General features: G+C 42.1%; 1 protein-coding gene across 2 annotated transcripts; it reads right to left on the reverse strand.

Annotated features, from left to right (window-relative positions):
* Positions 1–4,076: 4,076 nt before the first annotated feature.
* Positions 4,077–59,372, reverse strand: LOC144503475 (poly(rC)-binding protein 3). Of its 2 annotated transcripts, none has more exons than XM_078227818.1 (12): positions 59,256–59,333; positions 47,140–47,163; positions 47,012–47,044; positions 46,807–46,923; positions 43,067–43,198; positions 36,410–36,538; positions 35,988–36,062; positions 32,832–32,873; positions 32,297–32,372; positions 31,276–31,331; positions 19,764–19,933; positions 4,077–4,425 (listed from the first exon to the last, which is right to left on the reverse strand). In XM_078227818.1, the coding sequence occupies exons 1-12, from the start codon at positions 59,331–59,333 to the stop codon at positions 4,077–4,079; spliced, it is 1,281 nt and encodes a 426-aa protein (XP_078083944.1). The 2 variants fall into 2 exon arrangements, with proteins under 2 accessions (XP_078083944.1, XP_078083952.1); XM_078227826.1 differs by lacking the exon at positions 4,077–4,425 and adding an exon at positions 5,616–5,700 and having other exon boundaries at positions 35,919–36,062; positions 59,256–59,372.
* Between the last annotated feature and the right edge of the window lie 12,717 nt (positions 59,373–72,089).

A 72,089-nucleotide genomic window follows, 5' to 3' on the forward strand; every position in this document is an offset into this window, starting at 1 on the left:
GTAGACTGCTCGTCATCTTCCTGCCCCCTTGACATTTTAAGGAGTCTAACAACCTTAACATTTTACCAGGGGTGGGGAAGGTGGGGGACAGCACTTTGTCCAGAGGCAAATTAAGCCATTTAAGTGCTGATATTTTATCAGCATCAGGTGGGTTCTGGCAACTATGTGGTCTACAGAGGGTCCCTTGGAAAAATTGGTCACCCGTGCAAGAATGGCACTATCTGCCCTCACCAACCCATCCTGCCTCTCAATGATGCCTTTCTGACTTGCCCTGGTGTCCACAAACTCCATTTATATATTTGGGAGGATGACATAGTGTTATCTTCTTCCAGATACAGTCCCATCAGTGACCAATACTCCCAGAGGCTCTGCTGAGACTGCTAAGCTCTGATTGGTCATAGGCTCCTGCAGATGGGCAATCATCCTTTAAAGGGACGGCAGCTCTGCTGGCAGCCAATTAGTCGCCTGACAGAAGTAAAATACAGCTGGAGATGTCGATTGTTCACTTGGAGAGAGGAATTTCCCGACTTTTCGGCCTGTGGTTGGGATCCCCACCCTGATGACAAAATTCAGCCCGTGTGAAAGTTGATAGTCAATTTGACCACTGGGAGTCTTACAACCCAAGTCAATCTTGTATTCACTGAACTTTCACGTGTTAGCATTATACTAGGAATGAATTGAGAGTAATCAGGAGCAGCCACCTAGGCTGAATTTCTTTTCAAAATAAAAGCAAATTATTGCGGATGCTGGAATCTGAAACCAAAAGAGAAAAAGCTGGAAAATCTCAGCAGGTCTGGCAACATCTGTAAGGAGAGAAAAGAGCTGATGTTTCGAGTCTAGATGACCCTTTGTCAAAGATAAAAGGCATAGAAAGTGGGAGATATTTATACTGCAGGGGGAGGGAATGAAAGATGAGTCATAGCCACAGAAACCAGGGGAAAAGACTGCTAATAGCTGTCCACAGAGTGAATAAAGAGTGTGAATGGCATTCCATCTCCCACTTTCTATGCCTTTTAGCTTTGACAAAGGGTCATCTGGACTCAGAATGTCAGCTCTTTTCTCTCCTTACAGGTGCTGTCAGACCTGCTGAGATTTTCCAGCATTTTCTCTTCTGAATTTCTTTTCCATACCTCAGGGGTACTGAGGACCAGTATAAATCTCCTACTGCTTAACTCATTATAACATTTAGATCTGGGACTTTCTAAACTTTAAAATGGTTTTGCAAACTAAGCCATCAGGCAAGCTGTCAAAATCATACTTTCAATAAAAAGATTCCACAACTTTAGGCGAAATTTAGCTCGTGGGCCGGGGAAACCCCCATTAGTTGGAGAACGAGTGGGATCCCTGTGTCACTTCCCTCTGGGAGGCCCAACACTGGCCAGGTAGGTGCCTGATTGCAAGTAAATAGTGCTGGATCCCAAGTGCTACCACCCAGTCAGATCTCCATTGCTGGCAGTACCACCAGAAATGGTGGCACCAGGGACCATTGCTGGGTCCCTTGAGGCAAGTGCAGCAGGATGGGAGTAGCAGGAGATGGTCGCTGGTGATGTGGAGGGAGGGACATACAGAAGCAATTGCTGGGGGGGCTCTGAGTCATTCTCCCTCTTCCTGTTGCTGGTTCTCTCCATAAGTATATGAGGGTTTGAGTGCCTGTCATCGAGGGCCCCCTCCCCTGACCCACACCCCCTTCACCCCGCCACCATTCCACTCCATCGGTACGACACAGGCAAACCTGATGGGGTTTGACAAATGACATAGGAAACTTGTGTGAAACCTGTTAAATCCCCATGCTGCCACTAAATTCCAATGGGCTCACGGATAGTTAACTTTAAGTGGCTCATAAATAAGCCTAATTAACATCAGGTCATCAGTGAGTTGAATTCTCATTTTGGGCCCTTCCCTGTCCCACTACATTTAGAACAGTTTTCCTGCTTCGGATGCAGGTAGTCCTGCCCAATTCTCTCGATACCCTCACTCCCCTGCCCTACCACCATCATCATACCTAGTGCAGTGGACTCCATTAAAATCTATCCTCTGTTTACTTGTTCCACAAAACATTCAACAATTCCATGTCTCGTCCTATAGGTTGGATGGATTAGCGGCATAAGCATTAAATATTACAAAGAAGCTACTTTTTGGTGAGGATATCTCCCTCTTGTTTTCTGCTCTTTTGTGTTGTTCTGCAGTCGAAAGAACAGATAGGTGACCTGTTCTCACATACACTCAACTTGTCTGCCTGGAGGCAAGCAAGCCCAGTGATGACTTTCCCTCTGAGTTTCCCTCTCAATAGCAAATCTAAACTTTGTTCATCAGACTGAGACAATTTTAAAAATCGTAACCATTTATAAAATACCTAAAGGCTTCTGCTGCTTTGCTGTCATTTTGGAAGAGGATTTTTCCCAATGTTCTTCCCTTTCTCTGAAGGCACAGACTCTTGCGAGAATATACAAGTTACACTGCTACTTCACACAAGTGCCAGTATATACTGGCAGGCCTCGCCTATTGTCTATGCTGAAGTTATTTAACAATCATAAGCTGTAATATCCCAGGCACATCCTTTTCCCTTTCTGGCCCACGGGTACTATGATCAATCGTGGACTCTTTCCAGCTGTCACACCTGAGATTAACTAACTCCATCAGTGGGTCACACAAGCTGTGTGTTTTGGCCTAGATCAACCTAACTATCATCCTTAAAGGCATTACTGGGGACTACACAAAAAATAGTCAAAAAGCTTTTGCAAATTATATTTCCATGGCATTGGGTTTTGTGGGGCTCATATTTCCCAAGCCCACCCAGACTAAAAAATGGGCGGAAAGCCCGCCCACTGAAAAGCTAGCTGTTTTAGGTTGGAAGCAGTATTAACTTTTTTTTAAGTTCAAGACTCCCACCCTCAGCTGGGGAGCAAGTCTTGGCTCAGATAATTGCTGGTCAATCTGATCGAGAGGTCGGGCGTGATTAAATGGAGGGTTACAATTCTTGTGGGGGCTGCCTCCAATGGACACAGTGGAGTCCCCTAAAGAGATTCCCCTGCTCCTTGCCTAAGAGAAGCCCATGATGTGATCGCTGCTGGGGTACCTGTTTTTGCCTGGACCTTCCTCTGCCCAATTATTCATCCAGTCATAGTAATGGATGGACAATTAGACAATTGTGCATGCAATTTTCACTTCCCCAATTCACCTCTGTTCTCTGTCCATACAGTGGGCATTTAACTCCTGCTGCCTGTCCCCACATTCTTTCCCTCCTGGCCGGGAGCAGGCTGGGAGGTGGGGAGGTGCCACAGAATTGAACAGGAGGGCAGGAAGCAGAGTATCCATTGTCTTTCCAAACCTCTACCAATTAAATCAGGAGTGGGGACTGTTGGGGATGATCTTCCCATCCAATGGTCAAATGAGGTATTTAAGTGCCAGTGAAGGGCTTCATCCTGCCACCACTGCTGGCATCCTCTCTGACGGCTGACAGGGAGAGGCCTCCTGATTAAGCAGAGCAGGCGCTTATTCTTTGAAGGCTCCAATAGCAGGCAGGTAGCTCACATGTAATACCACTGAGGCTCCCGGAAATGGCTGCGGCAGGGGTGCCATCAGTTTTCCAGTTTCTAGCACAGCCATTAAACTAAACCCTATATTTCACGCCCTGGCAGCAAAGATAAAAGTTTACTTCACAAGGTTTACAGTTCTGTTTCATTGCTTCTTAGATTTAGACATTTTTCTAATTTTTCTCTCATCTGGTGAAAAATTGTGATAATTTGCTGATTCATATATCTCTTTGTAAAAGGTTCTCTCTCATTTGTTCTCTATTGTCAATGGATATCAGTTGTAGAATTAGTGCACTGATCCTCTTCAACTACAATTCTTAATCATTTTGTTTCAGACTGTGGGAAAACAGTTCTTTATTTAATCTAGTAAGTCAGTGAGCTGTTGGAACTAGTTGCATCATATTGTTAATAGTCATGGAAGGTGGAAGACAATTTTAGGTCTCAACTGTTACATTAGAAATTATAAAAGTTTAAAATGTTTCCTTAGTATCTATATCAACCATATGATTTGGTAGAAACTGGAAAACCTGCCTTCATATCCCTTCAATACGGAGCAAACTTCTGCCGGTCAGATTTCTTAACCCCACTCGTCGAAGGAATTTTGGGAGTATAAGTAGATAAACTCCCTGGGCCCCCTGTAGCGGCCGTGGCATTAAGTGCCAGAAGCGGGACAGTTTTCATGCCAAGCAGACTGGAGACAGGAACGGCATAGTGGGGCGTTGGTAAAGGGGAAGGGGGATTCACATTAACCATGGAGGCAGCTGCTGCTGCCGCCAAAACAGCCACAGAGGTGGGGGTTGAGGTAGGGGTAGCAGACTGAGAGAGGTTCACGTTCAGGTCAACAGGGTTCGTGACGGAAGCAGTCTGGGTGCTGACTTTAGCCATCTCTAAGCTGCAAATGAAGAGAGGAACAGGAACAAACAGTTGGGTAGGTCCAGCCAGGGTGAGGAAGGAAGGAAGAACAGGAGCAAACACAGAGGGTGGGATTAGATTGGTCAACATATGGAAGAGGCAAGTGGAAGGAAAGAAAGGAGAGATGAGGATCAAGGGGGGAACATGTTATGTGTTAAAGAAGAGAAATAACAAAAGGGTATTTTATGATTTGATGATGAAACATTACTGAGACTCTAAAGTCTTTTCAAATTAAAGGTTTGATATTATGAGTGAAATTAATCTGAGGAAATGTACATAATGACTAATGATGGAAAAGCAAACTTAAAGACCAAGAATTTAAAATAATTGAGGTTTAATCTCCAGCATGAAGAAACACATCCGAATTGGAAAGGCTTTCAAAAATTTTCAGCTAATAAACTGTAATACCGTAAGTACTCTTGTCTAAGTTGTTTTATTTGACTTTAAAGATTGCTTTGTTAAATTATAATGAAAATGAAACCACATTATTTCTTAAAAGTTGTGGTTTTTCGATTTCCTGTTTCAATATAGTACAAATGTAACTGTTGCAGTATTGTTGAAAAATAGATCGAATCGCAATGTGAGAATTAAAATCAATTGGAAGTGTGCTTTGTAAGCCAAACTTTTACAAGGGTACTAATCCTAAATGCAAAGATACACTAACAAATTACTGAAGTATAAAAAATAAATTAAAACAACATTTTCTTACATTTCATGTTGATATAATAAATATATAATAGTGTACACTATTAGATGTAAGCAAATGTGCAAAAGATCAGTTGACTAAATAATTTTAAATATATGAAAAATTATAAAATTATTATACTATAATAACATGCTTACTGACAGCTAGACACTTGACTATTTCTATCACATTAAATTTTACAGCAAGCAATGAAAACTTCCTTTTCACTTTACAGTACATGTTATTGCTGGAACTATGACTTCAAGGATAGTGTTCCAAAAACCTTATTAGAATAGGCACTGTACCAAATTAATGTTCTTACACAAATTTGTACTAGCTATTTAATATTACATTTTTATTTAAGTTTTCTAAAATGCAATTTGGGGATATTAACAATATACAGTCAGACCCCGTTATTACAAACCCATGGGGACTGGCCAAGTAGTTCTTCTCATTGGGGCTTCATTCTATCGAGGGTTGAGCCTTTACCACAGACACAGCTGCTGCACTGGGTTTTCCAACTGTCGCACATGGACTGGAACCATGCCTGATGATGTCATTGCGCACTTCCTGTGAGTGTCAAAACAATGACAGCTGACCAGCTCATAATAATGGGGTAAAAACCATTGCAAATGTGGGAGCTGAGCTGTGAACCATTGAGAAACAGTTGTCTGTTTTAACAGGGATTCAACTCTATACTTCAGCAGAAGGTTTGTAATAACCAAGTTGGCTATAAAGAGGTTTGACTGTATGGCCTCTCAATTATAGATTAATCTTAAAGTATTAAACATTTAACTAATATGACCTTTTTAACCAGCATTTTCTCAAAGATCAGGACTGTATCCTGCTGAATAGTTTCATTTATTTATGAAAGAAGGACAATGAAAATAATTTATTGAAGACTGTCCCGTGTACCTGCTGTATGAATCTGTGCACAGACTGCTGCTATCAGGAGTCTAAAAGTGGTTATTGTGGGAAATATGTTGCAGAAAAAACGCACAAGACAGATTATACATTATATGAGGTTTATAGAAGGATAGAATTGAAAAGCAGAGATATTGGAGCAGATGTTCATCTCTGGTTGGAAGTGGGAATGGGGTCAGGAAACCTGGACCTGAATTTTGTGCTTGGCATGGGAGCGCAATCAGTGGGCTTGGAAGTGGATGTGATATCTGCTTCCGCCCATGATTGGCTCCAGACAATGATTTCATACCGGCTGGCCAATTCGCGGCCAGCTAGTATGAAATGCACACTGAGACTGGCTCAGCATTGTCGGAGGGGGTGGGAGCAGGATGGGTGCCATGTCCATTGGGGTTCCAGGGGTGGGAGGCAGATTTAAAAATGGACAGGGAGCTTGAGGTTTCCAAGAGATGGTCAGGAGCGTGATGGAGCTATACATGAGTCAGTCAGTGCTTGGATGGATTATTTGTATCTGAGCAGTAATTATGGCCTCAGGCCTGCAGCCCATTGCAGATAGGAAGGTAATGTCCCCCAACCCCTCTTTTTCTGATAAATGCCTACATGTTCTTCTGGAAGTTGTGAGTGCCCAGTGGGATATATTGATCCTGCAGGATGGTAAGAGGAAGCCACCTCACCGAACAAAGGCGGCATGGATGGAGGTGGCTGCCCAGGTGAGCGGGAATGATTTTGTGCATTGCATTTGGCTCCAGTGTAGGAAAGGTTCAATGACCTTCTGCCCTCTGCCAGATTGAGTACTGAGTCCACTTGTAACTGTGCATAGATGTCTTAGTGGGTGGCAGGACATGTTGATGCTCACGGGGGATGCAATGCAGAGTATTAAATGGCGCAAAGCCCCGTGCCTTGAAAGACTCAAAAATATGTGCTGGTTGGCTTGGATGTATGCAAGGGTGAGGTGTGCCAATGTGATGGGCACCTGAACCTGTGTCCTGTGTGTGTGTGTGTGTGTGTGGTGGGGGGGCGGGGGGTGGTTGTGGAGGCTGGTTTAGTCTGGCATGTGGAAGGGGAACTGATGAAAGCACTTTTGATTTTACAGGAGATGAAGTCATGAAGTTCAGGAGCGAGGATGAATGGGTGGTGATGTGCCCAATCTCCTGATTTTGATGCAGGTAGAGGAGGAAGCTCTGGAATTAGTCTGTGAACATGGAGCCAGGTCCGTATGTTGTGAAGAGGCAGAGATCTCAGAGGAAGGTAGGAGTCCAGTAGACAGAGAAGAGACTGTGGGAAGGTATAAGAGATGTAGATGCAGTGGCATTTGAAAGGAGATGTTCAAACCAATATCCGCATTGCGCATCATTCACAATGTCTCTCTGAGGCAGTTGCCCATTGTGAAAAACTACCAGAATGCATTCAGAGACTCGGTGATGTTTGCTAATGACATTTTCTCTTTCTCCCTCAGATGCGGCATCCTCACGACACCAGGTAGAAAGAGTGCTGCTTGTAGGATCCTGCCTGCTGGATAATGGGGCCTTCTCTGAACCCTTCTTTGTTTAAAGGTTATTTATTAGTGTCACAAGTAGGCTTAAATTAACACTGCTATGAAGTTACTGTGAAAATCCTTGAGTCACCGCACTCCAGCACCTATTTGGGTACACTGAGGGAGAATTTAGCATGGCCAATGCACCTAACCAGCACATCTTTCAGGCTTGGCACTTTCTGCTGGCCCTGCCCCCGCTTCTGGCTGTGCCTCCCAATCCAGGGGTCACACTCTGGGATGCTGCCTGCTGCACCTAGCCTCCTCTCCTTTCTGGCCCTCTTCTCTTCTTCTGAGGCAGTCCCTCCAGCAGAGTACACAGTACTCATTTTTGTGCTGATGTTTCCATATGGCTCTGCACTGAAGGGGATTTTTGGTTGAAGACCTCTGAAAATCCTAATAAATGTGAAAGCTCTCCAGAACAACACTAAATTGCCAGAAACTATCAATACAGCAGTTGCATGCCACTCACAGTAAAACTCCTACCTATTCACCCTGGCGTCTGCCGTGGGCCCTTTAATCCACCCTGGATGGAAAATCCATTAAAAACACAAATGCCGCCTCAGTCTGTGTGCCAAGTGCAAGGACCATATAACGTCCTGGACAACTGCCATTTTAATGATCCTCATTGACTCATGAAATGTTGGAGGGTGCACTTTTGACTTGTGTGTGCCCACCGACTGAAATATCATCAGATGGCGCAATGACATTGGAATGCCTTCCTGACTTCATCAGGCACCATTTTACAAATGTTCAGGACTACATCATGCACGTTCCACAATTGTAAAACTCAGGCCCTGAAATTCTTTAGATTTTGCCTCAAGAAAATAATTTCCTCTCCCTTCCCAACCCTGTTATCATGTGACCTTTTTGTGGGTTGGAGTCAGATCCACTGACATTGTGGTGTCATTATAAAATGATGCAGGAAATTAATTTTTAGAAATCATAGAATAGAAATCATACAGTGCAGAAGGAGGCCATTCGGCCCATCGAGTCTGCACCGACCACAATCCCACCCAGGCCCTACCCCCACATATTTACCCGCTAATCCCTCTAACCTACACATCCCAGGACTCTAAGGGGCAATTTTTAACCTGGCCAATCAACCTAACCCGCACATCTTTGGACTGTGGGAGGAAACTGGAGCACCCGGAGGAAACCCACGCAGACACGAGGAGAATGTGCAAACTCCACACAGACAGTGACCCGAGCCGGGAATCGAACCCGGGACCCTGGAGCTGTGAAGCAGCAGTGCTAACCACTGTGCTACCGTGCCGCCCAAAAGCAAGGTATTTTCATCTGCAGTAGTGTGTTTTGTGAACCTTAAAAAAGCACATCTCGTCCATTGAGTCATAGCCATTTTTGCCAGGCTGGGAAGAGTGCAGGAATTCATTCTTAAGGGGAAGCGATGGCCTAATTGTATTATTGCTAGACCATTAATCCAGAAACTCAGCTAATGTTCTGAGGACCCGGATTCAAATCCTACCACAGCAAATGGTGGAATTTGAATTCAATAAAGAATATCTGGAATTAAGAATCTACTGATGACTGTGAAACTATTGCTGATTGTCAGAAAAACCCATCTGGTTCACTAATGTCCTTTAGGGAAGGAAATCTGCTGTGCTAACTTGGTCTGGCCTACATGTGACTCCAGAGCCACAGCAACGTGGTTGACTCTCAAATGCCCTTTGAAATGGCCTAGCAAGTCACTTAGTTTCAAGGGCAACTAGGGATGGGGAATAAATGCTGGCCAGCCAGCAACACCCATGTCCCACAAATGAATAAAAAGAAAACTGGTTTAGAGCAACTTTGCTGCAGCATTTCCTTCAGCTCTTAAAACTAATGCTTGCCTGCCGACCCAGGGATTGTGGGAGTCCACAGAAGTATATTTACAGTCCACAGCTAGCACTGCTGCAGACCTGCCAGCAACAGATATCCAATGCAGCTTCAGAGTCTTCATCTGTCAAGTACCCTCTTTAGAATTCTTCATGTTCTCATGGGTGCAGCTTCAGACTATCTCCAATACAGAGAGACACAGGTACAGCAGCAGCCTGAAATGCTTTATGCATCATGTGCAGGGACCCAAGGATGGGAGGAATCAAGATGCTGAGTACTTGCAAGAAGGTGGTGTTGAAGAGCGGGGCACTCCCAACCCAAAAGGGTCTATGCAACAGGTCACGTACTTGAACACGACTGAGAAACATTACTGGACATGGCTGTGCCTATCCCGAAAGCTAGGCTTTGTATCCTCTAAAAAGACCTGCAGCTAAGGAACCCAAGAGGCATTTTTGACCTTCAACACAACTCCCAGGCTCATTGAGGCTCCTCAACTGACACATGGGGCAGGTCGGAGGTGCATATACCAAGTCACTGATGCTCTCCTCATCAGGCTAAACCAGTTTAACTCATTCTAGACATATGCTACATCAAAGACACAGAGGATGACAGGTTTTGCCCTAATTGCCGGCCTGTCCCAGGTGCAGGGTGTGGTTTACTGCACGCATAAAGCAATACGGACTCTCACACAGAATGAAGCCCAGACATAACCGAAAGGGATATTTAATTGTCCCACTTCTATGTGACCGCCACAAGAGAGTCCTGCATGTGTGCGCCTGTTCCCATGACTCATTCACTTGAGAGAATCTGGGCTGCCACAAATGTTCCGACCAATCCCCCAAGAGTATGGATGGATGTGGGGTTAAGGGATATTCAATGAGAAGGTGGCTGTTCATACCCCTATGCCAACCACAAACAGAAGCTTAGAGAGAAGGTACAAGAATCACCTTCACACAAGGTACTTGACCAGGCCATTGGGCTACTGAAGATGAGGTATAGATGTCTTGGCTGCTCAGAAGTGACTTTGCAGAAAGCACTGTAAAAGGTTTCCAGGATTATTGTAGCACACTGCATGCTCCATAACTTGATGAAAGAGAAGCAGTTTGGTACTGGACCCAAAGGAAGTCAAAGAAGGGAAACTTTCCTCGGATAAAGACCAGGAGGAAGAGAAAGAATTTCAGGAGTAAGAGTAGTGTAAAGAAGGCCCACAGGTGGAACCCTGGAGATGAGGCAGTCAGTGTCACCATTGAGGGGATGAGTACATGGAAGACATCATCATGGCCAGAGACCTGCTGATACAAAGGCACTTCAGATGAGGGAATTTTCCACGAGTGGAAAGGCTGACCTCTAAGGCAGAGGAATGCATTGGAGACACCAATGGAAGGCCATCAGAAACATCATATATGCAACCATATATGCGGATTTATAAAGGTCAGCTAGACGTTATGCTGAGATGGCAGGTGAGAAAATAAAGACATTTGACTGCATTTAAAGTTCAAAATGTTTTGTAAATGTATTGTAAATAGTTCTACATTTTCACACAATTTTGTTTCACTATATACATGTTTCATATTTTACTCTACACAATTGTACTCATCTAAACACCACAGGGACCCAATTCATGTTCTAAGTGACGCAGTTTCCTCCACTCTGATTCTTCTATGTATTGCTTTATTTGTTGCCTCAGGAGGCCGGCTGTTAGCCATGATTGATATATCAGCCATGATTGAATGGTGGAACAAACTCAATGGGCCAAGTAGCCTAATTCTGCTCCTATGTCTTATGTTCACTTCTTTGGCATATGCTTGTGAGGATTGTGGCAGTCGGCCTCATTGTACCAGGACCCAATGGGGCCCTCTCTACTACTGCAACACCTGAATCTCTGCAGAGGCAGTTGTCCTCACTAGGACAGGTGGCAGATGATGTTCTGATTGCTCAGCCCTTGGTGTGCTGTCCTAATAGTTGGACAGGTTGTGTGCAGCTGCCATCCCCTCTAGCCACCAATCTGCCACCCATGACATGGTCCTATTCAGGGACCTTAGCCTCTTTCCCGTTGCTGCTATGGATCTAAGATTGTGCAGATCTTGCATCTTCAGCATACACTGCATACAGCATAGCACTCACCAGGACATTGGCTATTCTTTCATGGCTGCTTATTACACACTCCCCAAGCTGAGCCATGGCCAAGATTATGACAACCACAGACTCCCCCCCCCCCCCCATCCAGGGCTAATGAACTCACAATGTCTCAGGGAACTCAGCCAGATGGCCACTTTCAGAAATCACTGGAGACAGGGAGGGTACCAGAGGACTGGAAAGTAGCTAATGTAACACCACTGTTTAAGAAAGGAGGGAGGCAGCAGACGATAAATTATAGGCCGATTAGCCTGACTTCGGTCATTGGCAAGATTTGAGAGTCCATTATTAAAGATGAGATCGCAGAGTACTTGGAACGCATGATAAAAGTAGGACAGAGTTAGCACGGCTTTGTCAAGGGGAGGTCATGTCTGACAAATCTGCTGGAGTTCTTTGAGGAGGTAACAAGGAAGTTAGATAAAGGAGAACCAGTGGATGTGATTTATTTAGATTTCCAGAAGGCCTTTGACAAGGTGCCTCATTGGAGACTGTTAAATAAGTTAAGTGCCCATGGTGTTAAGGGCAAGATCCTGGCATGGATAGAGGATTGGCTGACTGGCAAAAGGCAGAGTGGGGAGAAATGGGTCTTTTTCAGGATGGCAGCGGTGACTAGTGGTGTACCTCAGGAGTCAGTGCTGGGATCACAACTTTTCACAATATACATTCACGATTTGGAGAAAGGAACTGAAGGCACTGTTACTAAGTTTGCAGATGATACAAAGATATGTAGAGGGACAGGTAGTATTGAGGAAGCAGGAGGGCTGCAGAAGGACTTGGACAGGTTAGGAGAATGGGCAAAGTAGCGACAGATGGAATACAATGTGGAAAAGTGTGAGGTTATGCACTTTGGGAGGAATGGGGGCATAGACTATTTTCTAAATGTGAAAATGCTTAGGAAATCAGAAGCACAAAGATACTTGGGAGTCATTGTTCAAGATTCTCTTAAGGTTAACGCGCAGGTTCAGTCAGCAGTTAGGAAGGCAAATGCAATGTTAGCATTCATGTCGAGAGGGCTAGAATACAAGAGCAGGGATAAACTTTGGAGGCTGTATAAGGCTCAGGTCAGACCCCATTTGGAGTATTGTGAGCAGTTTTGGGCCCCATATCTAAGGAAGGATGTGCTGGCCTTGGAAAGGGTTCAGAGGAGGCTCACAAGAATGATCCCTGGAGTGAAGAGCTTGTCGTATGAGGAACGGTTGAGGACTCTGGGTCTGTACTCGTTGGAGTTTAGAAGGATGAGGGGGGATCTTATTGAAACTTACAGGATACTGCGAGACCTGGATACAGTGGATGTGGAGAGGATGTTTCCACTAGTAGGAAAAACTAGAACCAGAGGGCACAACCTCAGGCTAAAGGAACGATCCTTTAAAACAGAGATGAGGAGGGATTTCTTCAGCCAGAGTGATGAATCTGTGGAACTCTTTGCTGCAGAAGGCTGTGGAGGCCGGGTCATTGAGTGTTTTTAAGACAGAGATAGATAGGTTCTTGATTAAAAAGGGGATCAGGGGTTATGGGGAAAAGATAGGATAATGGGGATGAGAAAAATATCAGCCATGATTGAATGGCGGAGCAGACTCGATGGGCCAAGTGGCCTAATTCTGCTCCTATGTCTTATGGTCTTAACTGCTGCAGGTCCATATAACCAGTTCCAAAGGGGAACTCCCGAGGTCCTGCCTCACTGCCCTGTGGCACATAAGTCAGCACGTGTGATTGTCAGTTTTCCTAGTCATGAACTTGAAAGGACTTAATGAGGGGAATGTGGTGCTGTGTGTGTGTAACATAGGACAAAGGAGTTTTCCTGATACAGATTTGGTGGCCTAAGCATTGCATTTCAAGTGACAGAGCGGCAAGCCATGTACCAGATCGCAATTGCAGTAAGGACCTGAGCAGTTCCTGCCCAAGGAGTTGTTAGGATATAGAACTCCCTAACACATGTAGTTGATGTGAATAACATCGATGCATTTAATGGAAACTTAGATAAACACAAAGAAGAAAGGAATAGGTGGATATGTTGATAGGATTAGAAGAAGTTGAGTGGGATGTGGCTTATATGCATCACAAACAGTGGCATGGACCTCTTGGGTTAACAGGTCTGTTTCTTGCTGTTCCTTCCATGTAATCCTATGTAATACACTATAGGTGAAAGATGAGAAGGCACCCCAGTGAAATAATCAGAAAATAATTTAAAAGGAAATTATTTTAAAATATTTCAACAGAGGGTGGTTAAAACGTCATACTCTCTTGTCATAAACCATTGTTGAAGCAGATTCCAGGTATACTTTCATAATGTAATTCAATTATTGTGTTAAAAAGAGGCATATTGATAGGCAGAGAAAGTAAGTGGAAGAATGGCAGTTATTTACATAAAAATCATCCATGTAAATGCTGGGGCTGCAAGAACAGGTCAGACATTGGGACATCTGTAGTGAGTAACTCACCTCCTGACTCCCCAAAGCCTGCCTACTATTTACACGGCACAAGTAAGGAGTGTTTGCCTCCAACAATACTTAAAACAGACACCATCCAGGCCAAAACAACCCACTTGATTGGCACCCTACCCACAACCTTCATTCCTTCCAACACTGACTCACAGTGGCAGCATATACCAGAAACTGACAACCTCCACCATCCAGAAGGACAAGGGCAACGGATGCATGGGAACACCGCCAACTGCAAGTTCCCCTCCAAGCCACACACAATCCTGTCTTGGAATTATGTTGCCGGGCCTTCAGTATGGCTGGGTCAAAATCCTGGAATATGCTTCCTAACAGCAGTGTCTGTACCTACATCACATGAACTGAAGGATTCAAGAAGGCGGCTCAGCATCACCTTCTCAAGAGCAATTAGGGATGGGCAATAAAGGCTGGCCTAGCCAGTGATGCCCACAGTCCATGAAAGAATAAAAAAACCTAAATGCCTCATGTGGTCAAAAACACTCAGCAACAGAGTCTGAATTGGTTGAATGGCTGTCTTGTGCTATCATTTTCTATGATTCTATGCTTGGCGGCACTTTACTGACAGTTAGCAAGGGAATATACTTATAAGTATTAGGCTTGAACAACTAAAGATGAGCTGTTTATACATTAAAAACTCTCACAAAGCAGAAAAATAAAATAATCTTTCTTCAGCCAATATTGTGTGTTTGTAAGTTCTCTCCTTTTCAATTTTTAATCTCTTGATGGTTCTGCCATCTTTTTCTGTATTTAGTTCCCTTTTGAAAACAATGGTCAGCTTCCAGTGCCTCACCCAAAACGTCACTGTTTACTTAGTGGCTTTAATAGGGCATAAGACGTAGGAGCAGAATTATGCCATTCGGCCCATCGAGTCTGCTCCATTCAATCATGGCTGATATGTTTCTCAACCCCATTCTCCTGCCTTTCCCCCCCATAACCTTTGATCTCCTTACCAATCAAGAATGTATCTATCTCTGTCTTAAATATACTTAATGACCTGGTCTTCACAGCCTTCTGTGGCAATGAATTCCATGGATTCACCACCCTCTGGCTGAAGAAATTCCTCCTCATCTCGGATCTAAAGGGTCATCTCTTTATTCTGAGGCTGTGCCCTCAGATCCTAGTCTCTCCTACTAATGGAAACATCTTCCCCACATCCACTCTATCCAAGCCTTTCAGTATTCTATGTTGGTTGACAGGTTGATTACCCGCAGGGGATATCACAAACAAGCTCAATCTTGTCTTTTCCCAGTGTGTGCTTCTATATTGGGATTGTTAAATCATGATCAGGAGTAGACACTCTTGCCGATTTTCCTCCCCATTATCTCAGCGTGCTGAGCTCCACTTCCCTCATCTATTTCAGTGCAGTATTTGACCACACGACTGAGGTGTGAAATATGCAAGTTGTATTCCTTAATGTCAAAAGCTTTTGTGATAATCTCTGTCTAAAGTCAAGTTACAAAAAAAAGTAAACATCTGGATGTATCATTTTCTTGGAATTATGTTTGAACAGCACTGTAATCACAAGAAAATTAATTCCTTATTATACACTTGGAAAGAGGTGCAGAGTTTCCTTATTCTGATTTTCCCCTTTCAAGTAGGAATTCGTATAAGAAATCCAATTAACCAATAGTTTACTTCAAAAATGCTGCTGAAACAGCATTGATACTGAGAAAATAAATAGGGGCAATTCTTTTTACACAATTTGTGCAATGGGTGCATTGCTTGCTGTTATATTTTACAGTAAGAAGAAGTCTCACAACACCAAGACTTCTTACTGTGCCTACCCCAGTCCAACGCCGGCATCTCATAGAAACCCTACAGTGCAGAAGGAGGCCATTCGGCCCATCGAGTCTGCACCGACCACAATCCCACCCAGGCCCTACCCCCACATATTTACCTGCTAATCCCTCTAACTACGCATCTCAGGGACAATTTTTAACCTGGCCAATCAACCTAACCCGCACATCTTTGGACTGTGGGAGGAAACCGGAGCACCCGGAGGAAACCCACGCAGACACGAGGAGAATGTGCAAACTCCACACAGACAATGACCCGAGCCGGGAATCGAACCCGGGACCCTGGAGCTGTGAAGCAGCAGTGCTAACCACTGTGCTACCGTGCCGCCCACATCATGTTATATTTTAAAACTCTCCTTTCCATAACCTGTAAATTGCAGCTATTTCAATGACGTAACTTACTGCTTCTTTAGTATTTCTGACAGGCACGTGCAATTTTCTTTGTCCCATTTTGTTGTCTTTAGTGGGATTTGACTACATTTCACTTTTAATTAAATGAGAATATGCTGAAGGCAGTTAAGCTTCATTGATGCCCTGAAGAAGCAATGACACGTTCAAAGAAGCCATCATGGTAGCATAAAATATTATTTCACAATTATGTTGTTTAATTCCAGTGGAATAACAACAAATTGTATTAATGGTTCTGAGACCATACCTCAGGTATAAATAGATGATATGAAGTAGAACTTCTGAATCAGAAGAGGGCTAACTTCAAAGGCATGAAGAGGGAGCTAACCAGGGTCAAATTTGAGGAGAAATTAAGAACTGTATCTTGACATGTTTAAGTATTGTTCAATTGTTAAAAGTTAAACTAATTAATTTGTTATAATTAAACTGTGTTGCTAAGTAAAGGTTATTTTGATAAAAGCTCCCTAGTTTGTCAGTGGAATCACACCCAGAGTGAAACATTCTACCCTCACGTTTATGCCAAACTAGAAAAATTGTTGGGGTCTAGTCTGACTTCATAATAAACTTGGGGTTTCTGATCTGATACCCTAACACTAGCCTCTGACTTGCTCTTGTAACCACAATATTGATATAGTTAGACCAGGTCAATTTCTGGTCAATGGTAACCCCCAGGATGTTGACAGTGGGGGATTTAATGATGATAATGCCATTGAATGTCAAGGGGTTGATGCTTAGATTCTCTCTTGTAGGAGATGGTTATTGCCTGGCACTTGTGTGCTGCAAATGTTACTTGCCACTTGTCAGCCAAGCCTGGATATTATTCAGGCCTTGCTGCATTTGGACATGAGCTTCTTCACTATCTGAGGAGTCATGAATGGCGCTGAACATTGTGTAATCATCACCGAACATCCCCACTTCTGACCTTACAATGAAAGGAAGATCATTGAAGAAGCAACTGAAGATAGTTGGACTTAAGACCTGTGGAACTCCTGCAGTGATGTCCTGCAGCTGAAATGACTGGCCTCCAACCACCACAATCATCTTCCTTTGTGCTTTGTTTGACTCCAACCAGCACAGAGATTTCACCCTGAATCCTATTGACTCCAATTTTGATTGGACTCCTTGATGCCATACTCAGTCAAATATAGCTTTGATTTCAAGTTTCTTGGGCAATCACTCTCACCTCACCACTGGAGTTCAGCTCTTTTGGCCATGTTTGAACCAAGGCTGTAATGAGGTGAATGGCCCTTGCAGAACACAAAATGAGTGTCACTGAGCATGTTACTGCTGAGCAAGTACTGCTTGATAGGACTGTTGATGACCCCATCCATCACTTTACTGTTGATCAAGAGCAGACTGATGGAACTGATGATTGGCCGGGTGGGATTTGTCCTGTTTTTGTGTACAGGACATACCTGGGCTTCTTGTTATATTGCTGGGTAGAATCCAGTGCTGTACCTCTACTGGAACCGCTTAGTTAGGGATGCAGCAAGTTCCGGAGCACAGGTCTTCAGCACTATTCACTAAATATTCTCAGGACCCATAGGCTTGGCAGTGTCCAGTGCTTTCAGCCTTTTCACTTGGAGTGAATCAAATTGGCTACAGACTGGCATCTGTGTTGGAGGAGGCCAAAATGGATCATTTACTCGGCCCTTCAGGCTGAAGATTGTTGCAAGTGCTTCAGCCTTGTCTTTTGCACTGATGTGCAAAAGCTAAGCTCTCCAATCACTGAGGATAGGGATATTTGTGGAGCCTCCTCCTCCAGTGAGTTGTTTAATTGTCCACCACCATTCACAACTGGATGTGGCATCTTAGGTTTGGTCCACTGGTGGAGTATAACAGCTGGAGTGAAATGTTACATAGAAACCAAATCGTTGGTCTCAAACAATTTCTCACCTTTCATTAGATTTTGATATTATTTTCAACAATGATTGGATGTTTAATTTTCAGCAGGATATAATTTCTGTGAAGGCAATGGCAACAGTGATCTCTCGTGACGCGGTCAAATTTATGTCTGCTTCCAAAAATTGTCTGAACGACGTAGTGACTGTTATGGAGCACTGACTACAATGCATGGTCATTGCACTAAACTTTAAGAAGAATGGCATTGGATCCAATGGAAAGCTGCAGTGTCAGATATCAAGAGGAGGCATTGCATGTGGGCAAAACTTGCTAGCGCTACATGAGACCAGGAGAAGTAAACTTCCGTTTTGACAACATGATGATAGCTTGTTGTTAGGTCTTTTGTGTTGGCCATTACTTATTTTTACTCTTTTGGAAATATAAAAATAATTGTGTCTTTATAAACCTTATTTTGTTCAGCAATGGCTTATTTAGCCCATAGCTCTAAACATTTTATTTTCTTGCATCTCTACCCTCAGTGGCCACCTTTTCACTTATATCCGACTATTTTTGTTATAGAAACCTATAAGAGCATAAGGATTTTGTAACACTACACCCTCCCTTCCCCCAGCTTCCCCACAACATTTCATACTCAATGGGCTTGCATTATTTTTTTCCAATAATACAGAACCAAGGTTGCTTCACTGATAGGAGCTCATCAGAAGACTGTTGGCATCAATACATCCACTGGCTACAGAACTATTTTTCCAAGTGCTATCGGTCAATGTGATAAGCAAATATATATTTTAGTGATATGGTCAAACTAATGGAAAATGCTACTTCAAATATGCTAATCGGCCTCACGCTCAAAAAGGGTGTGATCCAGTTTGCGCCAGTAGAAAGGAACTGGGATGATTGCAAACCACTTGGCGCCAGGTACAAAACCTGTTTTTAGGCCCACACACAATTTTCCAGGATCAGCGTGATCTGCGGCAGGCGCAGCGAGACCGGAAAGTCGCCCCAATATTTGAATTTTATTTTACTTGTTATTTTTAAAAGCTTAAGCAGAATATGGAGCACTTTTAAACTTAATTGCTGAAACATATTTATGATCCTTTTTCAAACATTGCTGCTATGTTTTAAAGGAGATACTCGCTTCACTACTTGAATGCATGAACCACAACAGATCAGGAGGTAATTATGGACTCTCATTATGATGAAAATCTAATGCAGGGACTGTTATGAAATACTCCTGGTCAGATTGTTCTTCAAATGGGAGTCATACTCCAGCTCAACAGATCAGAACAAAATAGTAAAGAGCAATGAGATCACCAGTATAATGCTTGTAGTGGTTTTCTCATGACACCAAATTGCAGTGGTTTTATAATGTGTTGATTCATAATTAAAAGTACATTTTTAAAAAATAAATGAACATTAGAAGGTTTTGGTCGTATAAAGAGAATGCATAATAATGCATACTGGAAACAAGAGTTGAATCTGTTTTTAGGAAGATCTATTCATTTATGGGTTATGACTTTTTTTCTTGTTTATGGAATGAATAATCGTAATTCCCCACTGTGTATTCTCTATATACATGATTGTAGTATTTGTTTTTTTGACTGCAACAACAACGCACCATTTCTTATGTCAGTGTGCAATATACTCTCTTCTCTAGTGATATCAAAGAACAACAAATAATGAACCTACCTTGCATTTATGAGGTACTGTGCCAGGCTAATATTGGCAGGTGATCCTGTGATGGTAACCTGTCGCTCTGTGGAACCTTCTGTTGCATTAGCAATCTTGATCTGTGCTCCTGACATTTGCCTGATTTCATTTATTTTGCTTCCTTGTCTGCCAATAATACACCCTATTAACTGAAATAGGAGAATAAAAAGATATTTAATCAATTGTTAAAGCGGACATGCAGAAACAGACAATTGATAAATTAAAGTACCTATTCCTGTGAAGTAAATAGAAATTGAAAAGCACTGTACTGAATTCAAAATGTAAAACATTGAAGTAGTGAATTATACCTTTCCTCTGCTTCAAATCAGCAGGGGTGATAGAACATAGAACATAGAACAGTACAGCACAGAACAGGCCCTTCGGCCCACGATGTTGTGCCGAGCTTTATCTGAAACCAAGATCAAGCTATCCCACTCCCTATCATCCTGGTGTGCTCCATGTGCCTATCCAATAACCGCTTAAATGTTCCTGAAGTGTCTGACTCCACTATCACTGCAGGCAGTCCATTCCACACCCCAACCACTCTCTGCGTAAAGAACCTACCTCTGATATCCTTCCTGTATCTCCCACCACGAACCCTATAGTTATGCCTCCTTGTAATAGCTCCATCCACCCGAGGAAATAGTCTTTGAACGTTCACTCTATCTATCCCCTTCATCATTTTATGGTGATCTTACCAGAATTTGCTAAAGTGTCAGTTCTGGTGAGAAAACTGGTGTGAAATTCTCCAGCTCCACTGGCTTGTTTTCTCACCAGATCTTGATATTTGAACATCTGAAAAAGAGAATGGGTGGAGTTTGCGCCACCACTCTGGCAGGGCGACGACTCTTAGAGTCAGGAATCAGCTCCACAGAAATCGGGGCACCATTTTTAAAGGATGCCCCATCACAAATAAGAATAAATCCTCCTCCCACCACAGAGATATCTGGGGAACCCCCCCCCCCACATCATCCCTGACATCCCCTTCTCCTCAATGTCTGCTCTCCCCCACCACAAGTAGTAGAGTTCCTGCTCATGAGGCTACCCCCACCTGGCAGTGCCAACCTGGTAATGCCAACTAGGCAGTGCTAACCTGTGGCAAGGGCCAGTACCAGGAGTATTGCCCGGGCATTGCCTGGCCATGTCCCTCTTCCCCGGGGGCTATACTGATCTTTGAGGCTCAAGAGGGATCCCCTCGACAGATTTACATTTGGCCAAACCTGTTGTAAAGCTCGTCGACATGACGTGATGTCGGCCAGACATATATAAATATTGAGTTTGGGGGAGGGGGGGGGGGGGGTGATAATTTGGCGAGGGGGTGGATATTAAAATTTATTATAATCAGGTACACGTCCATTATGGGTGTGAACCTGGTTACATTGCCGGCGAGGGGTGGGGAAATCAGAAACTGGGACCTTGCCAGCAAGATTTGCGATGTTCGGTTTTCGCTGGATTTTGCACCTGCCGCCCCCACCAGCAATCCCACACATGGACAGTGAGGCTTAAGATCCCATCCAGCATGTTTGAGCAAATGCCTGGGCTACCTAAGGAGTTCCAAGATCATGGACGTTTAATGCCTCAAGAGCAGTTGCAAGCCACTCCACCTTCTAACAGTAGTTCAGAGCATGTGCTGCTGAAGTGCTATCCTCAGCCTGGGAAGTCTGTTCTGATTATGTAAATTACCTCATCCATTCAAGGAACTGAGGGGCCTGTGCACTTGTGAAATAGGCTCCGCATTTACTAGTTCTTCATGTTGAACCACTACATTTTACTGTGATATTTTACACTATTTCTTGTATGACTGATTAGAATTTCTAACTGTAACATTTTAAGTTTAATATATTTTGAATAAGATGACAAAACTTTCTTCAATTTGCTTTGTGAAACACCTTGAGGTGTTTTTGAGGACTATGACATATATCAATAATTAAACTCGTTTATTTTTTCATCATTTGGCCAAAGTTCCAAGAGCAGCACCTGAGCAAGGTAAAAATCACGAACCATTGGATGTTGTTCCTTTGTTTAAGTAAGGAAGCAGGGATAATCCAGTGAGCCTGACATCAGTGGTGGGGAAGCTTTTGGAGAAGATACTGAGGGACAGGATATATGCACGCTTAGAAGAAAATGGACTATTGACAGACAGCATGGTTTTGTTCAGGGAACGTCATGTCTCACCAACTTGATTGAGTTTTTTGAAGAGGTGACAAAGAAAATTGATGGGGGGAGGACTGTGGATGTAGTTGAAATGGACTTTAGTAAGATGTTTGACAAGGTCCCACATGGCGAACTGATATAAAAACTAAAATCACATGGGATTCGGGGTGGGCTGGCTAGATGGATACAGAACTGGCTTGGTTATAGAAGACAGAGTAGCGGTGGAAGGGTGTTTTTCAGAATGAAGATCTGTAGCTAGTGGTGTTCCGCAATGCTGGGACCTCTGTTGTTTGTAGCATATATAAAATGATCTGGAGGAAAATTTAAGTGGTCTGATTTATAAGTTTGCGGATGACATGAAGATTGGTGGAGTTGCTGATAGTGCCGAGGGTTGTCAGAGGATACAACAGGATATAGATAGATTGGAGACTTGGGCACAGAAATGGCAGATGGGGTTTAATCCAGACAAATGCAAAATTATGCATTTTGCCAGATCAAATTTAGATGTGAATTATACTGTAAATGGCAGAACCATTAGGAACATTAACATACAGAAGGATCTGGACGTAAATTGAAATTGAAAAAACAGTTCCCTAAAAGTGGCAACACAGGTGGTCAAGGTGATTAAGAAGGCTATTGGCATGCTTGCCATATGGGCAACATGATGGCACAGTGGTTAGCACTGCTGCCTCACAGCACCAGAGATCCGGGTTCAATTCCGGCCTCAAGTCACTGTCTGTGTGGAGTTTGCACATTCTCTCCATGACTGCGTGGGTTTCCTCCGGGTGTTCCAAAGATGAGTGGCCAGGCTAAATTTCCCCTTAATATCAGGGACCTGTTCCTATCCTGTACTTGTCTTTATTCTCTGTCCTCTATCACTGGATACATAAACAGTATGATCAAGCAACTCCAGAGCAGCCAAGTATCCTCTTCCACTGAAATCAATGGAGCCATTATGGGACACCTTTGTGTCATCATTATGGTAAAATAGACAAATTGGAGCCTTAAATGGAAGTCTCAATTAGCTGAAACAAAAAAACCTCAAAAGATGATGATATCTTCTAAAAGGCAGACTTTTCGTTGAAACATAAGAGGCAATACTTTACACAGAAAGGCTCCCAACCCTAGTTTCTCTTTTAGTTTATCACTCGCTGCTCTTTTGTACTTTTCTTATCCTCCCTGCACACAGCCCCCCCACCCCCTCATACACTACTCACTGCTTCAATTCCAAATGAACAGTCAACATGTCCTTATTAAATATTGCTGTTTTGAAGTAGTGACCTGCTTTGGCTCTGACACATTTGCATGTCTTCCTGTTGGGAAACATACACTATTTGCTCACTGCTGTCAATATGAGTGAAAAACAGAAATTTTCCATTGGCAGAACTATAGGCACAAACTATATTGTAAGAGCCAACGCTTGTACCACTGGATTAGTTAATTAAACTTATTGCGTATCTGTAATTAAAAGTAAAATTTCTATTTAATTAAATAACAATTTAGCAGTTAGGTATGATAGACATAATTAGTATGATAGATACTATTTGAATCATGAAAACTTGGCAGACTTAAGTGGACAACTTTATTGTTAAACTAAATTTTCACCCTTCACATTCGATATGTAATTCAATGATGTAAGCCGAGTGCATTGAGTTCCTAAAATTTTACTCTTCTACGACTTTTTGCATACTTTAAACCTATTTTGGAACGTGGATAAAAAGTTTAATGAATCTATGAGTCATTCTTACAAGTCAGGACTCTGATGCGAATGATGTGACAGTCATTAATACCCTACAGCAACAGGACAGAATTCTTTACTTTATAAATGAGATATGATTAGCTGCTGGCAAGCTCTAACAGTCGTTTAAAAGGTCACTACTGAGTGTGTATATAGGGCCTAATCCCTATTGTACTGGCATCATTAGTGAATGCTGTAATCCACTGAGTTGTAATTTTTTAACAAATATATCAGTACAAGTTTTTGTCTTCACAGTCTGTGTGGGGGCTAATTAGTCAGAGCGGATCAGCAGCCCTTTATAAAACCCATCAATATTTATTCCACGGATTTCAATGGAATAAAAGTTATTCACATTCCATAAAGGGCGAGTGATCCATTTTTCCAAATTACCATTTAGGTGACGAAGATGAAAATCTACTCCTTCAATTTATTTTAAAGCGTTTTGTCAATGTATAGTATGAAAAATCCTGTTTTTTTTCCTGCCTTCGCGAGCTCAGTGCCCTGTTCAGACCAGGGATCCACATAATTTAAAAATAGTTCAGAAATTCCAGCCCTTTGGAGCAGTGATAGAATAGAATCATAGAATCCTTACAGTGCAGAAGGAGGCCATTTGGTCCATCGAGGGTGCACCGACAACCATCCCACCCAGGCCCTATCCCATTATCCCCATGCATTTTACCCCACTAATCCCCTGACACTAATGGCCAATTTAGCGTGACCAATCAACCTAACTCGCACATCTCTGGACTGTGGGAGGAAACTAGAGCATGCGGAGGAAACCCAGTAAGAATACAATAAGAGTTGTGGTCAGAAATTTGGGTTGCAACACTATTCCATTTAAATTCTCCTGAAAACTCAACTGGGATGGGGCGGTAAATAAAAAAGATACAGCTTCTACCCAAGGGCATTTCTGGAGGTGTTTCCTCCCTAATCTGAGAATTGCACCTGACATGACAATCTTTGGTCTAATGGTTCACATGTTCTTAACTTCCACAAAAAATACTATTGTAATTCCAAGTTTAAAAATCTGTCTGTATCTAAATAATGGGCTGAATTTTCATAGAAGTACTGTGGCAGATATGCTGGTAATTTTGTGCAACTGGTTGGTGTGTCAGTCAGCTGGCATGTTCCCACCTCTGGTGTATGTTGAGAGATGCAGCTTCTGGAGATTGATGGCTACCTGCCTTCCAGTGGTGGGTGGCCAATTAAAGTGCTTTTTGAGGGCATTCATTATACACCATGTGGAATTTTCCAGACAGAATATGGGCTCCCCATGGAGGCTGAAGCCTGTTGGACAGATGGAGCTGGCCTTCTGGCAGCAGGCCCACAAATCCTAATTTAATTTCCCCTCTCACCCCTGCAGTCTCAATTGCCTGCAGCTGCCGGTCATCCTATGGAGGGGTCTCCCCGCAACAATGCTGGCCTCACATTGTATTTTTATTGACAATTTTCAGAGGTGCCCTTGTGGTTCCCAACTACTTTAATACTGTCCACCTCTAATTTGAGCTCCGAGACTCAAAGCCTTAGCTCTGTTCTCTCTCCACAGATGCTGTCAGACCTGCTGAGATTTTCCAGCGTTTTCTGTTTTTGTTTCAGATTTCAGCATCCACTGTAATTTGCTTTTATCTAATCAGGGGGCCACTGATCCTCCACTGCTGGAGGATCTCCTGTTGGCCCTCCAGCCTTGGGAGCCTACCTGCCATCCTTAATTGGACAGCGGTCCCATGTTAATAGTATGTTAACTGTACTATTAAAGTTAAGGATGTACAAGTGGACAGCATTGGTTGATTAAGTACCTTGAGCACATACAAAGAGAAATTTTTGGGTTGCTGGGTGTTTGTTAAGGAGGAGACAGAGTGTTGTTGCACTCTGTAAATAAATTTAGTATTAAAAGAAAAGATTGGTGTATGGTTTTGTGACTTCATCATCTAACTGTCAAAGGTTTACCAATGTAGCACAGAATGGATGCCAAAGGTGAAGTAACTAAGATTTTTTTTCAGATCGGAGACTGTAACTTGAGTTAATTCTGTAAAGAATGGCTGAAAACTGCTAAGGTATGAATGCCCAGCAATGTTCTCCAAATCTGAACCTTATGACCAATGGAAAAATGATGTGGTCACATGAGCACAGGTTACATCCTTACAGAAGGAAAAACGTATAGCCTTGGCATTGTCACTTCCGAACAAAAGTAAAATCAGAAGCAAAGTATTTTGTGAGCTGGATGTTTATTAGTTGGATACTGATGAAGGGTTGGATCTTCTATTAAGCTTCATGCTCAAAATTTATGAGGAAGATGATCTTTTAGATGTCTACAAGACTTTGACAGATTTTGAAAGACTGATGGCCATTCCATAAAGGAATGGTCGGTCATCAGTCATGGACTGCAGAAAATATGGCGGAAATTTACTTTGGAGATTTGTTATTCATATTGCATTTAAAACGTTGGATATGCTAAGGTGTTACATATGGACAATCTTCTGGCCTAAATTGACATTCAGTTCTCAAAAACATTCATTTTTTGGATCAAATGTCTGCTGCTTTAAAAAAAATTCTGGGGAAACAGACATTCCCAGCAGCCTTGGTGGTGCAAATGGGACATTCCAAGACATCACAAAGGATTGAGGTTTCAATGATTGCAGTCTTCTGAGATCATTCAGAAACAGGGCACAGTTGACAGTTCAAGAGAAGAGTCACAGACAGAAAGAATGAGAGTGAAGGTGCTTTTATGGATGTCTCAACAGACAACAGGACTGGAGTAACAACAATAGATGAATGATCCAGGAATGCCCAGGGAACAGGAATGAGATAGAGAATCTGGTGAACTGGTGCGGCAATAATAATTTCTCCCTCAATGTCAACAAAACGAAGGAGATAGTTATTGACTCCAGGAAGCGTAAAGGAGAACAGGGTGGAAACGGCTGCTACGAGAGGACACAGGTTTAAGGTGCTGGGGGGTAGGTACAGGGGAAATGTTAGGGGGAAGTTTTTCACACAGAGGGTGGTGGGCGAGTGGAATCGGCTGCCGTCAGTGGTGGTGGAGGCAAACTCAATAGGGTCTTTTAAGAGACTCCTGGATGAGTACATGGGACTTAATAGGATGGAGGGTTATAGGTAGGCCTAAAAGGTAGGGATATGTTCGGCACAACTTGTGGGGCCGAAGGGCCTGTTTTGTGCTGTAGTTTTCTATGTTTCTAACATGCCCCTGTCTACATCAACAGGGATGAAGTAGAAGAAAGGGTCATGAGCTTCAAGTTTTTAGGTGTCCAGATCACCAACAACCTGTCCTGGTCCCCCCATGCCGACACCATAGTTAAGAAAGCCCACAAACGCCTCTACTTTCTCAGAAGACTAAGGAAATTTGACTTGTCAGGTACGACTCTCCAACTGGGCGGCACGGTAGCACAGTGGTTAGCACTGCTGCTTCACAGCTCCAGGGTCCCGGGTTCGATTCCCGGCTTGGGTCACTGTCTGTGTGGAGTTTGCACATTCTCCTCGTGTCTGCGTGGGTTTCCTCCGGGTGCTCCGGTTTCCTCCCACAGTCCAAAGATGTGCGGGTTAGGTTGATTGGCCAGGTTAAAAAAAAAATTGCCCCTTAGAGTCCTGGGATGCGTAGGTTAGAGGGATTAGCGGGTAAAATATGTGGGGGTAGGGCCTGGGTGGGATTGTGGTCGGTGCAGACTCGATGGGCCGAATGGCCTCCTTCTGCACTGTAGGGTTTCTATGATTTCTATGAACTTTTACAGATGCACCATAGAAAACATTCTTTCTGGTTGTATCACAACTTGGTATAGCTCCTGCTCTGCCCAAGACTGCAAGGAACTACAAAAGGTCGTGAATATAGCCCAATCCATCACGCAAACCAGCCTCCTAAGTGTAGACTCTGTCTACACTTCCTGCTGCCTCGGCAAAGCAGCCAGCATAATAAAGGACCCCATGCACCCCAGACATTCTCTCTTCCACCTTCTTCCGTCGGGAAAAAGATACAAAAGTCCGAGGTCTCGGACCAACCAACTCAAGAACAGCTTCTTCCCTGCTTCTGTCAGACTTTTGAACGGACTTACCTATCATTAAGTTGATCTTTCTCTACACCCTAGCTATGACTGTAACACTACATTCTGCACTCTCTCGTTTCCTTCTCTATGAACGGTATGTTTTGTCTGTATAGCGTGCAAGAAACAATACTTTTTGCTGTATGTTAATACATGTGACAATAATAAATCAAATCAAATAGTTAACAGGTGCTTCTGATGTGACCCAAACTATCATTATGTGATGAACTGTCCAAAGTGTAACAGCAGGGTTTTCAAAGCGACACATAGCACTGAGAAGTCAGAAATTAAAGATGATGATCAGTTTAAGGGAATTTTACCAGTTACAAGAAGTTTTAATCTAGAAATTAGTGTATTAGTTGCAGACTCATTTAATTGTGCCATGTTAGATGGGGTTTGCACCTGAACAATGTGTGGAACATAAATAAAAATAGAAAGTGCTGGGAAAATGCAGCAGATTTGGTAGCATTTGTGCAGAGAGAAACAGATTTAAAGTTTTGAGTCCAATATGACTTCAACTGGTCCAAAGAAGAGTCATTGTTTTTCTCTCTGCACAGATGTAAGCGCAGAGTTTTTCCAGCATTTTCAATTTTTATTTCAGGTTTCCAGCATCGGCAGTATTTTGCTTTTATTTTAAAGTCTGGAACAGTTTGGTTAAAATGCTATTTAGATTCACTCAGTACTAAGAATCAAAGTAAGGTGGCATGGTGGTTAGCACTGCTGCCTCACAGTGCCAGGGACCTGGGTTCAATTCCAGCCTTGGGAGACTGTGTGGAGTTTGCACGTTCTACCTATGTGTCAGCATGGGTTTCCTCCAAAGATGTGCAGGTTAGATGGACTGGCCATTGAAAATGCGCTGAGTTATTGGGATAGGACTCAGAGTCGGTGCAGACCTGATGGGATGAATTGCCTCCTCTGCACTGTAGGGATTCTATGATTCTATGAAGATGAGGGAGAATGAAAGTTCTACTTGCTTCAGGTGCAGGATAACAACACATGGAGGTGACTCCCACTTCATTCGTACTAATTTAGCCTCTAGTGATATGGAAGGCTTGCTCTGCAGCAAGTGTATACTTGCAACCACAAAATGCTGATGATGGAGGGGGGGCGGTGGTGGTGGTGGTGAATGTTTACCTTAGTGGAAGAAATGCAAATCAAGAGAATTGCTTTATCTTGGATGGTGTTGAGCTTCTGAATATTATTGCAGCTGCATTTATCCAAGCAAGTGGAGAGTATTCAGTCACACTTCTGTCTTATGCCTTTTAATTGATGGGAGAGGCTTGGGAAAGCAGGGTGTGTGCCACACTGCAAAATATTCAGCCTCTGAGCTGCTCTCGTAGCTATGGCATTTATGTGACTCTTCTACTGCAGTTTCTGTTAATGATGATCCTGCCATATTGTAGGTAAACAACTCGGCGATGCTAATACTATTGAATCTCAATAGGTGATTAGGCTCTTTCTTGTTCAAAGTGGAGATGATAATTATCTGTTACTTGTATGGTGCCAATGTTACTTGCCACATATCAGTCTAACCTGGATGTGGTCCAGGTTTCATTGGATGCTCTTTCCCACTGAGGAATTGTGAGTGGAGCTGGACTCCGTGCTCAGCAGCAAACAGCCACAATTCTGACTTTATGGTGGAGGGAAGACCATTGATCAAACAATGGTTGTGCCTGGATTTTGAACTATTAAAAAATCTGTACAAGATGTTCAGAGCAAACCCTTTCAGTAATTATGCAATACATTGAGTTAAACAGTTGGCAATTAATAAATGTCCCTTGGTCTACTTTGCAATATTCAACATTTCTGAGAAAATACATTTTTTTGCCGATGAAATCCAATTAAACAATTTATTTGGTAGTATCTATTTTAAGCAGTTAATGCAGATATTAATAAATGTTAATGTTATATGTTAACGTTATAATGTTATTATAAGGTTAACGTATTTCCAATATAACATACATTGAATTCTTTCCAAGTTCAGTGCTGTAGGACAGTTTACTGACCCTTCAACCAGCTCAACGTTTCAGAATTTATGAAAATCTAACATTATGCTTCCTTGGAATGATGTATCACGAATGTTGTTTATATTTTAGTAGATGCTAAACGATGTATCAATTAGAATGAAACACTCTCAAATCCATTATTTTTGATATTTTTGTACCTCAAAACAAATCATATTGGAGATAACTTGTATTTTCTGGGCCATGATGATCACTGACTCATCGGAAATGAGACTTTATTCTAAGCAGTAACAATCTTAAAAGGAACAGTCTTGATTAACTGCATGGATGCAAAATCATTAATACTACACAAAATTGCAACAATCTGCCAATTAATGTTAAACAGAATTATTTCTCGTTTCTTGTTATTACTGCCATTTTCAATGTCAATGTTTCCACTCACCCACCTTGCAAAATGATTCCATAGACATTCGTATACTAATAGGCTGATAATAATGTATATTTATCATAGTTAGTGACAACCATTATGTATTTCTACTGAGTCTGACAGTAATATCAATAATAAAACTAGTGGCAGGATTTTACAGTCTCGCTCGAGCGAGACCGGAAAATCCCGCCCGAGGTCAACAGACATTTCCATTGTCTGCCCCTCGCCCTCTGATTCCATTGCAGGCGGGGCGGTAGAATTCCAATCAGTTCAAAAAATAATCATTGCAAAAAGTCATCATTTGGTGCAAATGATAAAATGAATTGCTGGGAGGTAGCTATAATTAGCTTCAGAAAACTTGAATTTGATTCACAAGCCATGCTTCCAGTTCATTTGAATCTGACTACACGTAATTGCATTTTAGCTTGTAAGCTTACTTCATAATTCTGAATTCTTCTCCAGCCCACAACCTTCCAAGATCTCTGTGCTCCTCTAATTCTGGCTTCTTGAACATCCTTGATTTGAATTTGTTTGCTGTCAGTGGTTTGCCTTCAGCTGCCAGGTCCTAAAGCTCTAAATTCCCTACAACTCTCCACTTCTCTTTCCTTTTTAAGACACTCTTTAAGTTATACCTCTAAGCAAACCTTTGGTGCCCTGATACATCTTAATGTGGCTTGGTGTCATAATTTGTTTTATAATGTTTCTGTGAAGTGTCTTGTGATGTTCTACTATATTAAAGATGGTATATCAATGCAAGTTGTTGTTATTAATCAAAATATAGATCTTCGATGACATCTAATGTAAACAGACTTGTCACAGTCAGAGTTCATTAAAGAATGCATACTTCTTTTTAGAATGTGTAGTTCTAACACAAGTTTAACACTAACCTATCAATGATTCATTGATAAGCTTTCCATAAATAATCATCCACTATGTGCATAATAATGAAAGTGATTTTAACATTAAATCATGATTAAGATAAAAGAGACCCCATGACCCCAACTCTATTATTATTTCAAACTTCACTTAAAATATAATTTCATCAGGTGATGTGTCTGGGGGAGCTCATTATTTATTGTGATTACACAAACTGTAGTGTTAGCATGATCAAGAGCGTGGCATGCAGATTGCTAGGAGTAGCTAACATAACATCACTTACATCATTTGGAATGGTGATCTCATGGGAACTGGTTTGACCAGTAGTATCCAGTCCTGCTGCAGGGGCAGAAATGGAAGTCTATTAGGATCAACGTCCTCATAGGCATTCAACAAACAAAGTTTCTTAAAAGATTTGAAGAATAGTAGCAAGAACAAGGAATAACTGACAGAGATTGAAGGAGACAGCCACACAGCATATAAAATATAAAATAGAACAAAGGTAAACTTAAAGAATGAGGAAAGTACAAACAAAAAGGAAGAACTTGAGATGTGAGGAGGAAAGGTTTTGATGTGTAGAAAATACAGGCACAAATATATAAGACGCTAAAGGAATTTTTCAGGCTAGAAGAGAAATGGAGAAATGTGGCAAGTTTTAGCAAACAAGAAAAGAAAAGTAGGTGAGGGGAAAAGAGTTTAAAGAAATGAAAAGGAAACATACACTGGTCAAGAGTGATGAGACAGACAATTTGTATTGGATAAGGAAGAGTAAAATAAAGGAAAGCTGTCTTTTAAAAGAAACACAAATTAAAAAGATCTCAAAAGTAAATTAAACATGATAGGAATTCAGGAAAGAGAAAGAATGATTTGCAGGTTTTAATTGTTTCTGTTTGTATACTACACAACTTTTCATGTAACATGCATCAGATGTATGTTAATGAGATTAACAAGGTTTTGATAATACAGAAATGCTTAAATATTGGGACAAAATGAAATTTAGGAAAGATGTTGAACAACAGGACATAATTGTACAATATTGGAATCACTAACAGAGACATAGTACATTTAAATGATGCTACAACATACTATTAATTTTTAAACAACAAATCTGTTAACAAGGGTACAAGACAACAACGAATAACTATTAATGACAACTTTTTACAAGGGTAATTATAAAATTAGTCACAGTTAAACGTGACAACAGGAAACTTGGTCATTGACCACATTTAATTAAGTGATATAATGACCATGGGAGATAAAGGTGCTTTGAGAAAGGACATCCCCAGGGAGTCATGGGTACGTACCAGGGAAACCAGGGGTGGTCTGCCCAAGGGGAGTAAAAGGGGTATGCTGCATAGCCAACTGGTGAAGCTTGGTCAACTGCAGGGCAGGATGGGAAATTAGAGCTAACCAATCAAATGGAATTATATCAGAATACAGAAACCATCTTTCTTTAAAAAACAGGATTAATTAATTAACTTAAAGACATTTTTAAAATCAATCATTTATGCTACAATTGAGAAATAAATGTGTTAAGATTAATGACATTTCAACTGTTAAACATATAATAACTATTGTTAATGTTAAACTACTAATTACATTTAAATTATTAACACATTTTAAGCTATTAACGCAAAGCTAACAATTTGTATCTGGGCCAATGTACTTTCTAGCAAATATAAATCACAAAACAAATTCCAAATAATTCACATTAGCTATAATACTGTACTACACGCAGCAAAAACTACAGCAAACTCTCTTCCACTTAACACAACAGAAAGTAAATGTTGCCCAGAACAAATGAGAAAGAGGGCACTGATTGTAGTGCACAGGACTCACGTCAGGATGAGGAATTGCATACTGTCCCTGAACTGTGTATGCCTAAAACAAAAGGTTAAAAACATGCAATTACATTTATCTGTTTATTCTAAAATGCTAAATGAAACCACAACAAAACTGAATAAAATACTACAAAATCACATTCACTTACAATAGCCACATTTAAAATTAAAGCACTATGATTCATTTTTAAAGCACACAAAAAGCCTTAAAGGAATAGCTTGCCCTTTTAGGCCAGATTGGATTTTAGTCGGATTTCAAATATTTTTGCATGTAAATGTTCTTTTCTTCCCCTCCTGTACACTGACTAATATTGCAGTGGGATTTCACTGGGTCGACATTACTGAAATAGCTATTCATCACAGGCAAGTCTGAGTACTGGGTGGTTTTTCTGTGTGGGCAGCTCAGCCAAGACCACTCCTATCCTGCCCATGCAAGTCGGAATCACTGGATAATGATCCAAAGCAGGGACTCTTTTTTTTTTCCATCTCTAGCTAGGGATACGGTGTTCAAATGTTCCCCTCCTGCCACCACAGCTGAGGTTGCTTAAGTCTTCACAGATCAAGGATTGAGTGTGGAATCTTCCTGGTCAACATAATGCAGTGCCCTTTCATGAAAACAATTCTTAAAAATGAATCAGCATTGAGAAAACCTACATATTGCCTAATCAAGCAGAGGCAAGAGGCTGGAACAGAGAAGGGCAGGGAATGAAAATATCAGTGTTAATCAAAATGCCAGTTTTCTATCACCAGTAAGTTTCATCAGAACCCAGGGAGGGCAGCCCTGAGTATCTGCCCAATCCATTGAAAACTGCATTTAAGGTTGTTAAAGAGCTCTTTTAAAAGCTAATTGAAAACCCATGTCCAGATTTTGATGGGGACGCACGGACTACACACTGGGTCTAGTGCAGCCTAGGTGCATGGAGATATATATGCAGTGGGAATTTAGTCATATCCAGCCCAGGGAATTAATTGGGCCCTGTGAAAGGGAAAACAGTGCAGAAGGAGACATGGCCATTGAATCATCATGCAAAGCATTGATTGGATCATTTTGTTGTCTATCTTATGTAACAATGCAATTTTTGTCTTTTTGAATACCATGTACATACTGACACATGAAGATAGATGTTTGAACCTTCTTTTATATGGTACAGGAATGATGGTACAGGAAAAGATGGAAGTGGTGAAGGGGAGCAAAAATCAGATGATCCCTGACTTTAATGACATTGTGATGAGACCCTTGCATGCCATGTCAACCCAGCCATCTCCCTGTGTAGTGTTGGCACCCTAATGATCTGCATGTTTTCCTTCTTCCTCCACTTCTATCTCCTGACACTCCTCTTCCTGCAACAATCTGTGTCCATCCAGCACTTCACCCTCTTCAAGGTCGATGTTTCACTGAAGGGTCATGTTATGGAGAGACACGCAGATCACCACCATGCATGCGTGTACCGTATACAGTTTCAGAAGCTGATGGCTTGCTCAATGGTTCCCTAGTAAGCAAATCTATGTGATTGTAACATCTCTCGCCTCTATCTCAGGTTCTCATAAAGGGGTAAATAGCCATCACTTCAAGGGGGATGGAATGAAGGGCTGTAGCTGCCTCGATGCCGAAGTTTAAACAGTCATGATAGCAGCCAGGTCAGTGAGCGCAGACCAATTGAAGTTTGAAGGAGTGGGAACTCTTTAGACGAAAAACCTGTTGATGCAGGGCACCATCAATTGCACCCACGTGGCCATCAAGGCACTGACTGAGTACCCAGTCAGCCATTGTGGGTTTAAATCAGGCCTGCTGTCTTTCTGAACCTCCTCCGTTCCTCCTGTTGATTGGTTGCCCAAACCACACTCGAGCCAATTAACATTTTGGCTGGTGAGGATGCTTCCCTTTGGGAATGGGCTTGGGACCCAGAAACAGTCCCAACATCTGTTTCCCAGCCCCAAGCGGAAATTCAAGTCCAAAGTAAGTAACAATGTCCTTTGCTAGATGCTCTGCTGTTTACCTCGAAGCAATGACACATACTTTAATCACTGACATAGAATCCCTACAGAGCAGAAGGAGGCCATTTGGCCTATCGAGTCTGCACCGACTCTCCGACAGAGCATCTTACTCATCTTAACTCACCTCCGTCCTATCCCCACAACCCCACGCATTTACCTCATTAATCCCCCTAACCTAAACATCTTGGGACACTAAGGGGAAATTTAGAGTGGCCAATCCACCTATCCTGCACATTTTTGGACAGTGGGAGGAAATCAGAGCACTTGGAGGAAACTCACACAGACACGAAGAGAACGTGCAAACTCCAGACAGACAACTAAGGCTAGGATCCAACCCCGGGTTCCTGGCACCGTGAGACAGCAGTTCTAACCACTGTGCCACCATGCTGCCATTTAAAGAAATATGCCAAATATACAAGGGCAATCTATTCCTCAAAACTGAAACATAAAGCTATTTATAAAATATTTAAAAAGCAGTAACTGAGTAAGACAATATGACATGCAGTACTTTAGATTTCTTGTTGTGCAATCTAACCAAATCATTATTTGAGGCAGGGGAAGACCAATATAGAAAGTCAAAATTTATCAAATTTTTTTCAAGTTTATTTACTAGTGTCACAAGTAGGCTTACATTACCACTGCAATGAAGTTATTGTGAAAGTGCCCTAGTCGCCACACTCCGGCACCTGTTCAGGTACACTGAGGAAGAATTTAGCATGGCCAATGCACCCAACCAGCACGCCTTTCGGACTGTGGGAGGAAACCAGAGCACCCAGAGGAAATCCACACAGACACGGGGAGAACGTGCAGACTCCTCAAGCTAGGAATCGAACCAGGGTCCCTGGCGCTGAGAGGCAGCAGTGCTAACCACAGTGCCACCGTGCCGCCCATTAGAAAGCCATCTCAATATTATGTTAACAGCTGTCAAATAATTTCAGACTGATGCAGCATCAGGGCATAATTAGAGAATAATTAGAATTTTTAGCAGACGGTAAGATATTAGTCACCCCCTGTTTAAATAAGATATGGCATACTAAGTTTCTAGCAATTAATACAAGAAGAAAGACAGAAAAAAATTTGAAAAACTAACAGGTGCTGGCTGATGGTGGGCCAAGACGCTGTGGTTTCCTGCGGAAGCCAAAATGGTGTCTGCTCTTACCTGGCCACCTGCAAAAATGACGGGTGCAGAGGCAGGCTTTGGGCGATAGGGAATAGTAGCGCCTTTGGGTGGGGACTATAGACAAGGAACATAAAGTAATAGAGCAATGTTTTACTTACACATCTTCTTACTAAACTGAAAGGATTTTTCTTGCTTTTGTAACTGGTTTCACAAAACAATTTGAAGCATTAACGTCCAACAGACAATTCAATATTGTTGATGGTTAACAGTTCTTCATGTATATTACTAATAATTTGAGATTAATTTTATGATTCAACAGATTAATGTACTAATAATAGATATTTTAGTAACTCATTCTCATGACTGAAGAAAATTTAATTGTATGATTACGATTATTCTAGCTAGTAACTGCAAAATTTAAATGTAAGGATACGGTCTGCATTTTTCTCCATATGTCATACCTCCAGCATCACCACACAGATCTGTTTTACACATTGAATGATGGCATCTGGTGTGCCAGAAATAGTAACTGCACGTTCAGTGGAGTTTGGAAGCATATCACCTGCTACCTGCACCTGGGCCCCTGTGGTCTATAAACAAAGAAGAGTAAACGCATATTTATGCTTCCATAGATATAGTAGAAGGAAGTTGAATGACAACTTGAATCCACAGATTAAAAATTCACAAGAATTATTTCTTAAACATTTGTAATGACTGATTTTCTAAAATTAGCACTGAACATAGATGTAGAGGTTTACAGCATGGAAACAAGCCCTTCGGCCCAACTTGTCCATGCCGCACTTTTTTTAACCAGATAGCTAGTCCCAATTGCCTGCATTTGGCCCATATCCATCTTACCTATGTAACTGTCTAAATGCTTTTTAAAAGACAAAATTGTACCTGCCTCTACTACTGCTTCTGACAGCTTGTTCCAGACACTCATCACCCTGAGTAAAAAAATTGCCCTTCTGGACCCTTTTGTATCTCTCCCCTCTCACCTTAAACCTATGCCCTCTGGTTTTAGACACCCCTACCTTTGGGAAAAGATATTATCTACCTTATCTATGCCCCTCATTATTTTATAGACCACTATAAGATCACCCCTAAGCCTCCTAGGCTGCAGGCAAAAAAGTCCCAGTTTATCCAGCCTCTCCTTGTCATGCAAGCCATCAAGTCCCGGTAGCATCCTAGTTAATCTTTTCTGCACTCTTTCTAGTTTAATAATATCCTTTCTATAATATGGTGACCAGAATTCTACACAATACTCCAAGTGTGGCCTTACCAATGTCTTGTACAATTTCAATAAGGTGTCCCAACTCTTGTATTCAACGTTCTGACCAATGAAACCAAGCAAGCCAAATGCCTTTTCACCTCCCTGTCCACCTGTGACTCCACATTCAAGGAGCTATGAATCTGTACCCCTAGATCTCTTTGTCTTATAACTCTCCCCAGCGCCCTACCATTAACTGAGTAAGTCCTGCCCTGGTTCGATCTACCAAAATGCATCACCTCACATTTATCTAAATTAAACTCCATCTGCCATTCATCAGCTCACTGGCCCAATTGATCAAACACTTTGAACAACACTGAGTAATATAACCCCAAACATCTATTCCCCAGAATATGTACTGAATAAAGGGAAATATTTTATACATTATTTATCGAATTACACATGTATTTATTATAACATATTTTTGTAAAGTTTGGCACAATGCCTTGAACTAACGTTAGCACATAAATATTATAGAACCATTATCATGATATTCATTAAGAGATCCACTAAATCATGAAAATATTCCTTTTGGCTTGGAAACAAATTCCTTAAGGCTATACTCGTCTCTAGCAAAGGGTCATCCAGATTCGAAACGCTGGCTCTATTCTCACTCCACAGATACTGTCAGACTTGCTGAGATTTTCCAGCATTTTCTGTTTCTGATTCTACACTAAGCTTTGCTAAATTAGCAAGATAGCTATGGAGAAGTAAGGGAAATTTCCGCTAAATGTTTGGCAAAACAAAATTATAACCACATTCTTCACAAACTGGTTTATGATTTTGCTGCAGACAGTACTGATTTCTTTCTCCAAAGAAAAATGACAAACATTAGTGTTGTTAGTTTGATTTAATGTTGGCTAACATTGTGATATGGATACCTAAAGCTAAAATATGCAATCCACCTTTGGAAAAAATAAAAATAAAAAAATATTTAAAAATGCATTTCTAAAAACTTAAAATGCTAATTTGATTAGAAAATCAATTCCTGTCCAGACTCAGCATGATAGGCCAGCAAAGAACGATGCGGGGAACCCTAAGTTCATCAATGGACTTGTCAATTTTACTTGAAAATTTTTTTCCGCTAACAGATGCTCCATAGTCACTCTGATAGATATTCGACTGAATCCAGAGCCTGCAGGCTGCAAGTTACAGATCACATTCCTGCAAACACTACAACAACACACAGATGAAGGATGAAAATTTCCACTTTGCTCAGTGAACCGAAGAAAGGAAGCCCAAGGGAAGTAAGGCCTGAGGAGGAAATGTGCTAGCATGGATTGAAAACTGGCTGTCAGATAGAAAACAGAGAGTTGGAAAAAGTGGGTTATTTACAGAGTGGAAAGATGCAACTAGTGGAGTATCACAGGGATCAGTTCTTGGCCTGCAATTGTTCATTATTTACATACATGACTGGAGTAAGGAACAGAACGTAAGCTTTCCAAAGTTGCCGATGATATGAAGATTGGTGGAAGGGCATGTTGTGATGAGGGTATTGTGATTCTGCAGTGGGATGTAGATAGATTGGGTGACTGGGCGAAAACCTGGCAAAAGGAGTTTAATGTTTAAGTGACAGTTTGTACACTTCAGTAGGAGCAATCAAAAGCCTGATTATCTAAATGGAGAGAGACTGCAGGGGAGTGAAGTACAAAGGGATCTAGGTGTTCTAGTGCATGAATGGCAAAAAGCTAGCAGGCAGGTCCAACAAGTTGTTAAGGTGGCAAATGGCATTTTGGTCTTTATTGCATAGGGGTCGGAGTTTAAAAATAGGGAGGTTTTGTTGCAATTGTATAGGATGTTGGACACCTGGAATACAGTGTAAAGCTTTGGTCTCCTTATTTAAAAAATGATGTAGTAACATTGGAAGCAGTCCAAAGGAGATTCATTTGGCTAATTAACATTCTTTTTGAATCTACCCGACTAATCCTGTTAGAATTTTATAAGTTTCTATAAGATCCCCTCTCGCTCTTCTAAACTCCAATGAATACAATCCTAACCGACTTAGTCTTTCCTCATATGCCATCCCAGGAATCAACCTGGTAAACTTTCATTGCACTCCCTCTATAGCAAGGACATCCTTTCTTAGATAAGGATACCAAAAATGCACACAGTACTCCAGGTGTGGCATCACCAACGCTCTGTACAATTACATTAAACGATCCCTCTCCCTATACTCAAATCCTCTTATTCTTTACTGCCTGTTGTACCTGCACGCTTACTTTGTGATTGAGGCAAGAGGGCACCAAGGTCTCACTGAGTATCTGCTCTCTCAATTTATACCCATTCAAAAAATAATCTGTCTTCCTATTTTTGCTACCGAAATGGATAACCACATACTTATCCACATTATACTGTATCTGCCGTGCATATGCCCATTCATTCAGCCTGTCCAAATTACACTGAAGCATCTCTGCATCCTCCTCACAGCTCACCCTCCCACCTGACTTTGCATCATCTGCAAATTTGGAGATAATATATTTAGTTCCCTCTTCCAAATCATTGATATATATTGTGAACAGTTGGGGTCCTAGCACAGATCCCGGTGGTACCCCAATAGTCACTGCCTGCCAATCAGAAAAATACCCATTTATGCCAAGTCTTTGCTTCCTACCTGCTAGCCAGCTTTTGATCCATCTCAAGACACTACCCGCAATCCCATGTGTTTTAACTTTACACAGTAGCCTGCTATGGGAGACCTTGTGGGGTTGAATTAGGGAATTAGGCTTGAAGGTTCCAATTATCCAGTAGTTCATAATGTAAATGAGAGCCAGACAATGTACCTGACAGAGCTCTTTCTGCCGTTACCTGTTTGCTGGTAAGATGTAGGCAGCACAGGCTTATGCCTGGAGTTACTGTTTCCTTCAGAGGGCAAACAGTAACTGACAATAATTACCAACAGCTTATTAATTAAAGGAATTCAGACAGCTCAAGTCTTGGTCATGTGACAGCATGGTTTCAGGTAATTAACAAAGCTCCTTGATTGAAACACATTGTTTGGGAGTAGGTAACTGTTGGGCCATTAATACCACCTTGGGTTATTAAGAGTCACATTGCTGGCTTGGGCAGATATTCCGGCCAGGATTCTCTGACCTCGTCCACGGCTGGGACTCTATTCAGTTGCTGTGAATGGAGATTTGACTGGGCACCAAATTCTCCATTCTCCTTGGCAGCAGTGGCGGGGGCATACGAGACCAGGGAATTCCAGCCACCATCTCCTGGGGGGGCTCTGCTTTAGAAATAGAAAACGGTTGATGTATTTCTTTGGAATTCAATTGTCAACAATCAGAGGCCATTAGCACTTCCTTACAGATATGGAGTCTGGTGGTTTGAAATTCTTCTGCAATGAGTCCTAACTAGCCATGGAAAGCCTGGTCCAGTTAAAAAAATCATAATTTTTTTTGACAGTGTAGTCCAGGTAACGTAGATATGTATTGATTTTTGTCCCATCTCAGCCGGGACGATATAGAAATAAATCAAACCTCAAACCAACTTCTGTTTTAACAGATGTGGGATCCGGAGGGATTGTGGATGGTGGGGGCTCCAGGCAACCAACCCACTACCAGCAGGCAGGACACTCATTGAAATATTGCAATGAGATTGCCATGCCTCAGATTTTGTTTCTCTCTCAGCACTAACACTGGCTTTCAATAACATCCCACACAGGAGGTTGGTAAACAAAATTAGAGCACATTGGATATGGGGTAATATTCTATTACGGATTAAGGATTGGTTAACAGAGAGAAAACAGAGTAGAAATAAATAAATAATTCTCAGGTTGGCAGGCTGTGACTAGTGGGGTCATGACAAGGATCAGAGCTTGGGCCCAACTGTAGATAATCTACATCAATGATTTGCATGTGGGGACTGAATGTAATATTTCCAAGTTTCCTGATGACACAAGACTAGGTAGGAACGTAAGTTATGAGAAGGATGCAAAGAAGATGTGTACAGGCTTGCGGAGTGGACAAGAACATGGTAGTTGGAATCTAATGTGGATCAGTGAGGTTATTCACTTTGGTAGGAGAAGTGGAGGTGTAGAGTGTTTCTTAGATGATGAGAGATTGAGATGTCTAAAAGGCCCTGGATGTCCTTGTTAATGAGTCACTGAAAGCTAACATGCAGGTTCATCAAGCAGTTAGAAAGGCAAATGGTATATTGGCCTGTATTGCAAGAAGGATTGACTACAGGTATAAACATGTCTTTCTTCAACTGTATCGAACAGGCTTGTCCAACCATTTTTTCCCTCAGGGGATCACATTGGCCCCTTGAGAGAGAAATAAAAGCAAATGAGCAAATTTTGGAAAGATTAGGTTTGGCGCAGCAATAAATTGATTTTCAAAAAAAAGTTGAACTTTTAAAGAAAGAAACAATTGCTGAACAAATCTGTAGCTTGGCCTCCCGGGCCCAGTCCCGTTGTACCTTTGCCATCTGAACTCCAGCCCTGCTATATTTGTACCCGTCTCAGCCATTGAAGGAGTGCAGCGGAGGTTCAGCAGACGAATTCCTTGGATGGAAGGACTATCCTATGAGGAGAGTTTGAGGAAACTGGGCCTGTATTCTCTAAAGTTTACAAAAATGAGGGGTGATCTCATTGAAACTTACAAAATTCTTAGTGGGCTAGACAGATGCAGGAAGAGTGTTTCCTTTGGCTTGGGGTGGGGGGGGGGGGGGGGTGAGGTGTCTAGAACCAACTGAGGACACCTCAGTCATTGGACATGTTCAAGACAGAGATCAGTTGCTTTCTAGAGACTAATGACATCAAGGATTATGGGGATAGAGCGGGAAAGAGGCATGGAGGTAGATGAGCTGCCATAATCTAGTTGAAACAGACTCAAGGTGTTGAATGACCTATTCTTACTCTTATGTTCCTGGGCGTTGGAAAATTCACTCACTTTAGGGAGGAAAAGGATGCAATCGGCAACCCTCCCGATCACTAATAACCCCTGATCACCATCCACAAATTACTGAACCTCCCCCAATCACTGACCCCTGATTATCAAAGCTTCCTTCAATCACTGTCTCTTACCCCAATCAATGAACCCATTCCCCACAATCATTGACACATTGATCAAAGATGTTCCCCTAATCATTGATTCTCCTCCTGTCACTAATCCCCGAAAACTGAATCCCTAATAACTGTATCCCCGAACACTGATCCACCCTGATAACTGACCCCCAATAACTGGAACATGCATGCTGTAGAGTTAAAACTCCACTCAGTGGCCACAACTCCTTCCCAACTCCTGGAAAAATGCCCAAATATCAGTGCCTGTGGGTTCATGAAATTTCAGTCATATTTAGCATAGTTGGTTACAGAGATATTTGTGGATTCCTGCCAATTTTCCTCGACAGGTTTTCTCTTAGGTTTTGATTTATATATAGTACATTATAATCACAAGTATGAACATCAAATCCGATAAACTTTCCAAGAAAACCTTTGTCACATACTGTTGCATACTCTGGCGTATATTTTTAGAACTTTGATGACATTTCCTTAAAATACATGTTTTACAATAATTAGCTTCACTCAGTGAGGGACTTGATATCCTCCTGTAAAAGTCATTATACATTTAAAATATAACAACATTTCTAAAGGACATTATAGAATATTCAACCATGATATCCATCAGGTTATTTTGATAATGGTCATAATAATGTAATCAAATTAAAATTTATTTCATGCATTGTCAGTATAACGATTGATAGAATTTAATTTAGTCAGTATTGTAGATTGCATGCTGGTCATTCAGGAGTGTGCGTAACATGCAGTTAGTTTACCCATTGTGTTGAGAACAGCTTGTAAAAAATATTCAGATTAAATATCAAATTCCAGTGTCTAATGGGTTACCTCACGGATTTCTTTGATCTTTGAACCTCCTTTCCCTATGAGAGAGCCACATTGGCTTGCTGGAACTACTAGACGTAATGTCACAGGTGGTTTACTTGTCACTGTACTATTTGTCATTGAAGCATTTATATCCTGTAATAACAATGTCAGTAAGAATTAGTCTTGGATTTGTCATTCAATTTAAAACTTTAATCCTCTACTTAGAATATCTGGGATTACTGCAAATACAGTAACCATAAAGGAGAACAGGCATGAAATTCACTGTGGGTTCTGTGAAAAATGAATACCTGCAGAATTACAAACAGATGGCCAAGAGATATGTATGCTGAAAAGTAACAGATGAAGTGCGTTGAAGACATGTGCTCTTCAGATACTGAAATTGCATGGTGATATATATGGGTACAATTATTTCAATAATGGCAACATTCAAATGACTAGTACTATGAACAGGGAATAATTTCAATTTTGCTGTGTTTCAGTTAAAACAAAGGTAAAAACATTTGATTCCTTACTGACTGTTTTAGAGTGTTGCAGTTGCCATTTTGCCTTCACCGGAAATATACAGAATTAGCATCTTGTGACGTTAATCACCATGCAATACTTATTTGACACGAGCACTGCAATTTTGGAGCCCAATGTTCCAACTAATGCCCTCTCTCAATTTCATACAGCTAAACAAGCATTCAGCAGCAGGAAGCAACACATCTCTTGCAGCCCCCACTCACCTCTAAGTGATCAGAGAATAAACCCTTCAAATCAAATTTGTGAATAAAACCCAAGCCATATTCCAGTCATTGATAACCCTTGTGCATTCCCTTGGTAGCTGTCCCAGTGCTCCTATGTAGTGTTGTCCCAGTGGGAGGCAGGCACCATAGCTGATGGAAAGCTGCTGATTTTAATGGGAGAGACTGCAGATCAGCTGGCAGGTGACCTTGAACTGGGATAGATTTTTGATCTCTCAGAATCCAATAATGAGAGTTGTGTGTTCATCCTGCTTTTCTGACCAGTAACTTGGACTGCACTATTTTGGCCTGGGTGGCAGCAGCCAGAGCTGGCTGGATGATTAATCAGTAGCATAGGCACTGATGGATCGGCTGGGTGAATGAATGCTGTCATTCTGAGAGAGGAAAGTGGATTCATCCTCCATGAAGTCACTGCCATTCCCCCTAGCAGTCTCCCAGTAATCCAAATGATGTGTTGGAGGAAAGTTTGCTGGACAGCTGTTGCAGCCTGCAAGCCCTTTTGAATACTGCTATGAACCGGTATGAAGGCAGTTGTCTGAGCAGTTGACTTCAGCCTGAGCTTCCACTTCTGCATTTAGACAATGGGTGGCTTATGCTTGTGTTGCAATAGGAGCTGAGATATCGATCATCAGAGGTTGCATTATGGTTGGGTCTTCAGATTGGGAAAGATGGGCTCCAAGTTTTGTGACAAATCTTGTGTCAGGTTGCTGCCAGACTCCTCCATGTCCCCTAACTGATGACAAGCTTTTGGGCAGGCCTGCCAATATACCAAACATTTAATTGTTCATAGCCAGTCTTCTCCTGTAGGTTTCCCCACAAAGTTCTCATCTGAGTCTTCTGCAACAGAGCTCATGTACAACCTCATCCTCTGGTACCTGTGCAGCCGACTTGTTCTCAGTTTCTCATCACTTGCAAATCCATCTATCCTCTAAAGTACTTGCAGTGTCAACATCTGAACTAGTGGCTGAAAGCGTGAGAGCAAGTGACTGTGTTCCTTCTCGATCAGTGTTTCCCTGCTCTCCCACCACCTGCTCTTCCAAAATTGCCTAGCTAAGTTACAGTTATTGGGTATCTGAAAGGTGAGAGGCAGAAGAGTAGGCTTGTGATGAGAGAGAGGGAATGTGGGGTGGAGGAAGCAAGAAGTGCATGTTTACACTATCTGCAGCTTTAAATTGTGGATTATGGAGTAAGGAGGAAGCGAGATGTGAGAAGAATTATGTATGAGGATTTCATCATCTTTGACGATTTTACCTCAGTCACTTGTCCCTACTTGAGCCATGGTTGCTCCAACGGTTCTGACTACAGTCTTCTCCATCAGAGTAAAAACATGCAGCTGTGCCTGTCCCTGCCATTTAGATGCTGCTGCCTTCAGTAATGGCTGTGCTTCTCCTGGAAAGAATCTAAGTGCTGCCGGCAGTGGGAAAACCAGACTGTTTCCTGCTGGTGCTGGCAACGCTAGCCAGGTGGGATTCAACCACTGTTTGGTTGTAAAAAAATTCCCAACATGAAACATGCCACCAAGCTCGGCTTCACTGAGATCAGGGTGTCCTTTTTAAAGGGCACTGTGATCTCAGAGTACAGTGCCAGGCACCCTTACCCCCCACAACATTGCAACCCTCCACAGACAAGGGGAGCTTCTCCCAACCCTTCACCACAGAGGGGCAATCTCCTCCCCTCATGATTAAATGTTCATGTCACTCTCTCCCTCTCTCCCCGCCACACTACACAGGCATGAGTGACCCAAACCCCGCCTCCAGTCAGAGGCTTCACCCCCATCAACCACTACCTCTCCCCCCCCCCCCCCCCCACACACAACCTTCCATCCCCAGTCAGAGGCCTCACCTCCCCTACAGGAGAGACATTCCAATATGGGGGCAATAAGGACCCAACCCTTCACAACCCGAGTGACTCCTGGCAGTGGCACACTGCCAATGCCATCCTGGCAGTGGCACACTGCCAATGCCATCCTGGCAGTGGCACACTGCCAATGCCATCCTGCTAATGCCTTCATGGAGAAATCCTGTTGAAAGAAACTGTGGTTAGAAATCACAGCAGCTCAAAAGAGAAAGCACTTCAGGCTTAATAGAGCATAAACTAATCGTATCAATAATGAACTGTTTGATGTGCTCTGGAGCTATTAGTTAAAAAAGCTTTTAGCAGCCAATGAAACTTCAGTTCCTTGTGTAAATAAACCTCAGCTAATTCCCTCTTTGATCAGTTCTGGAGCTGTCAATCAAAGCAGTCGAAAGAGGTTTCAGAGCAGAAGTGGCTCATTCAAAATAGAAAGGGAGACCCTCTCCCCCCCCCCTCGTGAAATTCAAAGCTCCTGTCAGAGTGCTTCAAAGAGCTTTCAAAGTAACTGGGGCTTATAAAAGAAAACAAAGATCTGCCCAGTGAAAGCGACATCTCCTGTCAATCAAAGCACTGAGAGATCTGGTAACATTTGGGGATTCTGAAATCAACGAAGGGCAATCCCTACAGTAGAATGGGGTGGTGCTGTCATTTTGATGATTCCAGGTGTTTGGGGGACATGGATTTTAAAGTGACCATTCCACTTCAAAAGTATTACAGAATGCAGACAATAATAAAGACTTTAACCAGAAATTTGCCTGAAATCACCATTACCAAAAGCATGTTTCCCAGGACTTGTTTAATGTTTTGAATATTTAAACAACGTAAGGGTGGGAGAATCCCACATGACAGGCGCTGCTAACACCAGCAGACAACACTCTGGTTTTCCCACTGGTGGGAGCACTTAGAGCCAAAACGGGTGAATCGTGCCCATAGCCTTCCCCATACTCCTATTCTGAACTCAGCACAGTGAATTATACCTAGATCTTCTCAAGTATAACAATAGAATATTACATTGAGTAATGCAATCATATTCATCCACTAAGTCAAAGGATTTTTTTCCTTCTGGTCTACTTCTACTGCACATTTAGTTGACAAATGAACTGCTTTAACCTCATTGAAGTTCAAACATGCATGTTTACTCACCTCTTCAAATTTATGTGCTATCATTGAAAAGGCCTTGAAAATGGCATCTGTTGGGCCTGTTATTGTTACAATGCGTTCTGGACAGGACCCCTCTGAAATGTTGATTCTTGCACTACTCTATGAAACAGAATAGCTCATTGTCTGAATATCATGAGAAATATCAATCAATCCATATTCCATTAAAGAAAAATAAGTCACAACTTACCTCCTCCCTCATCTTTTTTACCGTTTCTCCTTTCTATAAAAGAAAGATAAACGTTCACATAGTGATTGTAACTTTCTTTAAACACTTTAAAAACCGGATGATGGGGAATTAAAAATAACTGCACTAACCTTTCCAATAATACTTCCAACTTCCTGTAGAACAAGAGGAAAAAATGTTATATCATAGATGACCAGTTTTCCTTAGATAAGTGAATTCCCTTATTTAAAATAAATTCTTTTAATTTTATAGACTTTTTTTTCTGATTTAGGCATGTGTGTTGGAATTGGAGAACAAAAGAGTTCATTACTCCCGGGTTAGATTCAGCAGCATTAGACACAGCAATTTTGATATAGTGTGGCCTAGTACAGTGAGATTTCCAATTTAGGGACAGTTTCGTGCAATGAGCCACTGAGAATTGGAAACATGGAACTGTAGTTAAAGGGCCACCTCCTCGGGAAAATGTTGGGGGTGAATCTGCCCTTTGTTCAACATGTTGACCTGTAGGGATCAGGGAGGGCATTAATTGGTTTACGTCAGGACTTCCACTGCCATCTTGCAGGAAGCACCACCTCAGAAAGCTGCTGACCAATCAAATGACCGGCAGCTCTCTGTCCCAGTAGCACCTCTGGGATCAGTGGGCACTACTGGGACTAGTCCCCAATGCTGAGGAACTGGAACCATAATGAAATTTAATTGAGAGCGAGGGTATTTCTGGGAACAAGCTTAAAAGGCCCTAGTGAAGGGAGTAGGCCAGGTATACAGGCAATGGAAAAGGGGAATCAAAGAGGGGGGGAGAAACAACCTGGAAGGCCCACCAATGAGCCCAATAGGCCTGGTAAGACAGTGATACACCCTGTCAATCTTGCTCACCACCATCCTGCATAGGAAAAGCTGCTGGGCTGGGTGTTTGGCATGGGCTCCATCTGCCACTGTTTATATCCCAGTGGCTGTGAGATAAGGCCCTTAAGTAACCATTAATTGGCCAGGCAAGGATCTCAAATGATCCATGGGCAGCCAGGCCACCCAATGTCCTCACTTCATGTAAACTTAGGGCAGGTAGGCAGCAGGAAAGTGTGCATGGCATTTTACAGGCACCCTGCCTAAAAACCCACTGCCAGGTGTGGGAGGGGCCATAAAGTATGGCCCACAGTTAAAGACAATAAACAGACACTTCCCAACTGGCAGGGTTGCAGCTGAATCCAGATCCCAAATGAAAGTTAAGCCTCTAAACCAATGCACCATTTAACATAATGTATTGCATTATCTTAAATAGTGCAGTGGTGCCCTGAAATAATCCCAATTGTTATATTTACTTCTGTGCCAGGACATTAAATGACAAAGCACAAAGTAGGCATTGGAGGACATTGTAAATATACCTCTGGCTGTATGCAATGACACACATCATGCCTGGGCACAGAGCCCCCCAATGGGGGTGGGAGCCCCTGTACCGGTCAGTGTCCGTGGGCACCAATCAGAGCCTGATAGCTCTGCACTTGCTGATAGGCTCCTTTTGAGTGACATCAAATTCTGATTGGTCAAGTCCCCTTAGAGCAGAAAATCACTGCTCTGAACATTGTTTGAGGTGACTAGGAGGGAGAGAGGCAGCAGAGGTGAAGATTTTGTGTTTTATTCATCTTAGTTTTGCAAAAAATTCAGCCAGTAGGCTTCTCGATCTCTACCCAGGTCTGAGGAGGGCAGGCCAGCCAGGCAGTCAGCAACAGCGAGGCAAGGTGAGGTACAAGGCACCACCAGAGTCAGGCTAAAAATGTCAGGAAGTGTTGAGCCAGCTGATTATGAATCGAGGTAGCCATCAAGCAGCAAGGAGAACAGGGGCGAATTAATCACCAGGCCTGAGAAGAGCAGTACAGCAAGGCAGCTTGCAAGAGGTTAGATGTGAGGCATGGCTGAGACCGGGCGAAAGAAGCCACAAGATGGTGAGCCAGTCGGTTGAGACTTGGGGTATGCATTGAGCAGTGAGGCAAGCAGGGGCAACTCGACCCTCAGGGCTGAGGAGGACATGTCAGCCAGGCAGCCAGCAAGAGCAAGGCCGAGCAAAAGATGCTACAAGGTGGTGATGCAGCCGGTCAGCACTCGGGGGTAACCGCTAAGCAGCGAGGGGAGCAGGGGTGACTCGACCTCCAGGGCCGAGGAGGGCAAAAGCCTGCTCTTTCAGAAAATACATTAAAATCAAGATCAATTAATATGAAGTGACACTGTCAATCTGAAAATCAAAAACACAAAACTGAAGGCAAGACAAGAGGACAAAGTTAGGGAAAAAGACAGTTTGTCGTTTCACTTTACAAAGTTCTAAGTACTGAACAGTGCACAAACCGTGCATTCACGCTCATCCAGCAGATGTATGGGTGAATTATCTGATCATGATGTGGAGTTGCTGGTGTTGGGCTGGGGTAGGTACAGTAAGTAGTCTAATAACACCAGGTGCATTCACCTGATGAAGGAGCAGCACTCCAAAAGCTTGTGCTACCAAATAAACCTTTTGGACTTTAACCTGGTGTTCTGTGACTACTTACTGGAATTATCTGATGACTCAGACTTGCCGATTTCTGGAGAAGCCACTTCACCTGAATACGTTGCACAAGTAGAATCTGAAATGGCAATGGAGCTACAAGATATTCCTTCTGTTGATGTGAGGACATAAACCTACCCTGAAGACCTGCCTTACGGTTAAAATCTGTCCCACTGGGTATGATAAAATATTTTGTATTAAATAAATCGCAAAACAGAGGTAATATGGAAAATTTGAGAAGGGAGTTCGTGGTTGGAGGCTGAAAGCAAGTTAGAAGTCTTCATAAGTCTCATTTTGTGAGGATGAAGAGAATTGGGAAATTAGAAATTGGTTGATTTTTTCAGAAACTTTTAAGGTGGTTTACTGTTATGTTTTCCTAGTAAAAAGAAATAAATATTCATTGATGGGTACTCGAACTGGAGGAACATTGGAAGAGATATTGCTGATCATGAAAGTTCCAAAGCTCATACTAAAGCTATGCATTCAATGAAAGATGTTAATTATCTGGAAGAATTGATTCTGCGTTATCAGCTCAGTTTGAAAAGAGGGTATTCTTACTGGAGGAAAGTGCTGAAACATTGTTGCCATAGTCAAACTGCTGTCTTCTTTGGGACTATCTCCAAGAGGACATGATGAGTCATCATTGTCAACTTGAAGAGGTTTTTTTTAAGACTGCTTTGAATATCTTAGTTAATTTAATGAAGAGCATTTGAAAAATTATCAATATTGTGACTCAGGAAAGACCAACTTTTTAATGCACCAAATCTTCAATGAATTCATCACCATAATGGCAAAGTGCCTCAGAAACCAATTCACTAATGAAGTTAAAGATGCCAAATACTATTCCATAATAGTTGATTCAACACCAGATATGAGTCATGTGGACCAATCAACATTAATTTTAAGTTATGTGACCAGCGATGGTGAAGTTGTAGTGCGACTTCTTTGATTTGTTCAGCTACAATTCCACGCTTCTGAGTGTCTGGAGTATAATGTTTTTAAAATCATTCCAAATTTAGGCTTGTACATCAATAATTGTCATGGGTAGAGCTTCGATAATGCTGCAAATATGTGAGGAAAATATTCAGATCTACAAACAAGATTGAACGAAGAGAAAATGCTGGAAAATCTCAGCAGGTCTGGCAGCATCTGTCAGGAGACAAAAGAGCTGACGTTTCGAGTCCAGATGACCGTTTGTCAAAGCTTTGAGCTTTGTAAGGGGTTATAGGGATAGGGAGGGGGAGAGAGCCTGGGTAAGATACTCTGTCAGAGAGGCAGTGCAGACATGATGGACTAAATAGCCTCATCTGCACTGCAGGGATTCTATGATTCCATTCTGATTCTTATTAGAGGGGTCAAAAACCAGGAGGGATAGATTTAAGGTCAGGGGCAGGAGATTTAAAGGGGATTTGAGGGAAAACCTTTTCACCCAGTGGATGGTGAGAATCTGCAACTCACTGCCTGAAGAGGTGGGAAACATAGAACATTGCACAGAGCAAGTCAGAGACTGAGAATTCTGTGGTGAGTAGTTCACTTCCTGACTCCCCAGCCTGTTCACCATCTACAAGACACAAGTCAGGAGTGTGGTGGAATACTCTCCACTTGCCTGGATGAGGGCAACTACAACAACACTCAAGAATCTCAAAACCATCCAGGACAAAGCAGACCACTTAATTGGCTTCCACACCTTCAATATCCAGTCCCTCCACCACCAATGTACAGTAGCAGCAGTGTGTACCATCCACAAAATACATTGAAGCAACCCAATAAAACTTTTATGGCAGTACCTTCCAAACCTGTGACCTCTACCATGTAGAAGAATAAGTACAGTACTGTTCTTTTATTTAAGGAAAGAGGTAAATGCATGAGAAGCAGCTCAGAGAAGGTTTATGAGACTATTATGAGGAATGGGTGGGTTGCTTTATGGAGGAAAGGTTGAAGAGGTTAGGTTTGTATCCACTAGAGTTTATAAGAGTAAAACTTTTAACATCCTGAGGGGTATTGATAGGGTGGATGTGGAGGGGATGCTGGAGAATCTAGAACTAGGGGTCACTGTTTAAAAATAAGGGGCCATTCATTTAAGACAGAAATGAGAAGAATTTTTTTCTCTCAGAGGATTAAAAGTCTCTGGAACTCTTCCTCAAAAGGCAAGGGAAGTAGCGTCTTTGAGTATTTTTAAGGCAGAGCTGGATAGATTCTTGATTAACAAGCAGGTGAAAGTTATTGGGGGTAGGCAGGAATGTGGGGTTGAAGTTACAATCAGGTTGGCCATGATCTTATTGAGCAGCCTTGAGGGGCTGAATGGCCTACTCCTGCTCCTAATTTTTATGCTCATCTGTTCTCTCTATAGCCTCAACCTCTTCCTTCTAGTGTGGGGTCCAAAACTGTACATTGTATTCAGCAGTTGTCTGACTAAACACAAGTGGACCAGCGCGTTTGTGAAACCCAGAGAATCCATCAGCTTTGGAGAGCAAACGATGACCTATTTGAGAAAGCTGTCAAGTGGAGTTAAGGAGAGCAAAGGCAGAAGTGATCTGGTGTAACTGCCAGCATCACAGCCTACAGAACTTTCCAGCCAATGGTTATCTCAGCAGGGAATTAGATGCAACTTTTCTAAAGACAATATGCCATTGATTCAGAGCCAGAAGCTGTTTTTTACAGCTGTTTGTTTAGGATTGATTCAGTGAGTTAACTCCCTGCATTTACAGGACAAGATTGAATACTTTTATCCTGGTGTCAGAAATAATGCAAGTAAGGTGTCCTAGTGTTATCTAGTGAGAACATATCATTTGGGCATCGGTGTATAGTATCGAGCACAGCTCGACATCCTTTTCGTTACCAAGTTGGAAAACAAAGAGTATTAACAACAGGTGAAATCAGGTTTTCAAGATGTAGAAACATATTCTTATTCAGTACAGGCCTAAACACTCAACAAAATATCAATTTAAACCTGGTTTAGCAAGCTTCACTGTATATGAATGCTCCATTACTGCCATTGCAATAAGAGACATGGATTCAATAAACACAAGGATCTATTTCTTAGATTCCAAGGAAAATAAATAATAATAAAATTGTATATTGTGGCCACTGTTGTCAGCTCCTGACTGGGAGTTCATAGTTGCCTGCCTTCGCAAACCTAACAACTTTATTTGATGGTGCTCTATCAGCTATACGAGACTTGCACAACGTGAGGCAAGAACTCCAGCATGCCACTAAATGCAATATAAAACCAGCTTAATTTCAGCTAATGAACGCAGTCTGGAAAACCTCATTTTGAATAGAAAGTTTCTATCTTAAAGATTATCCCCAACTCAGAGAGTGGTTGGGGTGTGGAATGGACTGCCTGCAGGGATAGTGGAGTCAGAAACTTTAGGAACATTTAAGAAGCTATTGGATAGGCACATGGAGTACTTCGGGATGATAAGGAGGAAATAGCTTGATCTGGGTTTCAGACAAAGCTCGGCACAACATCGTGGGCCGAAGGGCCTGTTCTGTGCTGTACTGTTCTATGTTCTATGTTCTATTATCCTGGAAGATTGGAATAGACAGCCTAGAGTACAGTTTGATTGATAAATAATCTTTTATCTTTTGATGCTCAGTTCAGTCTTTGTCTCCACGGGTGGTAAAACTGTAATATTATTAGATACAATGCTATTTAATTCTGTGGCAAGTGAGCTACTAGTAGATATGCACTCATTAAATCCAGACTTTCTTTATTATTTAATGTAAACTTCATTCAGCTATCAACACATTGGAATCTGCCAGTGTTGTATGCGCCAGGTAACAAATAGAACATAGAACATAGAACATTACAGCGCAGAACAGGCCCTTCGGCCCACGATGTTGCACCGACCAGTTAAAAAAAAAAACTGTGACCCTCCAACCTAAACCAATTTCTTTTCGTCCATGAACCTATCTACGGATCTCTTAAACGCCCCCAAACTAGGCGCATTTACTACTGATGCTGGCAGGGCATTCCAATCCCTCACCACCCTCTGGGTAAAGAACCTACCCCTGACATCGGTTCTATAACTACCCCCCCTCAATTTAAAGCCATGCCCCCTCGTGCTGGATTTCTCCATCAGAGGAAAAAGGCTATCACTATCCACCCTATCTAAACCTCTAATCATCTTATATGTTTCAATAAGATCCCCTCTTAGCCGCCGCCTTTCCAGCGAAAACAATCCCAAATCCCTCAGCCTCTCCTCATAGGATCTCCCCTCCATACCAGGCAACATCCTGGTAAACCTCCTCTGCACCCTCTCCAAAGCCTCCACATCCTTCCTGTAATGTGGGGACCAGAACTGCACACAGTACTCCAAGTGCGGCCGCACCAGAGTTGTGTACAGTTGCAACATAACGCTACGACTCCTAAATTCAATCCCCCTACCAATAAACGCCAAGACACCATATGCCTTCTTAACAACCTTATCTACTTGATTCCCAACTTTCAGGGATCTATGCACACATACACCTAGATCCCTCTGCTCCTCCACACTATTCAAAGTCCTCCCGTTAGCCCTATACTCAACACATCTGTTATTCCTACCAAAGTGAATTACCTCACACTTCTCCGCATTAAACTCCATCCGCCACCTCTCGGCCCAACTTTGCAACCTGTCTAAGTCTTCCTGCAAACTACGACACCCTTCCTCACTGTCTACCACACCACCGACTTTGGTGTCATCAGCAAATTTGCTAATCCACCCAACTATACCCTCATCCAGATCATTAATAAATATTACAAACAGCAGTGGCCCCAAAACAGATCCCTGAGGTACACCACTTGTAACCGCACTCCATGATGAATATTTACTATCAACCACCACCCTCTGTTTCCTATCCGCTAGCCAATTCCTGATCCAATTTCCTAGATCACCCCCAATCCCATACATCTGCATTTTCTGCAGAAGCCTACCAATCCCATACATCTGCATTTTCTGCAGAAGCCTACCATGGTGAACCTTACCAATGATCTAAGCTAACTGCATAGAACAAGATCAACAGCAAGAATAACAACTTGTATGCCTTTCGAGTAATGAAATATCCCAGGCACTTCACAGGAGCATTATAAAATAAAATAGGACACCAAACCATATAGGAGATATTAGGTCAGATGACCAAAAATTTGGTCAAAGAGGTACGTTTTAAGGAATATCTTAATGGGGAGGAAAGTGAGGTAGAGGTGGAGAGGTGCAAGGAGGGAATCCCAGGGCTTGGAGCCGAGGCAACTGAAGGTAAAGTCACCAATACTTTGGTGGAGCAATTATAATTGGGAATGCACAAGGGGCCAGAATGAGCGGAGTGCAGAAATCTCAGAGGGCTGTGTTGTTGGAGGAGATTAGAAAGATAGGGAGGGCAAGGCCCTGGAGAGATTTGAAAACAATACTGAGAATTTAAAAATTGAAATGTTTCTTGACAGGGAACCATTATAGATCAGTGAGCACAGGATGATAGAGAAAAGAACTTGTCGCAGACTTTCACATGACTTCCGATTTAGAGGGTAGAATAGGAAGACCAGCCAGGAGTGTGTTGCAATAGTTGAGTTGCGAGGTAATGATGGTATAGATGAGGATTTCAACAGCTGATGAGCTGAGGTGGGACTAAATTGAGCTAATGGTGAGGTGGAAATAGGCTGCCTTGCTGATAGCACAAAAATGAAGTCGGAAGCTCATTCCAGGATTGAATGTGATACCAAGATTGAGAACTGACTAGCTTAATTTCAGACTGTTGCCAGATGGAAGAATGGAGTTGGGAGCTAGGAAATGGAACAGGGACTGAAAACAATGGCCAGAATTTTCTGACTGTTCATGCCAGCGGGATCTTCTGGTCCTGCTGATGGCACACCCCTGCAGCAGGTTTCCCATTGGTGGGGGGGTGGTGGAGGCAATGGGAAACCCCATTGACAGTGGCGGGACCAGAAGATCCTACCACTGATGAATGGCATGCCACCTCCCGTTGTGAGAAACACACTGCAGGGAGGCCAGAAAATGCCCCCAATTGCTTCAGTCTTTCTGATATTGAATTTTGAGGAAATGTCAGCCCATCTGATACTGGATTTGGATAAACAGTATGAGAATTTAGCAACAGAGGTGGTGGTGAGTTAGATCTGGGTCAGTTGTATTATTTTAGAGCTCTGCAGGTAAATTGCTTCTGATGAAACACAATTTACAGGACCACAATGGCAATCATCAGAAGCCATTGAATGGCTGTTTTCTTGCTGCAGTATGCAGAATGATTTTCTGGTATTGCGCAAGAAACATTAGGCATCGGATAATGGATACAAAACACAGATACTTATGGATGGGTGCCTGGGGATTTTTTTGTTCCAATGTAATTTTTTGCTCTCAACAGGCACTGTGAGATTGGAGTGCTGCTCAAGTGCACTATTTCTATGAAGGGGCTGCATGGAAGTCAGAATGCTAATGGGCTTAGTACACAGCTTGTGAAGATGCTCGTGAGTCCAGTTGCACTCATAGCCACAATGGGCCAGACTGCGGCACAGGACTCGGGTTTGTGTGCCCAACAACATAGGGAGTGAGCACTTAAAATGCTTCAGCACTTCTGGCATTCCCCATTATTGTCAGATGCATGTACTGAGTGAGCCTGGCTGTGAAATAAATACTTGTAACAGAGGGCCAGATTCTCACCCCCAGCTGGGATTCTCCGGTCCTGCTGCAGTGAATGGAGATTTGGCTGAGTGCTAAATTCTCCATTCTCGTTGGCACTGGCAGTGGGGCATGAACTGCCAGAGAATTCTAGCCAGTATTTTTTGCCAAACATATTCTAAAATGGAAGCTCTGGCTTGTGTCCAGATTTTTAGATCTGCTTGAGAAATCCTCATCCTCACTCCTGCCTTTAGAAAATCTCACAGGCTTATGACAATGATTCACAGCATTAAATAGATAGAACTGTTGATTCATAATTAAACACAGTCCAACTTAAGTTAAAGACACAATTGTCCCAAAAGATTTCTAAACACAATTCCTACCAAATGGGTCGACATAATTCAGGTCGCAATCCACCCACATTTAAACATTTTTTAGGAGCTCGGGGTGATTTGAAGGACATAAGCAGGACCTAAAGTAAGACCGCTTCCTCAGAGATCAGGGTGCCATTTTTAAAAGGTGCACCGATCTCAAAATGAAGTTAAAGACCCTTTTCCCCCTCCTCCAGAGACATCACAACCTCCTCACAGACAAGAGACTCTTGGTCACAGAGGGGCAATCTCCCCCTACTACTAAATGATCAGGTCACCCCCATCCCTTCCACACCACACAGGCATCATCAGGATGATCTGACCCACCCCCCTTCAGACCCTCTCTTGATAATGCCAACGTGCCACTGCTCCCTGACAGTTCAAACCTGGCAGTGTGCCAGGGGACAACGCCATGGCATTGCCCATCCATGTCCCTGACCACCTGATGGCTACAATAGCCTCTGAGCCCCCCAACCCCCCTCCCCATCCCCACCCAATGTAGTTATGACATCTGTCCAGAGAATGTCCTCACTGGGGAACCAGTGGCTGTGAGAAAGTCCTCATTGAGGAATCCTTGGACTTTAATGTTTTGAGTTGTGCCAGCTGCACATATTGGTTAAAACCAACCTCCAGTAAAGACATGCTGTTTGGGCATAAGAGTTAGAAAAAATTCCCTTTAAGAAATGCACTCAAAATGCACACCTGGGCTTTCTATGAAGCATTTCAGACTTGAAAAAATTCCTCTTAAAAACGCAGTCAGAAAGAACACCGAGGAAGCAATTCAGAATTAATGTACAATGAAGTGCTTTAAAAATGAACAATGCTAATCCCTCCTTTGAAAAAGCATTCAGATGTCAATCAAGTAGCTTGTAAAGGTCAATGGACCATGAAATTGAACATAAACAATTCAGTTCAAATGGTTTAGGCATCTCAGCAACCCCAGGGGCTTGTAAAAGTTAATGGTACACAAAATGGAATGTGAACAAACTACTTCAAAGCTTTTCAAGGCAACAGAGAGAAGATTTTCTACTTCAACCTGAGACCTCTTTGAAGTCAACACACTGGGGGAGAGATCAAAACTTTTCAAGGAAACAGAGAGACAACTTTCCACATCAACCTGAAATCTCTTTCATAGACATACTGGGAGAGATCAAAACTGTTCAAGGCAATAGAGAGAAGATCTACGTGGGCCCCATCCTTGGGGAGACCCGTGACCTGCACCCCTCCAGCCTAACCTGAGCCCCTCAAACTCCCTTGAAGGACCCCCTTCTTCACCCTGGCAGTGGTTGCTTTGGCCAAGGGCACCTTGGAGGCAAGTGTGCAGATGGTACATACCTCCTTACTCCCTCTTGGAGTCCATGGTGTCTGTTCCGCACTTTTAAAGGGCCAGCAGTGTTTTGCGCCTGGGTGACTTCCTGCCGGGCGGCTGGGGGGGGGGGGGGGGGCAGCATACCAGGAAGCTTCTATTGTCGACTTTAATCTTGCTAATGGGATGAAAATGGATGCAAATGAACTCTGATCAGGTACTCACCCTTTCTGGGCGAGATCCTCACCATGCCAACTGGAGCAGGCCAGGAGCATTAGAAACTGTTCAACACCTGGCGAAAATCCCGTTTTAGGCCTCTTGTTAAATTCACTGGCCCAGCGGGATTTGCGCCTGGGGCTAACAGTGCCGAAGAATCGTCTGTTGTGTTTTTATGTTGCAAGCATTTTGCTGAGTTTCATCTTTGTGATGCTTCTTTAGTTTGGATCCTTTGGCATTATAATTCCCGTGAATTTGTTTATTTATCAGCTTTTTCTTTTTCATCCATTTCTCTTTGCATAAAGCTACATTTGCTGCTTTCAGGTTGAAATAATTGGTGCACAAAACTTGCTAACTCTTCCCCACCCTGTGAATTTCTCAGCTTTGAGCAACTGATGGAGAAGAGGCAATAAAACAGAAAGAGCATTTCTAAACATTTTGTGTGGGCCATCTGTTTCAAAATAAGATGGATATGAGTTCAAGTCCTTGAGATGTTTGTCACTTCAACTTGCACAGCTGAGAGCAAATTATATTGGCTTGTCACCTGCATTGTTAGATAGAATATTGTGTCATGGAACACATCATTTTGGGGGATGAGAGGAAAGAAATGACATGGCTTGACCAATAACAATACCTCCATCACACAGCAGCATGAAGTTAAAGAGGCCCAGACCATCTATGCGAAGGGCTTTCTAAAGGAGATCTTCTCCTGTGAGCATATTGAAAAATAACAGCGGAAGAAAGAGAAAAGAAAATGAGACTAATGATATGAGGCACTAGTATCCATAAATAAAAATTCATTTGATAAAGGAATAGTGCCACAAGACTAGCAAACAGCAAATGTAATTCCTATTTGCAGGAGCAAATAATGTGATGATCTTCTCCTGATTCCTGAACACTGTGTCCCAACTGTTGCACTAGCTGAGGTCAGGAGTCAAAAAGGTGGTACCTTCTGCCTTTCCATGGCTCAACTATTTACTGAATAAATTCCATGACCATACGGGGAAAACGCTGCTGAGAAACTAGACTTCTGTTAATGTAGTTTCCCTAACCAAATATTTAGCAACTGCAACCAGACAGTTTTAAATGCATAGCCTTATTTCAGCAATGTCTCTTTGCTGGGAGCACAACATTAATTAATTCAAAATCAATAACTAATAACATGCGCCCCCAAGTGCAGCCGTCAGGGAGTTATTTGTTGTTGTTGACACAATACCTTTCCATGCATAAGTAGGCGAATTGTCAGAGTGACGTTCAGTCCCCCTTCAGTCACTTTGGAATCTGATTTATTCATGCTGAAGTTTGGAGGCACTCTGTTCTCACACAAAGATACTGGAAGCCTACAGGAAGAAAAACATTTTCAAAGATTACAGCTTTTGCAATATTTATATATTTTTTTGAATTGAAGCAAGTTAGTTATGAAGTTTCACATACTGCATGCCCCTTTTGATTGAAGAAAAGTTGTTATGCTTTAGAATTGTTGAAGTACTGAAGCTTAGATAGAAAACTGTTCAGAAGAACCTACATAGGATTTTGACAACAATCACACTGGAAAAACCTGAGCCATTAAAAAGGTATGCATTTCCAAGCAGTAAATAGAAATAGTTTATCTTGTTATATTTGTTCCTGCCTAGTGATACAGAATGAATACATTTCTCATGCCTGCACTACTTTTCACATGTGAAATAAAATGAACAAATATCTTCCCATAATATGTATTACTGCCGGCATTTCACTGTAGAATTGACATGCATGTGGGTGTGGTACATCAGAATTAAATGTAATGTTAAAAAACGAACAATATGTAGAGAGAAATGTTACTGAAGCTTTTTGGCTTTGTCATGAACTCAACAAGAATGCTAAATTTCAAATGATCACAATTCATATGAGAGGAGAAAAGAGTGTTGATTGACTGGCAAGTCAACTCTGATTGACTGAGGTGTTGCCATGGAGAAAACAACAGGGAACTCAAGTCTCCCCAAGCCCAAAGGTAATTCAAAACGATACAAGGCTTGAGCATATTCTTTTTGTTTGCAGAGAATGGGTCCCTGTCAATGAATTAATATGTATGAAGTAATATGTTTGAGCCTTGCATGTTTTATAAATCACCCAGGAGTTTGGGGAACCTATAGTACTCTTTTACTTTGGCTGTGGCGTTCCAATGGCAAAAGTCAACTTGCCAACAAATCAGTGCTCTTTTATCTTGTTGTATGTTGTGAGCATTTGAAATGTGGCATTGGTTCATTGGTCCTGATTAGAACAAGATGAAAAGCTTTGGTAACATGCCTCTTTTTTCAGCGATACTAAAGTTCTGTACTATCAAACCACTGTACACCAACAATACTTATTTGTGTTTTCAAGTCTAATGCCTTTGCTTGGCTGTCTGTAAATTGTATTGTGGTACAAATAAAACATTTCACCAAAAATAAAATGGAAACATAGAAACATAAAACTAGAAGCAGGAGTAAGCAATTCAGCCCTTTGAGCCTGCTCCGCCATTCATCCTGATCATGGCTGATCATTGAATTCAATATCCTGATCCCCTCTTCCTCCCATCTCCCTTGATCCCTTTAGGCCCAAGAGTTATATCTAATTTCTTCTTGAAATCAGATAATGTTTGGCCTCAACTGCATTCCACACATTCACCACCCTCTGGGTGAAGAAATTTCTCCTCACCTCAGTTCAAAAAGGTTTACCCTTTATCCACAAACGATGACCCCTCGTTCTGGACTCCCCCACCATTGGGAACATTCTTTCTGAATCTACCCTATCCAACCCTATTAGATTTTATAAGTTTCTATGAGATCCCCTCTCACTCTTCTAAACTCCAGTGAATATAATCCTAACCGACTTAGTCTCTCCTCATGTGACAGATTTGCCATCTCAGGAATCAGCCTGGTAAACCTTCGCTGCACTCCTCTATAGCAAGGACTTCCTTCCTCAGATAAGGACACCAGAACTGCACACAATACTCCAGGTGTGGCCTCACTAATGTCCAATACAATTGCAGCAAAACATCCCTATCCCTATACTCAAATCCTCAAAATGTTCATTCCTGTATATGCTCACAAAAATATAAATGTGTCACTAAAGATGGGGTTTCTAAATCAAATTAGCTCCCCTGACAAAAGAAATACAGTAAGAAGTCTCACAACACCAGGTTAAAATTGGACTTTAACCTGGTGTTGAGAGACTTCTTATTGTGCTCATCACCCCAGTCCAACGTCGGCATCTCCACATCAAAAGAAATACAATAATTAAAGAAGACACAATGTTTGGTCATTGTCTCAGATTGATAATATAATACTTTAGTTCATTACTATTCGTGAAGAAGCATTTTAGGAATGGCAGAAACTATCCTTAATGTCCATTTTGTCACACTGACTGAGTGGGTGTGCTTAGTGAATTACTGCAAGTCTGGGATAAAATATCGCAAGAACTGCTCTTCCATCGCTGTGATAAAAGATGAAAGGAAACCACAAACCTTTCATAGAAACATAGAAAATAGGGAGAGGAAGAGGCCATTCGGCCTCCTTTCCCCCGTATCCTTTGATCCCCTTCGCCCCCAAGTGTTATTTCTAACTGCTTCTTAAAGTTTTGGCTTCAACTATGTTCTGTGGTGGCAAATTCGACAGGCTGACCAATCTCCAGGTGAAGAAATTTCTCCTCACCTCTGTCCCAAATGGTTTACCCTGTATCCTCAGACTGTGACCTCTGGTCTGGACACTCCTACCATTGGGAACATCATTCTTGCACTTACCCTGTCGAGTCCTGTTAGAATTTTATAGGTTTCTATGAGATTTCCCCCCTTAATCTTCTGAACTCCAGTGAAAACAATCCTAACCAATTCAATCTCTCCTCATATGTCAGTCTTGCCATCCCAGGAATCAGTCTGGTAAACTTACCCTGCATTCCCACTACAGCAGGAACATCCTTCCTTAGATAAGGAGACCGAAACTGTACACAATATTCCAGGTGTGGTCTCACCAAGGCCTTGTATTTTTGCATCAAGACATCCCTGCTCCTGCACTCGAATGCTCTCGCGATGAAGGTCACCTGGCTTTCATCAGCCAGGGCATTGACTATTGGAGTTGAGACTATATCAAGATCATGGCATCAAGATAGATAAGTCGCCGGGTCCGGATGGGATGTACCCCAGGTTACTGTGGGAGACGAGGGAAGAGATTGCAGAGCCTCTGGCGGTGATCTTTGCGTCGTCGATGGAGACGGGAGAGGTGCCGGAGGATAGTAGGATTGCGGATGTGGTTCCTATTTTCAAGAAGGGGAATAGGGATAGCCCAGGAAATTATCGACCGGTGAGTCTAACCTCAGTGGTTGGTAAGCTGATGGAGAAGAACCTGAGGGACAAGATTTATGAGCATTTAGAGAGGTTTAGTATGCTCAAGAATACTCAGCATGGCTTGGTCAAAGGCAGATCATGCCTTACGAGCCTGGTGGAGTTCTTTGAAAATGTGACTAAACACATTGACGAAGGGAAAGCGGTAGATGTGGTTTATATGGATTTTAGCAAGGCGTTCGATTAGGTCCCCCATGCAAGGCTTCTAGAAAAAGTGAGAGGGCATGGGATCCAAGGGGCTGCTGCCCTGTGGATCCAGAACTGGCTTGCCCAAAGGAGACAGTGTGTATAGATGGGTCTTTTTCTAAATGGAGGTCGGTCACCAGTGGTGTGCCCCAGGGATCTGTTCTGAGACCCTTGCTGTTTGTCATTTTCATAAATGACCTGGATGAGGAAGTGGAGGGATGGGTTGGTAAGTTTGCCGACAACACGAAGGTTGGTGGGGTTGTGGATAGTCTGGAGGGATGTCAGAAGTTACAGAGGGACATAGATAGGATGCAAGACTGGACAGAGAAGTGGCAGATGGACTTCAACCCAGATAAATGCGTAGTGGTCCATTTTGGCAGGTCAAATGGGATGAAGGAGTACAATATAAAGGGAAAGACTCTTAGTACTGTAGAGGATCAGAAGGGCCTTGGGGTCCGGGTCCATTGGACTCTAAAATCGGCCCCGCAGCTGGAGGAGGTGGTTAAGAAGGCGTATGGTGTGCCGGCCTTTATCAATCGAGGGATTGAGTTCAGGAGTCCGGGGATAATGATGCAGCTATATAAGACCCTCGTCAGACCCCACTTGGAGTACTGTGCTCAGTTCTGGTCGCCTCATTACAGGAAGGATGTGGAAAAGATTGAAAGGGTGCAGAGGCGATTTACAAGGATGTTGCCTGGATTGAGTGGCATGCCTTCTGAGGATAGAACATAGAACATTACAGTGCAGTACAGGCCCTTCGGCCCTCGATGTTGCGCCAACCAGTGGATAGGCTGAGGGAGCTCGGTCTTTTCTCCTTGGAGAGACGTAGGATGACAGGAGACCTAATAGAGGTATATAAGATGTTGAGAGGCATAGATCGGGTGGACTCTCAGAGGCTTTTTCCCAGGGTGGAAATGGCTGCTACGAGAGGACACAGGTTTAAGGTGCTGGGGTGTAGGTACAGGGGAAATGTGAGAGGGAAGTTTTTCACCCAGAGGGTGGTGGGCGAGTGGAATCGGCTGCCGTCAGTGGTGGTGGAGGCAAACTCAATAAGGTCTTTTAAGAGACTTCTGGATGAGTACATGGGACTTAATAGGATGGAGGATTATAGGTAGGCCTAAAAGGTAGGGATATGTTTGGCACAACTTGTGGGGCCGAAGGGCCTGTTTTGTGCTGTAGTTTTCTCTGTTTCATGTTTCTAAATGTTGTTGGTGAGGCCGCATGTGGAGTATTGTGTAAGTTTTGGTCACCCTGTTATAGGAAAGACATTGATAAACCAGAAAGAGTGCAAAGAAGATTTACGAGGATGTTGCCAGGACTAGTGGACCTGAGTTATAGGCCAGGCTCGGACTTTATTCCTTGGAACGTAGGAGAATGAGGGGTGATCTTATTGAAGTACTTGTGTCTTCCTTTGTGAAGGCAGAACCAAAATATGTACTCCATTGGTCAGCATTTTCTTTGTCCTTCTTAATCAGTCCCTTGGTCCTCCTTTGCTAATTTCTAAACTGATCCCAGTCCTCAGGTCTGTTGTTTTTCTTGGCCAGTTTGTATGCCTCTTCCTTGGATCTAATATGATCTCTAATTTTCCTCGTCAGCCATGATTTGGCCATCATTCCAGTTGCACCAGATAGGAATAAACAATTGTTGCAGTTCACACATGCGCTCCTTGAATGTTTGCCATTGTCTAGCCACTGTCATCCCTTTAAGTAGCGTTTTCCAATCTATCTTGACCAACTTGCACCTCATATCATGGTAGTTTCCTTTATTAAAATTCAGGGCTCTAGTCTCAGAATCAACCACGTCACTCTCCATTTTGATGAAAAATTCTATCATGGTATGGTCGCCCATCCCTAAGGGGTCTCTCGCACAACTAGATTGCCAATTATTCCTTTCTCATTACATAATACCCAGTCTAGGATAACTCTCTAATGAGTGCTGAGGATCCTTTGGCATATTTTACCACAAATTTATTGCACACCATAAAGGTATCCTTCAGTTAAACATGAACAAGAACTTCCAACAGCTGTTAAAATGAAAATATAGGAATTATACCACCCGAAATCCGAAAACCACATGCTCTTATACAACAGCAATACAATTTAATTACATTTCTGCAGCTTGGTGCATTCAATACATGGCTTAATGCAGCCATGTGTTTAACTGTTATGGAGATTGAATGTGCCCCAGGATCATTTCTGTGTCCTTGACTTGACATCCTTTCACAAAATGACTTTATTCATGATGACATGTAGCATAATCAGAACCTTACTTAATCCAGATAATATAGAGTAAAGAGGCACAAATCTATACTAGACTGAGTCAAATGTTGTCCTGACCCAAGGCTTTAACTGCTTTGCCAGTTTTAATGCAAAGGAGAAGCCTGCCCTTTTAAGGAATACTCCGGGCTACATTTCATTTGAAATAAACAGCACTTACTTGTCACGTGAAAGGTAGTGGAGGAAATATAACTACATGACGGAGTTTATAGACCTTTTTATGTTATGGATGGCATTTATCTCATGCTGATGTTATCAAACTAGAGGACATAGCTAACAGTGAGAAAGAATGCAACGTGTTACAAGGATACATTAGAAAATTGCAGGTTGAGCAATTGCCTAGCAAATGAACATAGATAATAACACTGGGAATTATTTCTAGGGTTATAGAATTTAAAAGTAATGAGATTACCTTTCAATTTATATAGATCACATAGAATATTCTTGGAGTATAGTGTGCAGTTCTCCATGTTATGAAAAAAAGGATACAGAAATACTGTAGAAAGTGTAAAAAAGATTGACAAGGATTGTAGTAGAACTAAGAGATTACAGCTATTGGGAAAGTTTGAAGACATTGGACCCTTTTTCTTTGGAAAAGCAAAGAATGGAGGTTATTGATAGAGATTTTCAAAATTATGAATAGGGCTATAAGACACCCTGATTCTGTGTCTCAACACAAAGAGACATAGCAGAGGATTTGCCAATAAAGAGGCTGTGTACTGTTAGGAAGAGACCTTCACCTTTGGCTTTTCTTTTTGCATTGCTGCTAGCCAATAGTGCAGGCTAAAATGAGAAGCAAACTAGCATACAAAAAGTGGGAAGCACTGAAATTTCACACACTAGAAGCATCACGTTGATTTGTTGGACACACAATGAAATAATTACAACAGATAATGATAATATATTGTAATATATAATGTCCACTAACTTTGCTTATCCACTAATAATTATCAGACTGGAGATTTTGCTCCCATGTCATAATTTTTTTAATGAATGTATTATGTTGGCTGGATAGCTTACTAAACTGAGCATATGTTTAACACAATATTCAAAAAATGGCTATAATAATGTTTGAATATTAATGGAGTTATCTCTTACCAATGCACTAAGATATGTCACCTTTTCTGTAACACTGATTGCTCACAGCTCTCAATTGACTTAAAAAGAAAACCAAAATATCCATCCTTTTTGCATGGCCTTTATGACACTCGATTTACTATGGTTTCCAAATACAATATTCCTATTAAACAATTGTATACTATGAACAAATATTCTTCTGCACAAGAGCAGAGTTTTCTTTGTGGCTGAACAATCAGATCATGAAAATGTTTTTTTACGAGAAACTGAAAAAAAAAGCATTGATTTTTCCACTTAGTTAAATGCTGAACCAAAGAAAGCTTAATGGTATTAGTTAAGATGGAATCATCGTTGTTATGTCAGTTAATAAAATAATTGAAACGATGCAATGATCCATAATGAACGTGGCTGTTTTGAATTGTTAGGATTGTTTAGGAAACAAAAATAAATCCATCAAAATGATTTATGATGATTACTAAAGCTTTACTGAAACCATCAGTGGACACGTCTATGTCTATTATTTGATGCTTTAAATTTGTACCAATGCCTTGATACCGAAAACAGTATTAGACAACATCAAATCAGGATATATCATATGTCTGTTCTGAAATGTCTGGCCGGTTTCCTTTTTGATTGTTAGTGCTGAAACCACTATTGTATCATAATTCCATCACAGTTGAAATCCATGATTTTGAGCTAAATACACATTTTAGAAATGAAACAAACAAATGAAAAGCAATAGAGAAGGTTTCATTTAAGGTTACTTTCGACTGAGCACTCAATTGATACTAAAAACATCAATTGATCAAAGAAACCACACATAAAAACTCAGAAGGCATGGACAGAATTGTGAAATTTATTTTTTATTAACTGGGTTACAGTTGAAAGGTGTAAGCGGACACAAATTTCTGTGATTCCTTAGATTAAACATTTCTTAGAATAAAATCAAATAAATGAAACAGGACAAAGCAGCACCCAGGCACAAAGTGTGAACAGACAAGCAGGTCTTTTAAAACGCAGAAACAAGGCTGACAAAAGGACTCAGGAACTCACATTAGCATACCCTTCGATTTAATTAAATTGGCTCCAAGGATATCAGGAAGCCCTTATCAAACACTTCAGAAGGTCTCCTAGACCTGAAAGACTTCCTGATATCCAATTAAACACCTATTGTATAAGAAACTCCGGAGATCTCAGACAATTCTCACCTCCCTCGACTGGGCAATCACCAGACTTAACACATCAACTCCGCACCTAAAAACCCATTAAACAGGATGACCATAGCAGAAAACCATAAACAAACCATTTACACATCAACTACAGAATATGACTATAACTATAACCCGTTTTGGCGGGCCTTCAGAGTACCTTCGGGACTGTTATTGTATGTATGTCCTGATTGTACCTCCGTCGATGTAAAGCAATAAAGCTGTGCCATTGTTGAACCCAACTCTGGGTCCGTAGTGGTCATATTCGCCCACTCGCGCTAACAAAGGCATTTGCTAGCTCTGTAAATGATTTTGAACAGATCATTTTTAAAATGGTTTGCTAATGTTACTCTGACAGTTGTGTCAAATATGAAAAGATTAGTTTATCATGTACTTTGGACACCTCAAGAGACTATCAGCTACCCGTTGTACTGTGATGGCAAGTTGCAAGTAATTGGTTATGAATATTGAGGAAATAAAATCAAGAAATTTTAGAACTATTAACTCCAATATTTATTGATTAAGAAAACTCTCACAATGGTGCAAGCTCCAAGATGTTGCAGTTACCACACAGTCAAATGGCCAATTGCCTTTCCATTGTAGCTTTGTTCAGAAAAAATATTCACATTTCTAATTCTTTAAATCAATGCATTATTAGCTTAGTAAGTGCCAAATTTATGAGAATATTTTTACCTAGATGTAAAATTAAATTGTTAATTTAAAAGCCCTGCTGTGATCCAGGTCACAGAGATCCTTTAACAGTTCTTAGACTTGTACCTTCTGCTGCTATTTGTAAGTGTACCCACATCACTCCAAATTAGCCGAGAAAGAAGGAAGAGCATATACATGAAAATATGGAATACAGTTAGAACGTTAAGGTGCAGGAAATTCTGGCAGTGGGAGCAGACGACAAAAACCTAAATTGTGAGACATTTTGCAGTAGTTAATGCATGGAGCAGCAAAATAACTACAGCACAAGTTACAAGCTTAAAAATTTGCGACATGCAAATGTTCTTACCATCTTTCACCTTTATAGGGTTTTGGGATATACAAATATTTGATACAGAAATATATCATTTTAGTGGGATTGCAACTTGCAATGTTTGGGTCTTTGGCCTTGCAATATACAGAAAGTTTACATAGAAAAATATTTTTTATTTCATCCTCATAGTGTAACAAAAAAATTTCAAAAATGAATGAATGAATTTCTTTCTGTAATGCAGCACTCTTATGAAAGTGCTGATTGTACTATTATAGCTATGTTTTGTACAATTCTTTGAAAAGCAGCATTAAGTACAAATTAGCCAATCTTTTTTCTTTTAATTCACATTCATTTCTGAAGAAAACAATTTCATTGATAAATAATAAATAATAAAAGCAAGACCAATCTGAATGTAAAACGTATTATCTTCAAATATTGTACACCTTGGTAACCATATTTCAATATGAGGTTTCCAACCCACAGAAATGCATTACAAATTCAAGTATTTTAACTGCTTTCAGCTCAGTACCTCCTTAACTACCAAATGGCAGACAATAAAGATGTACACTCTCCTGGAGAAATGAAAATGGATTAGATGCATATCCAGTAGGTCATCAGGGAAATCAAACCATAATCAGTTTCATAGCATTTCCATAATTATCTCCCCCCCCCCCATCTCCCTCAAAGCACGCAACTTAGTTTTACACAGAACGGAGACTATATTAATGTCAATATCTCACTGTTCCATATTTATTAGAGTAACTTATGCCTATGGCAGCATTTAATGCACTCCCCAAAGGCAAGTTTGGTGGCGGGGGGATATTTAATCTGGGATGTGGGTGATTGGTGGGGACCTTGACGTCTTCCCACCTGCATCCAATTAATTCCATGGCAGGAAGGCTCATGGATCGCTTTCCTGCTCCACTGCCAATTGAGGTTCTTAAGTGAGCAAATAATGTTTACTTAAGGGATTCATCCCTCTACTCCTGGTATTCAACCAGTAGCAGGTTGGGGCTCGCTATGTGGGGAGTATGACAAACAAACCTGTGCTGGCTTGCTTGTGGGCTTCCAAGGGCGGTGGGAGGTGGGGGGTGAAGGGTGGGGGGGTGGGAGGTGGAGGGTGGGGGGGTGGGGGGTGGAGGGTGGAAATGAGATTCTTCGTTCAAAGGCATTCAGTGTCTAATCGGGGGAACTGACATTGGGAAGTGGGGTTCTCACAGGGTCACCCATCTACCAGTGCTGTACACCCACTCCTGCCATCACTCACCTGTGGCCTAGGATCCAGCAATGATACAAAGTCTCAGGTGAGTGTCGTACTGGCAGTGGCCACTGCCTTCCCAGTGGTACTACAATTGAACAGAGCTTCTAGCCTCTGAATAGTGAGGTGGAGGAGACATAGAACTGAATGTTGTCAGTGTATTTGTGGAAGATGGTCCCATGTATTGCTAAAGGACAACATTTGGATGAGGTAAAAAATTTCTATGTGATGTACAAGTACTCAGTAATGGACAGCAAATAGCAAATCATTGGGCAATAGGGGAAAATGTTCTTTTTTATGTAATTGATAATAGCAATAACATTTCAAGGCTTATTCATGCTGGAAATGTCATACTGTGAGACTACAAATTCAATAATGAAAGTTGTCTAGTTAAATCCACATACCAGAGCCAAACACAGACTCCGAGCATTAGCTGAGCATGAAGGAAGTCACATGTGATTAATTTTCCACTTTTGAGTATTATTCAATATTAATTTTCACATTCAGCTATTGATACCCTAATATCAACAGGCAATACTGTTAAATAATATTCCTAAAAAGATAAAATGGATTATGCTCGAGTACTAATTTATGTGAATCCTACAATCCATTAATGTACTGAATGTCTTTGCATGCTAAAAAGTACAGCGCTAGCACTATGCACAAATAAAAGAATGTATAGGACTGGAAAGTCTATTGCATTGACAAGTTTGGGCAGTTTGGAAAGCTTTATGTGATTTTTCTTTCATGGCACTCATTAATTTTCCCAGTTACATTGCTCAACTCTCTGTTGTACCTGCTGCCCTTGGAAGTCCACAGTATATATTTTTTAGAGCACAGTTAAATCTAAGTTGTTTTTTAACACACCTTCTACTAAACTTAAGGTGATTGCTTTTAAACATATTGGTTTTAATTTTATGTATGGCCTTTAAAGGTATTAAGTAGTTCTTATACTAAGTATTCAGCCCTAAGCCTTCTCCATCGCAAGTATTCCAAGCTTCTACATCCTCTTAGGATAGCTTAGCTATGGATTTAGTTACCCTTCAGGGCATCCTTTTTAATGTCTGGATGCTTTATAATACAATGACCAGAATTCAACACAGACAAACAGAGAATTATTTTCTAAGATATTCACTCTGGGGGCAATCTTACCAGCTCATCCCACTGGTTGGTTGGTGTGGCGAGCTGGTAATAGAGGCGAAAAACTAGGTTTGTGCCCGGTTTCTCATCTCTCGTGATCTTACCAGCCCTGGATTTCCAGCTCAAGGCTGATTGAAATATTGGGCCTGATTTTACCATCAAGTTGCGCCTGTTTTCAGGCGAAAAACTTGGTAAAGTTGGGCGTGAGAAGGGTAGCGTGATCCGCACCCATTCCCCCTTTACCAAGGCCCGAAAATGGCCACGATCGGGGCCGTGCCTGAAACGGACACGACAGCGATTTAAATGCATCTAAATTGACTTAATGGGCTGCATGCCCAACCTTACTGACAGTTCCCTCTTTACCACCATGTTCACCCATTGAGATTCGGCGTGAAACAGACATGCTCTACAAAAGTCCAATTCAGGCACTCCAGTTAGTGAGGAGATAAGTGCAGAGCATCCGACAGCTCTCTGCTTGAGATCGGTGGTGGGCGGGGGGGGGGGGGGGGGGGTGTTCCACTGCCACTCTGCCTGTGATCAGTGAGGGGGACGAGGGAGTCTGCTGCCACTCTACCTGTGATCAGTGAGGGGGGGGGGGGGGAGGAGAGGGGCCCGTGATTGGTCTGGGTGATGGAGGGTGTGAGGGGATAAGGAGTTCAGTAATGTTGTGAGGGTGGGGCAACGAATATGGGGATGGGGCAATGTCTGTGGGGGCCAGAGGGAGGCATTATCTAGCCCAGAAGCAATGTGGCAAGGGAGCCGCATTCTATCTTTTTTTTTCTGCGCATGTGCAGTTGGAAGTGCCGATCGGAGCTACAGGACTTTGGGCCCCACCCACAGGCTTGTGCTGCACGATTCGGAATCTCTGATAATCTTTTCAAGCAGAGTGTGTATGGGGGCGCCTGAAAATGAGTCTAAAAGTCGGATCTGAAACACTCCCAGTTTCAAGTCTGCCCAGCACTTAGAATCAAAATGGCAAAATAGGGCCCCTTGTGTCAGTTATTTTAATATAATTAGTGAGTCCTAGACAGAATCGTCCAGGCTCACTTGTCGAGCGCCATATCCTGTTCTTATGAGGGCATCTTTCAGCGTCTGGAGGTGTCTGTTGCGATCCTCCTCATCCGAGCAGATCCTGTGTATTCGGAGGGCTTGTCCGTAGAGGATGGCTTCTTTAACGTGTTTAGGGTGGAAGCTGAAGAAGTGGAGCATCTCCCTCTACTGGCATGAGTCACACTTTGCCTTTTTTGTGCACTAAGTGCCATACGATCGTGTCTGAAAAGGGGTGCAATTCTCTCCCATTTTCATGCTCATTCAACACTTGGAATGGTTTTTGGTAAGACCGCCCCCTCTATTTCCCTGGCTATGCTGTCCAATATTCTATTTTACCTTTACTGCTGCTTTTTACTGTTTCGATAGTTTGGATGATAGGTTCATCAATACCACCAATAGGGGGATTCTCTGGGTCCTTTAGTTCCCAGTGGGAAACTTGTTGGTCCAGAGAATTGGGCAGGTGCCGCAAACCCATCACGATGCTCCTGGCCTGCATCGGGTAACCAGCCAGAGTGG

Source organism: Mustelus asterias, chromosome 2 (assembly GCF_964213995.1).
Source record: "Mustelus asterias chromosome 2, sMusAst1.hap1.1, whole genome shotgun sequence".
Lineage (NCBI taxonomy): Eukaryota > Metazoa > Chordata > Chondrichthyes > Carcharhiniformes > Triakidae > Mustelus > Mustelus asterias.

Bases quoted from the DNA above. Each gene is read 5' to 3' on its own strand.
- LOC144503475 (XM_078227818.1), bottom strand. From the start codon at position 59,333: ATGAATAAATCAGATTCCAAAGTGACTGAAGGGGGACTGAACGTCACT. The intron at 36,063-36,409 runs GTATGACATATG...CCTTGTCTATAG, and splicing joins TCTGTGTGGTGATGCTGGAG to TCCCCACCCAAAGGCGCTAC. The intron at 4,426-19,763 runs GTAGGTTCATTA...CTTCATTTGCAG, and splicing joins CAGTACCTCATAAATGCAAG to CTTAGAGATGGCTAAAGTCA.